Here is a 72,089-nt window from a genome sequence, read left to right on the forward strand (position 1 = left end):
CCAGGTTGGGGATTCTGATCGAAAGCTAGCACAAGGGATTACTCCAATGCATCTGCAGCTATCAGGGGATGAGGAGCTTCATACATTGATTAACGGCACAACTGCAGGAAGCCCCCACCAATGCTCAGCCATTGAACTATTATAATGCACTTTGAAACAGGGATCTGAAAGAGTCTGGTAGAGCTGAGGTTGGAATTATTGAGAATTTGATAAGATTCAGCTTTGGAATTGAGGATTTTGAAGACTTGAAGGTTGATATACTCCATGCTCTGTAGGCCATATAGGTTGTGTGATAAACTTTCATTATTTGTTCTGGTGGACTAAATCTAAATTTATTGTTGTTTTGTAACGTTGGTTCAAGTCATCAAGTCAAACTAAGAATAAGAATTCTTCCATGTAATTGCTTGCCAGGGTTATGATAAGAAATCTCTTTACACTTCCCACACTTGCTTACTATCAATGATGATCTGATCGCTGGTCCAGATATTTACTGTAAAGCATATTTGGGTTTTGCACTCTCTTTAATACACTTCAAATTGGTTGCATATTTTTTATTAGCCAAAAGAGGTCCTAATATGATTTATGATTTCTAGCTAGCTTGAAGTTAATTGATTATTTTGGTTTTCGGAATTGATGATATAAATGTGCAAAAACTTACAGTTCAGCATGGCTAAATTTGAAATAATGAAGTTGAAATGAAAGTTGTTCAACTATAAATATCAATGTTGCTTACCTTTCTCATATCAATTGATTGATGTAATTAGCCCTGTGCCGGTGGCTAATTGTTGACTGGACATAAGTTCCATTCACGTTCCATAAAGCTAATAAGCTCATTTCCCACATCATTTCTTTCCCTACTTTAAGAACCACTAAAAAACCCTGTTGGTGTTTGGAATCTTGGGATGGTATATGAGGCTTAAGAGTGAGTGGTAAAAGTTTCACAGCATGTATCCGTAGTGTATAGTGAATACCTTCTGGGTGTAAACAAAGGAAAAAATTAAGACATAATATAAACTCACTTGAGTTAAACACTACAAAATGATCAAGTGTTTGATCATTTAACCTGGACTTTGATCCCATTTAATTTCACTTCCTTCAATTTTTTGCACACTTGTTGCGATGCCATTAACAAAGTATGGACCTTAGATTTATAGCCAATGGCAAGTTGGCTATAAATAGAAAGAGATCCAAGAGGTTCATATTAGCAGGTGCATGAAAGGGATCCTAATTAAACTGGGTATTCGTCAAACCTCTTATCTTCAATTATAGGATCATGCAACATTGGATCCAGTACTTCAAGTTGTTGTTGGTGGTGGTTTGTTTAATTTGGTACTCTCATAAAGTTTTGGTCTTGCCATGTTTTGTATTATGTAGTTACACTTATATAAAATCCTATATTACACTTAACAAGGGAAAAAAATTAATCCAAATTAAATAAAAAAAATTGTCATCTTAGTAGCCCTCAACCCAATAATAAATGGTTGTTCAAAGTGATATAAGTTGAATCTACTCACAAAATCAGGGTAACCAAACAGTTTTTCAAACAGATTCACTTTCAGAATCAGGGTAACCAAACAGTTTTCCAGACAGATTCATTTTCAGAATCAAGGTAACCAAATGGTTTTTTAGACAGATTCACTTTCTAGAATCAGGGTAACCAAACAACTTTTTTTTATGAAAATGATTCTACATAACCTAATTCCACAGACTCATGATTCCCTACATAAGGGGATTCCAGAGACTTATGATTCCCTACATAAGGGGATTCCAGAGAATTGCGGAACCAAACGTTAGAGATTTGTTATTTTAGTTATTGTAAATATTCCCCCATTAGGGGTAGATAAGACATTGTATTGTTCCATATGCATTCAAATGATAATAAATGAGGCCAGTGATCAGGAGAGAAACCAACCTAATCGCAGGTATGTCTTTTCTAAATATTTATTGGAGATCCTGTTGATTTTTCGTGTCTTTAAGTTTGATGCTACCTATCTGGTATAGAAAGATAGATAATCCAGGTGCTACCATATGCGTAAGTCTGCCGATGTTATTTAATGAATCTAAAGTATAGGCCCACAAATCGGACAGTTTTGATTGAGAATAATTAAAAATATTTTCTTCATCTATGATCTTGAAAAATAATTTTCCACTTCTAAAAGCATATGAAAACAAAGAATATCCCATGAATTCCATTATTTACTCTCTCTCTCTCACATATTATGTTTTGTGCAGTAATGAGCAGGAAGCACTTCCGTGGCAGTATACTGTATGTGATTCGGCACTACTCTAGAGTATCACCACCCTCTCCTGCAGATGCGGCCCCCGTCATCCGAGTGCTCAACAACATAGCCCAGCTAGGCTGTCCAAAAGAGGGTCCAAAGCCTCGGCAGCTACTTTCACTCCCTGCATTCCCAGGCTTGCCTCTTCCTGGGAAGAGGTCAGCCAGTGTTCTTGGGAAATTTCCACACGTCACTGCCATTAGCTGGTTAAAGTACTACTTTGATGACATCCCTGGCTCTGTGATTCAGTCCCATTTCAACAAGGGCCTGGTAAGAGTATATGCACGGTGGAATTTCCTTCCTTTTTTTCTGGTTATTTTGTGGAGCTTTTCCTTATATGTTAAGATCTCAATGTGGATTCCAAAATATCTAATTTAAGTGGGTTCAAATTATGCACATCCTTATAAGTTTGTAAGAAAAATTCTTTGCAAGACGATTTATAGAACGATTGACAGATTATGTAACCCAACTTAATTAGTGTCACCTCTAGAGTCCACCTTTCCCCCCTTATTATGAGCGGGAGAGAAAATGTTAACATTACTACCAGAACACAAGTTCAAACCTGATTTATCAAACAGAATCATGCTTCCAATCAGCTCCCACTGAACAGGAGACAAGTGGATCACTCCTGTGGAATGCAATCAGATGAATAAAAACCCTAGTTGTGTTCCTTAGGACAGAAGTTCTTTCAAAAAAATTGTTACTGCTGCTGGTTTTCATTTGAATTTGTAGTTGTTACACTGGACCCATTTTCTGTATGGAGTTCTATGTCTTTGAGGCTCTTCTTTTGGCATTCGAATCTGCGTCGTATGGTTACAATGAAAGCTTTAAATGTCTGAATTCCTCTGTGGTGTCGTGCGTGTGCATACATGCACAAGCACATGCAGACGATGCACAGGCACATCCACAGAATGACTTTTATTATCTGGTGAGGATTTTGTGAAGATTTCTTCTATGTTCATTTTCTGCATCTGTATTTTTGAAAATGAGGATTGCTGATGAATATGAATTGATGGATCTATCTCTGCACTTGACAACAGATGTTAAATGTAGGGGTTTTGCTGAGTCAACTTCTTTGGGCCAAATTCTAGCTTTTAACTAAGTTGATGGCATTACCTCCAGAGTCCTGGCTCGCAGGAGTAACACTATGCATATTGTTTCTTCTGTAGCTATGTTTTTCTGTCGGAATTTATAACGTAACTTTTTTTTTCTTCCCTTTTTCCCTTCTTTCAATTTATATGGTAGAGCTATCAATCTGGATTGGTTTACAGGTTACTCATTCCTTCTATTCATTTCCAGAGGATGGTATCCATCATTTAGCAAGTGCTTTAATATTTAAAAACAATTTATCTGGTAGTCTATCTTGTAAATGTTGTTGGACACCCAGAGGCTCTGACAAAAGACATGGATATCTGCTTATTTACAAGGTTGACGTCTAATGATGCTATTACTCAATTTTTGTTTGCTGCCTTGGCTTGCCATTGTTATCATTTTTAAGCAGAACTACTGATACAAATATTGACTTAGTTGACAAGAACTCAATTAGCTTAAGACAAGGGTTTATAACCCTCTATTTGTGCAGTTAAGAGCTTAAACAACAAACTCCAGATTGAATTGATTGGATCAGTGTATTTTTTCCCTCTTTTATCTGTTTGGTGATGGTTGAATTTTATCCTTAATGTTTTCTGACTGTGTGTTCTTTAAAAGAATAATTTTGCATCCTCTCTTGAGGATATGAAATAAATTCCACATACACAATTCATATGAAAGTGACTCCTTTTTTGTGCATTTCTTAGGTTCAGATAGAATGCCATAATATGGATGACTCATCCTTGGACAGGCAAGGTCAATTGCAATCCTTGAGAAAGGTACAGATGCTTTCCCCTCGTTTTTCTAGATTATCTTGTAGTAGACATGTGTTCTATTATTTATTTGATCTCATATGATTTTCCAGTCCCTCATCCCCCCTCCACCCTCCACCTTTCTAGTGAAACTGTATTTCATTTTCTTTGAGGTTATTTATCTATAGATTTACAATCTGCATACAGATAAGTCCTAGTGAGGTCATGGAGGCTGGTATGAGAATTTATGTACCTGTTTCAGTTGCTGAGGCTAAAATTTCAAAGAGATTTGACACAATACCCAGTGGAACTCTTTATCCTAATGCTGATGAGATTGAGTACTTGCAAAGGCTTGTGATGTACAAGGCATGCTCTTTCTTCTTTCTCTCAAATCAAATTCACTTCTCTTCTCTATGTACCTGGGTACTCGTAGGGTTGCTGCTCTGATAATGGTCTAGGTTTTAGACTTGCTTGAACGCAAGTGCAAGTCAGTTTTTACAAATATAAACAGTCAAAATTAAATATCCTACATGTACTTGTCATTGCTCTCCTGTTCTGCAATAAATTTGAACAAAAATTTAGAGGATTGGTGCGCTGTCAGCCATGTCTTTGGATCCTAGACTAGAGGAACTTTATCATCTGCTTTCCTAATATAATTTTTACTTGTGGGTCACTGGAGACTAATATATGTCATTCATGGTGTTTATTATTGCTATGCTGTTTTATGAGCTATTAACATCATTAATGGCGCTGAAATTTCAGGACCCAGCTATAATTGTACTAAATAAGCCCCCCAAATTGCCAGTCAAGGTAAAATATGTGACCTGCAGGTAATTTTTTTTCTCCCATGTTTGTTGACTAAATTAGTTCCTTTATTCATCCTTGTTGAAATTTTGATGCTGTCTAGGGAAATATGCCAGTTCATAATAGCATGGATGCATTAGCTGCTGCCGCATTATCTTATGGTTATGAAGAGGGTCCCAAATTGGTGAGCTCTATTGCTTCAGTCTATATTTCAATATATTTCAAGAAATCCTTCCAAGAGTCTTAGAATTTTGGGGAATATGCAAAAAAATAGGTTCTGTTTTGTTGCTTGGATATGGTTACATTCCATTTTCTGAAAGATGTATATATGCTTTTACATGGTGACTTGGAAGGGAGGGTAAGGTGTTTGGCGTTTACTTGTAAATCAAACTCACAAATGTTGTGCTAGTGGTCCCTGATCTCATTGGCTTGTTTCAGTAATTGAGTTATATTGAAAGAGCTTCATTAGAGATGGTGTCTATATTGACTATTGAGAGAACTAATTCTATGTAAATCTTTTTGTAATTTTGAAAATATATGTGCATGTAGTTATCTAGCCACAAATTGCAGATGAGGCTTTCACTTTTCATACCGAATACTAAATTCGAGTCCCCCGAACAAAAGAAAAGAAGACCACCATTAAAGGTAATTAATATTAGCACAGAACAAAATTCGGTTGAAACTTGCGACATTTTCGACTGAAATTTCCCATTTTGGGAACCTCAAAACGAAAAACTAGGGGATCGAAAAAAACCCCAAGTTTCGATCGAAGCCGTCGAAATTTCATCTAAACTTGTCGAAACTTGGTTCAACTCAGCTGGACCAGCTAGTTCATGAGAAAAAACAATTCCCAAATTTTGTGGGAAACATGGGAAATTTCGTAGAAACTTGAGATTTTTTCCTGCAAGTTTCATAACTTTCACAAATTTTCAAATTTTTTTCCTTCATGTTTTCCCAGATACCACGACAAATACCCTTTGATCAGGACTTCCCTATCCAAATTGCGTATTCCCTTAGACTAGTTATCTTAGGCATGTTAATGACCAGACTAATAAAGTTGCAGTTGTTGATTACCTTGACAACCATGGGCATAAAATGTCACGGGATGTTTATGTTTGTTGGTTGGAAGAGATGATGTTACAGGTATAGTACTACTCAGCTCACAGAATGGATCCACCGAGGCACTCTTTTTGGCACTGAGTTGTACTTTCCTTTTATTGTCAGTTACTTTGTAATTGATGTTTTGAAGTAAGAAATTATATATTAAATGTTATGTGCTTAAGTAGTTAAGTTTATAGTGTACTTCTCGGACAATTCTACATTGATATTATGTACATTGAATGACATATCTACGTTGACCTTTTTAGCAAAATGCATGTGCCAATGAGTTCTTTATACTCTAATTAGCTTAAATGCAGAGTCCCACCCTAAAATACTCCCTAAAACCTGTCGAAACTTGGACAAAAAAATTCAAAAGTTTCCGTGAAATTTCCCAGTTTCTCACCTAGGTTTCCCATTTCACCCGGTCGAAACTTGAGTTTTCCTTGAAATTTTTTCTATGATTATGAGCGGGGAGGGAATTTTTTTTTGAATAAGCTGTTCTGAAAATATATTATTTAGTTTGTAAAATTACATTTACAACCCCCTCTATTTGCAAACATTTACTTTTACACCACCAGGAATTTATTCTTTTACAAATGCCCCCTGTGCCTAACACCATTAGTTTTAAGCATAAAAAGACATTTCTACCCCTATTGAATCTTAATCTAAGTTTTAAAAAATAAAATATATACGTAAAAGTCAGTAAATTTTCAGGGTGAGTCAGACTTCTTTCTAGGGAACTGCTGAGAAAACTTTGCTTTATCAAGGGTTCAAGATGTCGTGTTTGAATATGAAAAGCTTTAAAGTTCTACTGATAGTTCAGCCAAGTTCTAGGGTTTGAATGTCTTTTCTTTTAGGGTTTGAAATAAAGAAGGGTAATATTGGTAATTTGGAAAATACAGTACATGCTGAGTTATCACTTAACTCTATTATTCTAACAATAGGGGTACTGTTGTATAATTCAAAACACAAGAGGTGCACACGCAATAGAATACATTTCGGGGGGCGTAATAGTATTTGTTTGCAAACACAGGGGTATAAATGTTATTTGCTCTATATATGTAATAGAGAAACTATGTTGTCTTTATCCTTTTACTTTTCAGTAAAGATTTTATTGCTTATCCAAAAAAAAAAACCACTTTGATGTTTCATTAGGTTCATCGTCTTGATAGAGAGAGCAGCGGTCTTCTTCTAATGGGTAGGACAAAAGAAAGCACTGATCGACTACAATGGTTATTCAGTGACACGAGTAAAGCAAAATCTTCATCTAAGGTACTCATACATTCTCCTTTGAAAACCTATTTAGAATTAACTAAAGGCAAAATTTCATTCTTTTTCCAGTGTGACACCTATATATGTTAACACTATATAGATTTTCAAAGGGTTAAGAGAAGAAATATGGACTATATGGTTTCCCATGACCTATTAAGTTGAAGGCTTAAAATGGAAGCTGTCTGATAGTATCACTTTTATTCTCATTATGTCATGTCGAGGGTCTAAAAGATGGATGCCATACTGTGTGTATATGTGCAATGAAGTTCAGTTTCTATGTCAATTGTTTCTTTAGGGCTTTATGCTTTTGTGCCCATGAGGCCCATGACAGAATAGATTAATCACCAGTAATTATAAAGGAAAAGCTAAGCAACTGAAAGATAATTGGAAAGTATTAGAACTAGAGGGCTAGTTCTTCAACCTGGGTATCAATCCTGATCTGTTGTGTGTAAATTTGGGGCTTATTTCAATCAAAATGCCCCACCTTGCGTGGGGCTTTCCGCTAGGTGTCACAGTTTTTGTACTAAAACTACTTGGTAGAAAATGATTTTCTTCCAATTAAACTCGACCTATTTACCATTATCCCATCATTTCATTCTTGTTGCAATACTAGTTCTTTCATGTCTCTTAAGTCATTTATGCATCCCGTTGCTCATTTTGCCCTGCCAATCAAAATCATCTTACTCCTTCAGCATTTAGAGATCTTTGTTATGCATATCTATGTTTATTTCAGATGACTTCCTCTGAAGCCATAATGCATTGTGCCTACTAAAAGATCTCTAATTAATTTTGTGGGAGAGAATTCTCTAAGCAAGCTGCATAATGAATTGCAACAATGATGTATGACAAATTGTTCCTTATGTTGGAGGCAGTGAGGAAGAGAGAGATAGAGGCGGTTGCTAGTGTTCCTTCCCTGTCAGCTTAGAGAACCTTTCCCAACTTCCCCCCCCAACCCCCCCCCCCCCCCGAAAGTTCTTCTAATTGCTCTGGTGTTTGCTGCTACTGATGTAGCCTCTAATGAGTGAGGGACAACAGTGAACATCTCTAAGCCGAACCAATTAAGATGGGTGAAGACTAAAACTTGCTGCGGCTAATTTCAAGAAGACAATCTAAGGTGCTACTGCTCATCCCTACTATCAAGTTGCTGGTGGAACCTCCCATGCAAATAGGTGTTTGACTTGGATTGCTGAACTCTTTTTTCCCTCCATCTCACAAGCTTTGTTGGGCTTATTGGCCTTTGATTCCATATCATCTCTCTGTTGTTCAATTCACCTTTTCATCCATCCACCTGTTGGAATATGGATCCTCTTCATGTGGAATGTGGAGGAGCCACTTCCCTATTCATTATAAGGTTGGTTTTGGAAACCAACTCTATGTCTACTTCTCTTTCATGATTTGATATAAATACATGAGGTGCTCGTAAGCTACAATTACAAGGAACATGTCTCTGACTCTCTCTCTTTATGAGGTTTTGATGTTGAAGCTGATTCTACAAGATCTCTACTTGGGTATTGGTTTAAGGTGGTGTGGCATCAACTTCTTGACGTGGAAAAATAAAAAAGGTGCAGTTCTTATGTTTGTCACTGCCAATATTGAGGTCAGACTTGTTATTGTTATTCTGTGATCCACCTTGTTGTAAGTAGAGTTGGTAGCCAAGATAGTTATTTCATTCTTGGTGGTTTGTTAGCCTCAAGTGTTCTCTAGAGAAGATTATTATAACCCCATTAATTATTATAGTGGAAGATGTACCTGGGCAAAGTCCTGTGGTTTTTCCTTTTCATCTTGAGAGTTTCCACATTAAAATTCGTGTGCTCTTTTTTCGTTTGGTTGATTTGTTTGATGTTGCTTAACTTGGTTTTGTGATACATTTTTGGTAATCATTGTGGATCTCCATTAATTGGCACACAAGTGTTACAGGGATCGATTTTCCCTACACCACTATCGAACTCCTTGATGCAGATCCAAGATCCACATCTGCGGGAAGCATAGGCAAAGATAGATTTCTGCCCCGCATTTTATTTCGGCTATTTTAGTAGTTTCATTTTAGTTTAATTAGGGGGAACTAGGTCTTTTGTATTTCAGATTTATTTGTAATAAAATGGTCTCCCCTGAAATAGGATATACTGTTTTAAATTGTTGGGCTAGTTTGCCAATATGTTAGTAATTAGTTAAGTCCTCTTTTTATTGGAATCCTGTTTCCTAATTTAGTTAGGAGTTTATTTCTCAGTTAGACTGTAATTAGGACATAGAGTCCTCAATGTGATTGACGGGCCAAGGGCATGTATAAAACCCGTAAGAGGGAAGCGTAAAGTTACTGTTTATTTGATTAGAAATTTGCATTGCTAACCTGGTTTTTGAGTTCTTGCATGGAGATCCTCTTTGGTGGAGAACTGCAGATCATGTGTTTTACTGCCCTGGTGGTATAAGGCCAGAAAAGCTTCAAGGTGCTTAGGATTGAAATCCTAATCCCTTTTGCTGACTGTGGGATCAGTTTACACACATCCAGCCATCGTGTTTCTTTGCTTAGGTAAGAGATCCCCATCTCCCTTCTTTCCCGTTAACTTCCCTTTTTTCTGATTCAAGAAACCTCCATTGAGCCAAACCAACCACCCCTCAGATCTGGAGAACTAACCTTCAGAGTTTAGCCAAATTTCATACACTGTTTCTTAACACTACCTTGGGTCCAAATTGCAGCCTAAACAGAAGAGTCTAACTCTAGTTTCTTGCTGATCTTGTTTAAACCTTAGTTTCTTGACCTGAAAATCAAGAAATTGTATTACTTCCACACCAGCCATCCAAAACAGCCCAAATTTTGTGAAACTCATACCTGAATACTCATAACTTGAATAACATATTGTAGAACCCTGACCTGCCAACACAAAGGCCATGATGTTGTGGTCCATTCTGGTGGGTAGCATAAAGGATAGAACCTTAGATTCCTGGAATTGGACGTGGGGGACCCCATGAATATAGCCGTCATTGAAATGGAGAAGAGGATGGGCTTTGAAATGGTTGTGCAAAATGTATAGAAAGATGGATCACCCACTTCAAAAACATGAAGATTTCAGACACTGAACCCTCAGGTAACACTCTTGAAACCTTAAGCATCTTGCTTTATGCACGACAGATATGTTCAAAATCCAAATTAAGGAATGGTTCGTATAGAATTAGACAATGGTTTCTTCACATGAAATGAATCTCTTTTGAGTCTAGTTTGCAATGCAAAAAGAATCATAGCATATCGATTTGTATCGGATGAATCTGGCCCAAACAGTGGACAGGGGTCAAATCCCCTATTACTATCGGGGTGTACATGTTGATATGGTGGTTGACCCACCAATCAACTGGTGCCAATCAAGGGGTAGACATTGCTGGGTGTGTGGAATAAGACTTAAAAGACCCATGTGCCCTCTGGTAAGTGAGGACCTAAAACCCTACTAAACCTTCATTTTCAATTATCAACTCTTGATAAGGAAAGGGAAGGAGGGGAAGGAAAGGTGAGCACCAGAAATCCGCCGGATATTGCCGGAGACCGCTGGGCAGCAACTCCTGCTGGTTAAGCTTGCTGTCAACTTATCCTTACCATTTTTGTATTGGTTTGAGGCCTATGTCCTTGGATTTCCATGGTTTAAGCTTAGAAATGGATTGATCTTGCAAGAAGACCATGAACAATTGATTCCTCATTTTTTTTTTTCACCGTAGGAGTGTAAGCAACCAAAGGTAAGTTGAATGCGGCAAGGTTGGGTCCCCTTCACTCGCAAACTATAGATTTTTTAGAATTGAAAAATCCTTGTTAAACCTCATGAACTGATTGCCGATAAGGATGGTATTCATGTTTGTAAACCCAAATTGATGCTCCCTAGTCCTTTAGAAGCTTCAATAGAACCTTGGGATCAAGACCCCCAAAATCCCCAGATTTCATTTTTGTCAGCAACAAGGATCCAATCGACCTGTGGGTACTGAGTCAATCAATCGGCTGACTCAGCAACATGGGGTTTGGGGTAGGATTGAGGGGAAGCCAAATTGGGGTGTTTTCAGACCAAATTAACACTTGTTTCTTATAAAATAGGGAAGACATGCTCACATGGAGAGGCCTAACGATGGAATGGACTTTGAATTCATTAACTCGGTTGTGCTTAGACTGTTAGATGCGATTCTTAACTTTATATACATGTATTATGCTTGTTCACTGCATGAACCATGAATAATCAATCATCTTTATTTTCATTCATTTATTTATATTAAATAATTGATATTGTGGTGTTATTAGTACAATGAGAATCAAAATGAGAATGTGGATGGGAATGAGATTGCAAATGGGAATGAGAATGAGAACGAGGATGGTGGCATCTTGTATATATTCCTTTCATGACATCATGCTAGATTGTATTAGGTAACCTTCCCCATTCTACAACCTTTCCAACAGGGGTAGAAGTCTTGGACAACCCGTGGTACAGATGATGGGGATTGTTGTGATATGCTTGTCGTGTTACTTACGAGGTTCTCAAAAGTGATGGCTGAAACTGTGAGGGCCATAATATAAGGTTAATTGAGGGTTTCTCAAAGCGATAGTGGAATCCACGAGGGGCCACAAGGGAACTTAGGGTTATCGAGGGTGTTAGCCCAAAGCAATGGTTGAATTTGTTAGGGCTAATGTCCTTTTTATTTGAGTAGCATGATACATAGAAGACCCTTGCATGGCTAGGTGTTCCCAATTTATGGTCCTTATCAACAAGGGCAGAAGTGTTGGGTAACCATGGTACAAATTGTTGAGTATTGCTGTAATTGTGTTACTTGCGGGTTTCCCTAAGCAACAGTTGAATCTGTGTGGGGCCATTAGGTGAGCTGTGGGACCATTCACGAACTACGGCGCTTGTTTTCATCCCTCTGAGGGACATCCAGTAGTTTCTTAGGTTATCAAGGTGGGAGTTGGCGCAAAGTGACAGCCTGATATATGAGGTTGACTCCCAGTATGATTGGCATAAAATGTAACTAGTGGACTTGTATTGCTATTTTCTGCATATCATGTGTTGAGTATGGTCATGCATCCATTTGAATTGTTATTGCTTTTATGTTTCCCCCTCATGAGTTCAATTGAACTCATCGTTGTGGTAATCTTTCTTTTCAGACCATGATTCAGGTGTAGGTGATCCTATGGAGCAGGAGGGGTTTGGTTCTGATAATTATAGTGAAGTGGAGCATGCGAAGCATGGGACCGAGGAGCATGTTGCCTCTTGTCCATGTGCCTATGCTTGAATGAGTCCCTTAGGGTTGGGTTCCACTTCCCAATTTTGTGTTCCAACTCATCTTTATTACCTTGATTGATACTCTATTGTATATGTTATTTACTTGATGTAAAGCTTGAGAGAGTTGTATTATGACTATACTAGTGTCATTTGGACTTTTTTATGAGTGAAGTTTTTCCTCTGTATATTGTAGATATTGGGCTTATTACTCTATGCCCTTTGGATTTTTGCATTATGACTATCCTTATGTGGTTATACTTTTGAATCTATGATCTGGGCAGAATTTGAGATGCTGATAGCATCAGATCACACGTTAGAGACAACTTGTTTAGGGTGGATCTGAACCCAAAACCCCCAATTCTTAAGCCTAGAGACCATCGAAACCTCTCTGGGGAGATTACTCCATCTTCATCCCATAATAAGAATTTCCTGTTAGCTGGTAAATTTGTAGTAAACCTTCTAGACCCTAACCCATTGTTGTAGAGTAGGATCTGAGTCCGAGAGATCAAGCACTACTATGCTATAGTCCATCTGAGTGGGCAGCAGGTACTGGAGTTTGGATCCCCGGAAGATGATGGAGTGAACTCTACAGAGGCAGCTGTAGTGGAATTTGAGAGGAGGAAAGGCGCCATCACTACGGCTTGGAAAGATGGATTGCATGCTTCCAAGGGATGCACGTCACATAGACGGAAGATTAAGTAATACGACATACTTAGTCTGAGAACTGCTGTACAGGTAGGTTAGCAGCCATATTTAGACAGGATAGGGCTAGAATTAGAACTCAAGTCCTTCTTATGAAACGCCCTTTAAGTCTGGAAACAATGCAAAAAGAATCATAGCAATCAGGATTGTATCGACTGGGTTATGGGGGCAAATAGTGCGCAGGGGTCAAAACCCTGTTGTTGTCAAAACCATGGTGGTTTATTAGATGGTCCATCAGGCGGTCAATAGCCAATCGACCACCCGCTCAAATCGGTAGATCCGAATGTACTCAAGAGTTTTAAAGCGCTTCATGAGCGGGATTCCTTAATACCGTAAATACCTCCTATTTGATCTATTTAAACCCTATAGAAAATAAGGGGTATTTAAACTCGTAAGTTTAATTTTTGTCTACTCAAAAGGTGGAAAAAAAAAATCTATTTAGAACCTACCTAGACTCTTAATTCAAATTATATACCATGGGAAGGAAAGTAAGAGAGAAAGGAGAACCTAAAGGAGGACTACCACCTTGCTGAAGAGGCACCTGGGGCTGCTGAATTCAAGGAGCAACTTCTTAATGCAGGTAAGTCTTGCTCCTTGCCTCCATTTCCTTATCATGGCTAATGGAATCTGAACCTGGGTTCCGTTGAATACAAGCTTAAAACTTGGGGAAACCCAAGGATGGTTGAATGTGTAGATTTAATAAGGTTTTCCATTGTTTCCGAAGGATTGACAAAGGCACTTTGCTGCTGTTGTAATTTGGAGAGATTATTGCTCTGAAGGTATATTTCATTCATAGGCCCCAATGGGGTATTTATAGCTACAATATGAGTAAATTGCACTTTGAGTAGGAAGAAAAAAACAAATAACAAACTAATCTTAGACTTATTAGGAAACCAATCTAACTCCAAATAGGAAATCAATAAGAAAACAAAATATATAATTAAAAGAGGAGTCTTATTCCAATTAGGAAACCTTAGTCATGCTTCCAACACTCCCCCTCAAGTTGAGGCGTAGATATTTATCATGCCCAATCTGCCAATAATACTACTGAACACCTTCGTGCTTAAGCTCTTGGGTGTGCACATCAGCTCGCTGCTTGTTTGAAATAACAAAGGTGATACGGATCAACCCAACTTCAACCGTCTCTTTGATGAAATGCATGTCAATCTCCACATGCTTAGTCTTGCCATGCTATACTAGGTTGTGAGCTATGCTGATCGTTGACTTATTGTCTGAGTACAATTGTATAGGAACCTCCAAATACGTCCCAACCTCCAGAAGATGCCCTTTCAGCCATAGTACCTCACGAATGCTCTGAATGATTGCTTTGAACTCGGCCTCAGCAGTGGACCTAGGAAAACTCAACCTATTTCTTGCTTCTTCAAGTCACAAGGTTACTTCCCACATATACACAATACCCACAGTTAGACCTCCTATCATTTGGACATCCTGCCCAATCCGCATCTGTGTATGCCTCAATCTTTAAATGTTGATGAGCTGAAATTAAGATCCCTTTTCTTGGAATGGCCTTTAAGTACCTCAAGTTCCGATACAATGCATCCAAGTGTGAGGAGTAGGGATATGCATATACTAGCTAACAAGATTGAATATAAATGTGATGTCAGGCCTAGTGTGAGATAGATAGATAAATTTTCTCACAAAATTTTGATACATTGTCTTGTCAATCGGTTCTCCTTCATTTGCCTTCAAGTGTAGGTTAGGCTCAATGGGAGTCTCAGTAGGCTTACTTCCTAGCATCCCAGTTTCCTCGAGAAGATCTAATGTATACTTCCTCTGAGAGAGAGATGCACCACTGACAGAATATGCCAACTCCACCCTTCGGAAATATCTGAGCTTTCCCATTTCTTTAATCTAAAATTCGGTTCCCAAAAAGTCTTCAATACTGAAATCTAATCCTCCCGGCTGCCTGTGATCATAATATCATCCACATATACTAAAAGTTTAGCAGTGTGGGAACCATCTCTTTTGATAAACAAAGTGTGGTCTACATTACTTTGCTTATAGCCATTAGAATCATTGCCTTGCTCTTGGAGATTGCTTCCGCCCACATAAAGCCTTCTTCAACTTGCACACTTTCCTATGAGTCTTAGTAGTATAATATTTAGGTGGCACATCCATGTACACCTCCTCTGGAGTTCTCCATGCAGAAAAGCATTCTTCACATCTAACTATTCCATCCTTTTTTAACTGCACACGAAAGAATAATCTGGATTGTGTTCATCTTGGCAACAGGGGCAAATGTCTCTTGGCAGTCAATGCTATAAGTTTGAGTGAAACCTTTGGCTTCCAATCTTGGCTTATACCTTTCAACAATCCCATCTGCTTTGTCTAGATCACGAACACCCATTTGCACTCGACAATCTGCTTTCCTGTGGGCAAAGTCACAATTCCCACATTTTGTTTTTCTCCAGAGCTCGCATTTCTTCATTTATAGCTTCCTTCTGGTTGGAGTAATATACGCCTCCTGCCAAGTGTTAGGAATAGAAGTAGAGGACAAAGAGGAAATGAACTTTGAAACTCTTGGAATAGGGACTGATATGAAACATAATTGGAAATAGGATGCTTGCTGCAAGTTAGTGACTACTTTCTCAATGCAATTGGTAAGTCCAAAGTAGGATTAGAAGAAGGGTTAGAGTCAGACTCACCAGGAGGAATGGATTTTTTAGGTAGGAACCAAAGCTTCCAGTTGGCTTGATTCATAAGGGGTCACCTGCTACTTTCTTTGATAGGTCTTTGGAGGTTTAGGCTCCCCTTGCACATCATCCACCAGCTGGTCCTGTCCGATCACTCCATCTTCTAGATGAGGATCATCTGCAGGAATCTCAGGAGAAATATCGAAAGGAGGAATCAACACTAGAACCTCTTCATTAAGGCTCTCCCCTTGAAGAGCTGAAGGGGAAAAAGAAGGTACTTGTTCCTGGGAACATAACATCCATAGAGACAAAGAAATGATGAGAACCAGAATGATAACACTTATACCCCTTCTATATAGGAGGATAACCCAAAAACTGCACTTTAACCTACGAGGATCCAACTTACTATGAACATGGTGGTTTCAGACGACAACACAACAAAAAACTTTAGGTGGCACTATAAAGGCTGCTGTCCCTAAAATAACCTCAAGGGGGCAATGTTGGTCTAAGACTTGAGAAGCCATTCATTTAATTAGATATGTTGCAGTAAGAACCGCATCACCACAAAACGGAGGAGGCATATGCATAGTAAACATAAGGGAACGTGCTACCTTAAGTAGATGTCTATTCTTACGTTCGGTGACCCCATTTTTGAGGTGGAGTGTTGACGCAATTGGTCTGGTGTATAATGCCGTAGTCAGCTAGGTAAGAAGGGAATGCTCCAATCAAGTACTCAGTCCCTTTATTTGTATGAAGGATTTTGATTGTCGCCTCAGAAGAAGATGGGGCAATGGTTTCTTTAGACCAGTGATGGAGTTGTAGTTTTCTTGCGATGGAAAAATTGGTGTTTGATTAACACGTTGTAGGTTGTTGGTGAGAGGGAAGAACAAGAAGTCGTAGAAGGTTTTAGTGGTGGGATGGTTCTATGATGATTTGCAGGTGAATGGTAATGGAAAAAGAGGGAAGGTGGTGGTGCAATGAGCTTTTGTAGAGCCTGACGGAAGAGAGTGGTGGTGGTCAATAGTAGTAGACAATGGTTAGGATTCGACAGAGGTCACAGGTTTTAGGGTTTGATGGAGCTTTTCTAGGTTTTTTTGGTTGTAGGCTAAGAGAACAAAGAAGGAGAATCAGAGGTGAGTTTCTTTGATGAATTATTTCCCCTTTCCCCCCTCCTTGTGCTTTCCGATTGGGAGAGAGAAGATGAGAAGAGGAGGGTGCTCAATGATGGACCGGAGTTGAATCTGATACCATGTTGTAATTTGGAGAGATTATTGCTCTAAAGGTATGGGGTATTTATAGTTACAATCTGAGTAAATCCCAGTCTGATTAGGAAGAGAAAAACAAATAAAAAATTAATCCTAGACTTATTAGGAAATCAATCTAACATCAAATAGGAAACCAGTAAGAAAACAAAATATATGATTAAAAGAGGAGTCTTATTCCAATTTGGAACCTCAAGCGTACTTCCAAGTTCCAACAGCTGTCCCTTTCACCCTCCTGTCAAACTTTGTTGAATTCGATGGGTTCAAACCTTAGAATCCATTAACTCAAGCCTAGGTGAGTGAGAATCCAAAAGCCCTAGAATATGGGTTGGGAATGCTTGTCTCCCATTGGAAGAACAATGAAAGACCTTATATAAGATCATAACTTCAGATTTATGTAAATATCAAAGCCTAGTTATGAAACCCTAAGAATTCTACTCAAACTAGTTGCAAACCATGCCTGAAAGCCATGAATAGAGGGATTGGAATAGAAGGAACCTTATTTAGAAGCCTGAGACCAAAACCCACACACCTCGGAGCTAAAGTTCAATAAGGAAAGGAGCTGGTCTATTGAAGTCCATTGATTGGATCGATTGGCAAGGTCCTAGATTCATCAACTGCCACATGCTAAACATATAAAATGAAGCCTATGGCCTCTAGGATTGTTGCCACATGTGTACTAAACTTTATAAAATCTGTCTAGGGTTTGAAACATCAGTTTGGGAAGATTGCACAACCCCTCTTACACCAAACCAAGTGAACTTACTTCAAAACCAAGGTGAGAGGTAGTGTGTTAGACCTTAGAACTAGGTTTATGCTCTCTTATGAATTTTATATTCTAATATTATTAATGATTGTAGGACTAAATGCCATGAACAAATCTTTTTTAGACTCTTTTTGTGCCTAGGCAGTTTTTTTGACCACCTAGGCTTTTAGCTGCTTTTTGACATGCAAGATTTCAGCCACTTTATCGCCTAAGCGTTGCCACTTTGTCGTCGGTGCATTGAATTGCTGCCTAGGCGCTAAAATGCTCACTTTTTTGACATTTTGCAACTTTTTTTTTTGTATTTTTTAAAACATCAAATTTTATTCTACAAAACTATATACAAATATAGAAGTTATTCATTTCAGACTCGGGAATCATTAGTTGGAGAACTATTTGAATAATGTGATCTATTAATTTATCAATTTGGTCAAAAAAGCAGACAAATTGAATTCCGATTTGGATTTGAGAATTTTTGTTCAACTTAACAAAGTTGAGTAAAAAAATTGGATTTTTAAGTTGAGCACCTAGCCAATAATTGTATATATGGTAGACTAAATCATGCATATTTTTTCCCCATACAACAAATTTTTTTCCCCGCTTAATGTATAAGATGAGCTTTTTAAGTTTTGTATAGAGGATTTTCAATGTTCTTGAAACCTTTGTTAGGTTAATTATTCTTTTATGAAAAAAAGGGTTAAATAATTCTACAAAACCATGTATGAATATAATATTAATAGTTATTTATTTCAGCTTCATGAATCATATTTTATAATGTCATTACATTATGTTGTTAATTGCTATTGTATATTTGTATTATGATGAGATGAACTTATGTTTGCTTCTTTATGATAATCTTTCATAATTATGGTTCTTTACTATTTGTTTAGCTTGTAGTAAAATGTTAAGATCCCACGAATCGAATGCAAAACTAATATTATTTAATTGATAGAATAATGAAGAACAATGATAAACTGGTTACAATGGTGCCAGTCATCCCACAACACATTGCTGCCCCTCTGCCTACAGCTGCCCAAACACTCACATAAATAATCCTTAACTCTTCCTAACATCTTACCCCTATTTATAACCCTTAATCAACCCTAATTTTCTCTCTCTCTCTCTCTCTCTCTCTCTCTCTCTCTCTCTCTCTCTCTCTCTCTTCTTAATGTAGCATAATATTGTGATCTCAAGGCCCTATGACATGCCAATTTGTTAAGAACCCACGAACTGAATGCAAAACTAATATTATTTAATTGATAGAATAACGAAGAACAATGATAAGCTGGTTACAATGGTGCCAATCAACCACATAGCACATTGCTGCCCCTCCGCCTACGGCTGCCCAGCACTCACATAAATAATCCTTAACTCCTCCTAACATCTTACCCCTATTTATAACCCTTAATCAACCCTAATTCTCTCCCCCTCCCTCCTTAATGTAGCATAATACTGTGATCCCAAGGCTCTATCATAAAACTATCAGTTTTTAGTATACTATATGTGCCACAGAAAGTAGTTGTATTAAAAAAATGGCCCCAACCACTTTGGGCACTGTATTGCCACTTATGCGCTACTTTATCCCCTAGGCATTTAATTAGTGCCCCAATTGCTTTAGTCGCCTTGACAACCATGGTTTCAGACATGCATGTACTGAAAGATATGGGGGGTGGATGTGAATTTACTAGAATGGGCATGTTATACCTTTTATATTGAAATTTAGCAGGATCTGTGTTAGAAAATAAACTTTAATCAACCAAAACAGTGCAATAACAAGGAGAACTGAGAAGAAGAAACAAAAAGAAAGAAGAGAAGAGAAGAAGAAAGAATAAGAATTGATAGGAATCACAGAAGACTGCAATTCTAGCTTAGAACTCCTAGAATCGCAACCTCTTATTTATTGTTATCAATATCTAGATTACAACTTGAGAAGCAAGCTATCTTGCCCTTTAAAAAAGGAAATAAAGAGTACAACTTATGGACATAATTTTATAATCCTAAAATCTGTCCAAAATAGAAAGTACTGAAAAAGGAAAGTTCGAAATTAGTAACTAACATAAAATAGAAATTATGCTTTATAGAAACTCCCAAAACTTGTGTGGCAAGAGTCCTACATTAGAAATAGAAAGTAGAGTAGCATATCTGAAAAGGAACAAGCATCACTGGTATAATACTGTTCACGTGAACAGTAAAACAGCCCATTGTTCTTGCATATACTTCAACAATGTGTTTTATATCTTGATCATGAAATTGGTTATGGATATGAGGGTAAGACTTGACATGTGGATTGTGATTTGTTAAATATGTGTATCTAATGGGGGTAAAGGGAATAGCATGGAACACACATTCACACACCCTTTTCTCTGTATTTAACATGATGAATGCATAATTCATATAGTTGCATGGCTAGGAGAGACCCACTGATTTACTTTCTGATGCTACGAGTGTGGAGTAGACCGAATCCCATTGCCCCCGGTTGAGGAGTTGCAGCCTGCATTCCTTTAACCTACCGTTAGAGGTGAGGAGTGGAGACCAAATCCCTAGCCACCCAGTTGTTCTACTTTTGATGTTAATGAGTGTGGAGTGGACCGAATTCCATTGCCCCTGGTTGAGGTGAGGAGTGCGGCCTGGATCCCTTTAACATACTAGTGGAAGTGAGGAGTGGAGATTGGATCCCTAAACCACTTAGTGGTTCTACTTTTGATTTTATGAGTACTGAAAGGACAGAACCCCCATAACCCAGTCGAGGTGAGGAGTGGTAACCCCGAGGGGTGTGATATGAGATGAGAAATGGAGACTGAACATCTAGGGGGCTGGTTCCTAGCAAATGTGTGTTTGCTGTAGATAGTAGACTGGCATATTTTTGTATACATTGTGGAGGGATATATGTTGTAACTTGCTCATGCATTTGGATGTTGTTTGTTGCCCTCACGAGTTAGGTGGAACTCATTCCATGGTTAGTTCTCCTTTTAGATGATGGAATACGTGTAGGGGTCCCTGTGAAGCAAGAGACCCAAGATTATGGAGGGGATGGCATTGTTGCAGTTGCCTAGCAGGAAGATGGATACCGACCATGATGTTGTGTGCATGCTACATGTGCTCATATGGGACTCATCTAGTAGATTAGGAGATATGAGACTGTTAGTTATTTAAAATTCCATGGTACTTTATAATTTTTTCTCATTCAGGAACATTTTCAAATTGGGTAACGTATTACCATTAGATTTCCTTATTTATTAATACTACGGAGTTATTTAGATCCTCAATCTTCTTGCCTGTGATTGTGTTATGAATGGGAGGTATGGTTATGGTACTAGATCAATGGTCCAAAGATGATTGGCATCTTTTATGCAGCACATTCAGGTGGTTTGTGACAGAATCTAACCCATTCTCTTTGAAGCCTATCCTAAACTTCCCATCTGACATTAGGGACATCTACTTAACCATCTCCTTCACTGACCACAGAAAGTTACCCCTATACACCCAGAAGTTCCCAAACCCATCCAATTTTTGAACTAATCTGAATAAGATCTTGGCTACTGGTCCTCATTCAATTGAGGCGAGGCATGTCTTTAATTAAGCAGAAACTTCAGAAACTCTCTAATTTCAGTTCATCATAAATTAAGATTCATTTCATTCAAATGGTGTGAAAGTTGCAGCATAGGATCATCTCTATCAGTTCCTTATTCAAACTGAGTCTGAAGATAATCCGCTGGCTATTTTGGTCTGCAGAATATATGTTTCTATTTTGGTGACCAGTGTCTCATCTCTCAGTCCAACCACTGGGGGGGGGGGGGACAAGTGAAAGTTGCGGCAGTGTTTCACCTATATATAAGCATCACCTTGATCCAGGTCTGGCCAAAATTCCTGTACTTAACCTTCTAATTCAGCACCTAGTTTCTATTTTCAATTGTGGGATATTTGGGGCTAAGTTACTCTAGTTTCCACGTTATCCATAGCCTGCATAACCCAACCCTATGGTTATTTTAGGGAAAATATGTCCAAATAGGCTGTCTGCATCAGCTACACATTTATTTAAATTTTGTTTCTTACCGCCTTTTGAAGTTAGTTTCATACATCATCGCTAGTCTTCTAGCTGTTTATAAAGTTTTCCCTCAATCTTGTAAAAGCATTATAATGGCATGTTCAGAAGAATCAGAACTCAAGTAGATCTGAAATTTGACAGTGACTAAATAATGACAAGGATATGCCTAGAAAATTTCGGCCCCATCAAAATGCAATGTGCCTCAAAAGCTCATTCAGTTGGAAACTGGGAATGCCTTTGAACTCTGGGCACAAGAAGAAGAAGAAGAAGCTTGCCTTCCAATCAGCTCTATTTGAGGCCATACTAGATACAAGTTAGCTATGCATATCCTTTCTCACCACTTCTCCTAAGGTTATCTTAGGTCTGTCCCTAGTTCTTCTAGGTCTTTGATCTAGATTAGATACCTTCTCCATGCAGGGGCATTTAGAGGCTTCCTTTGGACATGGCTTTGCTGCCTCAATCGACATTCTCGTAGCTTATCATTTATCAGAGCTACTCCCAAATCCAAAAATTTACCATATTTTCACAAAAAGTACCATGCTTATACTTAAATATCTATGCACAAGAAGAAATTTTATTTCCAAATCCAGCATTCCATAGTAATGCAGGACCATCTAACTAACCATCAGACCTAAATGTTACAAAACAAATTAAATTCGCATCCAATACATTCCAGATCAAGAGAGGACCATTAAACCACCATTAGAGTTAAGTGTTACAAAAATGGTGGATTTACCATTTGTCATCTAACCCAAAAAACGATGACCAAAATTCCATTTGAAAGCATTTCCACAGTGGCAGGCCTAAATTGACTATGGAGGGGAATTGGCTAGGAAAGAGGTGTACAGTTTTAGGTCTTGTCCCTAGTGTGATGTCGAATTGAGCCAATTGGAGGGCATTGATCCTTGTTGCTGACCTGAGTTAGATTGTTTATTTAACTACTGGTGCAATGCTCTAATTCTTTTCTACTATTTTGTTTTAACTTTTTGTTAGAGGATCTATATAGCCAATCCAATTTAGTTGGTGTAAAACTATTTTTTAATTGCTGAAAAGCATAATTATTGTGTCATCAAACACAGCCAAGCCAGGTACCATATTTTAGTTATATTTAGTATACTGTAGTTTTATATCCTTAGCTCTTCTAGATTAGTCTACCATGATGCATAAGGCAGCTAGACGGTCATCAAAGGACTAAGTTAGTGCCTAAGGAATCCGTTGACTTGCTCATTTTGGTTTTTTTTTTTTTTTTTTTTTTTTGGGGGGGGGGGGGGGCGGTGTGGGGTGATTGGGGGTTGAAATCTAATTAGGCATGTATAGAAGAGCTGGAATGATGTCTGGTACAAAAGTTACTTCTTAGGGATTTAGGGATCTAAATAGGCATGCCATAGGGGAATTGTAAGCACTTCTTACTGAGATGATGAAAATTTTGTTCTTTTAGACTGGAAAATGTAGTAGAAAAAATAATAAACAACTTTGTAATAGGTGGCATTGATTTTAATTTTAAAAATTTTCTTTTCAGTTTTTTATTTTAATGATATTGTACTAATTGGGTCATTTAGCCTTGGAATGATGCTTGTTGAGCAACAGTGCAGAGGTACTGGGCATTGGTCATAGGCTCTCCCAAAGAGAAAGAAGGTGTTATCCATGCTCCACTTTCAAAGGTTTTCTGTTTACATTTACTGCACCACTTATGTGCAATTAGGGGTCTGAAGATAATTCTTTTTAGCATTGTTGGATCATATGGATTATATCAGCACCATGCATTTTTAGTTGAATCTCTGACTGACAGTCATCTTTGATTTCAGGTTCTGCTTGACGATGGGAAAACAGAAAGGGTCACCCTGGCTCATCAATCGGGTGTAGAAGCTTCTCAAGAGGCTATTACCGAATATCGGGTACTCGGCCCTATGATAAATGGATGCGCATGGATTGAGATGTGTCCACTTACTGGCCGGAAACATCAGGTACATGTAGTAGCTAGTTTGATAAGTATCCATTTGTGATGGGACCAATCCTGATGTAGCCTTAGATTGAAGAGCCAATGATCAGGGCTCTTAAGAACCTACTCAAGTGGTTATGGCTAAATTTGGGTTCGAGTGTTAATTAGTGATGGTGAAAGGTTAAATATTGCTTTTCTTTTTTGTTGGGGGGGGGGGTTGTTTGGAATTGGTGGTTAAGAGTATCTTTATGAATTATTGGGTTGATGGTTGTTCTGTTTAGACCAAGATTTGGAGGGTGGTGTGGAATAATATATTGGGCGAATGTTTTAAAATTTGTAACAAATAGGATGTGTACTAGCAAGTTTCTTCAAAATGGAAGCGGCTTTAGGGTTTTGGGGGTAGTTGTGGGGTTGTACACAAGAACATAGGTGGTAGACGTTGGATGGGGCTGTAACTTGAAGGAACTTAGGTAATGGTATACAGGGATGATCCCTAAAGTTTGGGGCAGATTTGATTGTTAGATTGTTGGGTTTCTTGGAAATCCAAAAATCTTAGAAAGGGGGTAAAACCTTGGATCTGGGGTGAAGCAGATGATGGGCAGTTCCTTTGGTTTCTAAAGATTAGTTTGGACTGAAGATTGTTTTGAATATGGTTTTGGAGAAGGGAAACTAAAAAAGGGGAAATTAGGTTATGGGAAGTTTAAAAGGTTAGAAGAATAAATTCAAATCAGGAGTTACTGTTGTTGAAGAATAGTCTCTGGAATGTTGGACCTGATACTTAAAGAACTTCCGGCACACTTAAGGCTTCTATGTTGGAGATCAAATAAAGCAGCTTAGAGGAACTTGAAGGAATCAATTATTTTTTTTAATGTTTTTCCTTTTGTTCTTTGGTGAAGGGGATGAGTGGGTTGGGAATTAGTAATACTAACTCATGAAGCAGCAATGTTCAAAATAAAATTTTCATTAATCAAACTGTCAGTGCATCTGAGAAATTACATCAATATACATAGCTACACTGGCTTACATAAGACTTAGACTATAGGAGTCAAGTAGAAACTGGAGTCAAATTAGAACTAGACTATTGTTCACGGTTACTGTTGATTGGAACTTCAAATAATGATTACATATAAGTACTAAGCTAATAAAAATTTAAAATAAGCTAACCAGTGCCCATGATTTTATGATACCCGTCCAGGGAGGAATCCCTACACCTGCGGTAGTTTTTAGGCAGCTGAACTGCGTTAAATCCTTACCTTGAAACACTTTGACCTGCCATTATTCTGAATCAGCAATCTAGGTTATTCCCAGTTGAGATGATTGTGATTTCGGTTCAATCAAAGAAGCTGTGATTCGTCATAGATAAATCTATCTGCACAGCATTGTTCTACTCAATTGTTCCTGTCAGAGAATATTCCCGATATCCCAAGGGATCTTGAGATTGCGGAGATCCCTTGTGATCTCTCCTTGTAATGTGTTTTATTTATGGTATTTTTTGGGCCAATATAAGGCTGCCTTGCATCTACCTAAATTCAAGTATTCAGCGCTTCTTCTAGGTGTTCCTCCTTTCTTCTCTCTTCTCTTCTTCACCATTTATTCTCTCCATATTTTGGTTGACATGGTGTCAGAGCTATCTTGAATCAGTCAATCACTAAGGCATTTTTCTAATATTCAGCCTCTTCTTTTCTTCCTGGTTGTGGTCTCTATACACCCTTCTAGAGTGTATGTATGACTTCAGAGAAAGGGATGATTTTTCACCCCCGTATTTGTATCTGTAACTTGTTTGTGAAATTATGATGGTGTAAATCTGCTATTCACAATCAAAGCAGATTAGTCGCAGTTTGTTTAAGGAATGTTGGTGCCGATTGAGGGACGATGTCAAGGATCTCAAGAGATCTTTTTTATAGATGTTTGATTTGCAGTAATTCTAGGTTTCTTTTTGACAGTGGATATATCTCATATCTGATTTTTGGTAACATTTTTGAACAAATTTGGAAGCAGTATTTATTTTCTTATATAATGGGTGATAAGGAGAAAAGTTTAGTTGTGAGTCTTGTGATGGGAGGTTGTATTCTCCTCTTCTATTAAAAATACTTTCTTACATGGTACCCTTCAGGAGGAGGTTATATGGAGCAACCTCCAGGATTTGTTGCTCAAGGGAAGACTAGTGGTTTGGTGTGCAAAGAAGAAATCCCTGTATGGCCTTAAATAGTCCCTATAGGTGTGGATCAGCAGGTATATTATGGTAATTCCTAACTTTGGACTATCTCAACAATGATCAGTTATTGTGCTATTGGCATTCCCATATAGGGGAAGATTTTCTTGATAGTTTATGGTGATGACATCATTATTGCATATGATGATTCTATTGGGAACACGGAAGACGTATCTCCAACTGAAGTTTTAGACTAAAGATTTGGAAAAATTAAAATATTTTTTAGGTGTGGAAGTTGCTCAGTTGACAAAGGGAGTGTTTCTTTCTCAACGGAAGTATGTTTTGGATCTACTTACTGAGACAAGAATGCTTGGATTGAAGCCTTTAGATTCTCTTATGGATCAAAATTTGAAGCTTGTTCCTAGGGAAGGTGAACTATCTCAGTAATGCTTGAATCAAAGCCTAGAGATTCTCTTATGGATCAAAGTGTGAAGCTTGTTCTTAAGGAAGGGGAACTATTTGATCATCCTCAAAGATACAGAAGACTAATGGGTAAACTAAGTACCTAGTCATTGAGTAAATCTATAACAAGCTTGGCATGCTCAACATATATGCTCCAATTTTAAGCAGAATGTTAGATAATATTGGGATCTCTGGATTGCGTTGGCACTTGCTAGCACTAGCTTCAGATACCTTGGGATCTCTTCTTATCCCTTGGGATATCTCCTTGCCTTTTTAATGAGTTTTATTTTTGATATTTTTGGGCTTGTATGGCGATGAACACATTTGTGTGAAATTTTAGGGCATAAAGCATGCATTTTAGGAGTGGAGCTACCTTAGGTTTTTTGTTGTTTTATAGATTTTAGGATGTTTTAGGAGCAAAGCAATTATTTGGAGTTTTGGGTATGAAACATGCAATTTTACATGTAAAGATGTCCAATTCAATTTCTTAAGTGCAAAAAGGGCCTGATTTGGAGCATGATGGGCCGTAAGTAGATCGAGATACGATTATAGGCCAACTCCAAGAATTTCTTAGAAATAAAAGAAGCCAATTTTGATCGACGACTGAGATTAGTTAGAATTTTATTACATTTTGTTTTTATTGAAAAAAAATATTAGGGGATAATTACTGTTGCCCCCCTGTAGTTTAATTTTATTACTAATAAAACCCTGTTCTTTACGAAATTACTGTTGCCCCCCTTCCTTATAACGGTGTTAAGTAGCCGTTAAGTTTGAAAATGTAATGTCTAATTTGCCCTTTATTAAAATTAAGAAATCCAAATACGATGCTACCCCATTGGCCCATTTATAAAAACCCGATTAAATGTCAATTTTACCCTAAATTTAATTTTTTTTGAATTAATGAAATGGGCAAAATCCAAATCCGATTTGGTTTCCCACCTTCACTAAACTTCATTTATTTTGAAAATATATTAGGTGATATTCAGTTTCCAATTTGAGTTGAATTCGATTTTCCTTCCTCTTCGGTTTCTATTTGAGTTTTATTCAATCATTCTTTCTTTATTTGGTGGTTTTTTTTAGAATAAAACGCATTATAGTTACTTTTTTCTCCACAATTAATTAAGGGTACTACTGTAACTTGACAAAAGGGTAAATAAGTAAAGAGATAAGTATAAGGGTATTTTGGGGTTTTTGAGAAAATATAAAGATGCCACATCATCATAAACGAACGAAACTTAACGGTAGGGGGGCAATAGTAATTGTAGACAAAGTTAAAGGTTGGATTAGTTATTTTTATAAGTACAGGGGATACAGTAGTAATAAAATCAAAGTACAGGGGGCCAATAGTAATTATCCCAAATATTAGTGTATGTATAGGGGCCCCCCGTATGTAGTCAAAGATTAGATTTTCCATTTTTTCATCGATTTTTTGGAATATTTTATTTCCTTAATTATTTTTCTCTCTCCCAATACCCTTTTTATATATATATATATATATATATATATATATATATATATATATATATATATATTTATATATATATATATATTTATATATTTAAATATTTTTTTTACTTTTCCCCCCTTTTTTCTCACATTAACTGATTCTTTTTTTAAAAAAATATTTTTTCTCTTTCCTCCCTGTTTCTTCTCCACGTTTTTGCAATACTATATTTTTTATATTCCATTGTCAAACTATTGTCAAATGATTTATTCTTTATTATTTGTTCTCTTTGTTTTTCTATTCCTATTTTTCTTTTTATTCAATTAATATTATTATTATTTTCTCTTTCTTATTTGTAACCCCTTCACCAACCCCTATAAATACCCGTCACCTTTTAGACTTAGGTTACACTTTTTTTTTTCTTTTTCGTTTTTTTAGGCCTTCTCTAGTTCTTTGAATGCTTGGTGGGTTCTTGTTTTTAGATTCATTGTTTAGGTTTCAATTTCTTATGTAATGCAATAGTTTTTCAAGTAGATTCGTTTTTCTCTGGGTCTAGCAATTGCAATTTTGGAGCACTCCAGATTTGGTTGTTAGGGTCGATTGAACTTCGAATCGATCAAGGTTTTTCTTCTGTTATTCGAGATTAAAGAGTTCAAGTAAGTAGCCTTCGTCAGTAATCTTTTCTTCTCCCTCCATTCCCTCTTATGTCTACCCCTCTCTGTTCTAAATTTAGGATTTGCTTTGTTGCACTTATTTATTGTTTCCCTTTCCCATTTGGGTCCTTGTTCAAAGATGCCTACAGTTGTGCTTCTCTTTCGTTAAGGTTCCTTTTGCTTTGTTATTTATTTTTTTGTTATTTATTTTTGCATTTTTTCTTTCATATCCGTTCTCCTGATTAGTGGATTGTAAGCTATGGTAAGGGTCCACGGTCAAAGTCATCTTAGTTGTACTCCCATTCCTCGATCCTGAGCTGACACTCGAATCACTTCTCTTTTATTTATTTATTTATTGTTTGCATCTTTTATTCTTGTCTTTATTTACTTATGCACTTCTTTTTATTAGATGGTGAATGGTAAGGATTCGTTTTATTTTGACTTCCAATTCGATCTTGTTAGATGCATGTGTTAGAACCGCTAATTTAGCTTAAGTAATTAATTAAAAGTTTAAATCTTCTCACTCTCTTGTTACCATTAAGAGGACTTTTTTTTTGATAAAGTAATGAAAGAAGAAAGGGAAAAATAAAAACAAAAGGGGAAGTAGTAAGTAGTGAATTTTCCTACAAAGATTAAAACAATGATTCCAAAGCCGTAAAGTTGTTGAATGGCTTAGTGTTGGATTCTATTAGGAGTCTAATAAGAGTTTGTATAGGAGTTAAATTAGAGTTTGCATTCATGTAAACTTCTATTCCTTGTAAGAGTCTACTTTCCACTTAATTATAAATAGAAGGCTTGAGATCATGGATCAATAAGCCATTCACCACCATCGTTTCTTTCAACATGGCATCAGAGCCTAAATTCGATTAGGATCTTTTTCTTCTCTTTCCTTTTTTTTCTCTGCACTATCTTTTTTCGTTCTTTAGTTACTATTGCAAATTCGATTTGTTTTTTTTTCTTCTCGTTCTTCACGCACTATCTTTTCTGTTGCAAGAAGACCACACACCAAAAAAAAAAAAAAAAAAAAGAAAAAAAAAAAGAAGAGAATAACCATCACCGCTGGTTCTAACCCATCGACCTTCTTTTCTTTCTTCTTTTCTGGCAGTTCCGTCCTTTTTTTCTCTTTGTTCTTTGTTCCGCTGCACTACATAGGTTCAATTAGGGAAGGCCAAGAAAGAAAAAGAAAAAAGGGGAAAGAAGAACAAGAACCGATAAGCAGACTGCTTCTTGCTGCTTCCTACTGTTTCGCTGCTTCTTGCTGCTTCTTTTGATTAGAAGAGAAATCACATTGCAGCTGCTGCCTCTTGCTCCTGCAACACTACCGTTGTGATTAGGAAAGAAAGAGCAGAATACCAACAGCGTTTTTTGACCCATCGATCGTCTGGTTTTTTTCTGAATCGCTGAATAACGTCATCGATTCTCTTCTCAAACAGTGAGTTTCCTCTGATTCTTTTCATCTAAATTCTTCTTTGAATCCTTGAATTAGCAAAGTCTATTTTTTTCCTCTTTCCTATGGTTCATTAGCCCAAAAACAGGACCAACACAACTTAAGAGTCCCAGAAGAGTTTCCTGACCAGGGGGAGACTTCGGCTAGTATAACTGAGGACTCTAATCCACCCCCTTCGTTTTCTGAACTATGTGAAGAACCTAGCCAGGGGGAGACCACTCCTGTGAGACACACTGTTGGGGTCTTTCAAAACCAGATTGACCAGAATAAGGAGATGCAGACTTATCAGAGGAAGAAATACAATCGGCTAAAGCAGGTGGAGAAAGGTGATACGTTACGACTTCAGTCTCCTGCTCCAGAATCAGATTCTACTGAGGTATCTTCTTCCAATCTTCCTATTGCTGTTAGAAAAGGGGTCAGATCTTGTACTCAACATCCCATAGCTAAATATATTTCTTATAACTCTTTGTCTGACTCCTACCGTGCTTTTATATCCTCTCTGACATCTGTATCTGTTCCTAAAAGTTGGCAGGAAGCCTATGATGATAAGAAATGGAAGGAAGCTATGGTAGAGGAAATGCATGCAATGAAGAAAAATGACACTTGGGAGCTGATTACACTTCCTCCAGGAAAAAAACCAGTGTGTTGCAAATGGGTATTTGTGGTTAAACAAAATATGGATGGATCAGTCAGCAAGTTGAAAGCTATACTAGTTGCAAAGGGGTTTACCCAGACCTATGGGATTGATTATCAGGAGACCTTTGCCCTGTTGCGAAACTAAATACCGTCAGAGTTCTGTTGTCTGTAGCTGTGAACAAACACTGGAACTTGCACCAACTAGACGTAAAGAATGCCTTCTTACATGGGGAGTTAGCAGAAGAGGTCTATATGGAAATCCCTCCCACATGGTTTTTCCGAGGACAATACTGTAGGAAAAGTCTGTCGGTTGAAGAGGTCAGTATATGGGTTAAAACAGTCTCCTAGATGCTGGTTTGGACGCCTTCTGAAGGCAATGACTTCTATTGGGTACAAGCAAAGAAATGCTGATCATACACTATTTGTCAAGAAGTCAGGTACTAACATCACACTTCTCATTGTTTATGTAGACGATATTGTCATCAGAGGGAATGATGGTGAAGAAATTCAAAAGTTGAAAGACTTTCTTGGCAGAGAGTTTGAAATTAAAGATCTAGGGAAGTTATAGTATTTCTTAGGTATTGAGGTGGCTCGATCAAATAAAGGTATATTCCTATCCCAAAGAAAGTATGTCCTAGATCTATTATCAGAAGTGGGAATGTTGGGGTGTAAACCAGTTGATACCCCTATTGAAGCTGGAGCTAAACTTAAATAAAAAGAGGGAGAACCAGTGGACAAAGGAAGATACCAAAGCCTGGTAGGGAAGCTTATTTACTTGTCCCACACCAGGCCAGACATCGCTTATGCTGTAGGGATAGTGAGCCAATTCATGCATGATCCATATTTAGCTCATATGAAGCCTGTTACCAGAATACTATAGTTTTTGAAGGGAACTCCTGGAAAAGGAATACTTCTATCACTCACCGATAATCTAAAAGTAGAAGCATACACTGATGCAGACTGGGCTGGATCTCCAGACAGGAAGTCAATTTCAGGTTACTGTACCTTTGTTGGAGGTAATCTAGTTACTTGGAGAAGTAAGAAACAGAATGTGGTAGCTTTATCTAGTACTGAAGCTGAATATAGAGCTATGGTTCGTGGAGTTTGTGAGCTACTATGGTTGAAAGGTTTGCTGCAAGATATTGGAGTCCAAGTTCCAAACCCTATGATGTTATATTGTGACAACAAGTCTGCTATTAGTATTGCTAATAATCCAGTGCAACATGATCGAACTAAGCACATTGAAATTGACAGCTTTTTTGTCAAAGGAAAGTTGGAACAAGGGCTTATCTGCATGCCTTTTGTAAGATCTGGAGACCAAGTAGCAGATGTTTTCACTAAGGGTTTGAAAAAAAGAGATTTCCTTCCTATTGTAGGCAAGTTGGGCAGGGCTAATATCTATGCCTCAACTTGAGGGGGAGTGTTGGATTCTATTAGGTGTCTAATAAGAGTTTGTATAGGAGTTAAATTAGAGTTTGCATTCATGTAAACTTCTATTCCTTGTAATAGTCTACTTTCCACTTAATTATAAATAGAGGGCTTGAGATCATGGATCAATAAGCCATTCACCACAATCGTTTCTTTCAACACTTAGTGTTGACTAGGCTGACAGCAAGGGAATCCATATAGTCTTCGGAGTCACCTACAATCGAATCCTAGGGATTTTACAATAGAGTGAGGACTACTATACATTTTTGTTTATACTCTAGTTATGAGTAATTTCTTTGAATTATTTTTCAATGGAAAAAACACTTTGATTTACCTAAGAATGAGAAAAGTAAAATATTAATACCTTCTCGGCAACGACGCTAAACATTTGTTCGTGAAATAAAAGTAACTGCAAACACACGGTATTGTGTAGCTAACGGGTCGATCTCAGGGAGATATACCACTTAATTTTAATCCTCTTAATGGTAACGAGAGAGAGAAGATTTAAACTTTTAATTAATTACTTAAAACTAAATTACGGTCCTAGCACAGGCATCCAACACGATCGAATTGGAAGTCAAAATTAATTTTATCTTAACCATTCACCATTTAATTTTAAAAAATGTGCATAAGTAAATAAATATAGGAATAAAAGATGCGAACAATAAATAAAATAAATAAAAGGGAAGTGATCTAAGTGTCAACTTAGGATCGAGGAATGGGAGTGCTACTAAGATGAGTTTGATCATGGACCCTTTCCCGTAGTTTAATGGTCCACTGATTGGGAGAACAAATTTTAAAGAAAAGAAAAAAAAAATCTAGAAAAGGAATAACAAAAAAATAAATAACAAAACAATAAATAAAAAGGGAATCTTAACCAAAGAGAGGCATGAGTGGGCATCTTTGAACAAGGACCTAAGTGGGAAAGGGAAACAATGGATAAGTGTTGAAAAGTAAATCCTAGATTAAGAATAGAGAGGGGTAGACATAAGCGGGAATGGAGGGGGGGAGAGAAGATTACTGACGAATGCTACTTACTTGAACTCTTGAATCTCGAATAACAAGAGAAAAACCTTGATTGATTCAAAATTCAACCGACCTTAACAACCGGATCTGGATTGATCCAAATCTGCAGTTGCTAGACTCGGAGAAAAAAGAATCCTCTTAAAACTTGAAATTGAAATTACGTTGATTGAAATATAAAGAATACACTTGCATAAATAAAGGAAACTAAACAACTTGAAGAACTATTGCATTACCTAAGAAATTGAAACCTAAACAATGAATCTAAAAATAAAAACTAAAACCATTCAATGAACTAAAGAAGACCTAAAAAAACTAAAGAGAAAAGAAAGTTTAACCTAAGTTTATAAGAGGGGATGGGTATTGTATAAGAGTTGGTGAAGGGGTTACAAATGAGACAAGAGAAAATAATGATACTATTAATTAAATAAATAGAGAAATAGGAATAGAAAGATAAAGAAGGGAGAAAAGAAAAAGAAAAAGAAAAAAAAGAAAGAAAGAATTAAATCGTTTGACAATGGAATATAAAATATGGTATTATACAAATGTGGGGAAGAAAGAGGGAGGAAAGGGGAAAAAAATATATTTTTAAAAAAAGAACGAGTTAGTGTGAGAAAAAAGAAAGAAAGAAAGAAAGTGGGTAAGAGAGAGAAAAATAATTAAGGGAGGAAATAAAATATTCTAAAAAATCTATGAAAAAATTGAAAAAATTTGAAGATCCTAATCTTTGACTACTTGTGAGCCCCATACATACACTAATATTTTTCGTTTTCAATAAAAAAAAATAATCTAACTAATCTCAACCGTCGATCAAAATTGGCTTTCTTTTATTTTTAAGATATTCTTGGAGTTAGCCAATAATCGTATCTCGATCTACTTCTGGCCCAACATGCTCCAAATCAGGCCCTTTTCACACTCGAGAAATTGAATTGGACCTCTTTACATGTAAAAATTGCATGTTTCATACCCAAAACTCCAAATATTTCTTTTGCTTTTACAACATCCTAAAATTTGCAAAAACAACAAAAAACCAAAGGTAGCTCAGCTCTAAGTGTGTAAAATGCATGCTTCATGCCCTAAGATTTCACACATAAATATGCTTATCATATAGTGCTGCCTTGTATTTACCTAAATGAACACAATATTCATCCCTTCTTTTGGTGTTATTTCTTTCTTGTGTCTTTCTCTTCTTCTCCCTTTCTTTTCTCTGTATTTCGGTTGATAGTTCTGCTGATGAATTTGTGTTGATTGAAATGCCGTTCTACAATCATGCCCTCACATGGACTGTAATTTGCTAACTGAAAGTATGCCATGAGTGGTGGAGTGAATGCATCTACTTCAAAAGTCTTGGAAGAAAAATAATAGAAGAAAAAAAAAAAAAAATCTGATAATACAAAATAGGAGTGAAAAAAATCCTTAACAATTAGGCCTCATTATAATTAGATTTGGATCTGTGGTTGGCTCTAAAACTGAAATGTAACTTTACTCACCTAAGTACTGGGCATATCACAGTTTTTAGCAGATCCCATATGGGCCACATGATTAATTGTTGCAGCTGAAAGGCTCACTTAAATTGTGTGAAGCTTTTATCTGATCAGCCCTGTAAACGACATGATTAATCAACAAAACTGGAATTTTGAAAACCACACATACCCTGGAGTTGGACATGAAGACGACATCATATTCTAGCTGTTAGTCTCTTTCGTTAAATGATTGTTTTAAATTTTGTAATTCTTAGATCACCCTTATTCAATGCAAGATTGCCCTATTGCCATTACCCAAATGTACTTGTTCTTCCTCTTCATGATGTAGCCTTCATTGAATGAGGGCTAGTTCTTGCAAGATCTTATCTGAACCAGCTTGACCTTCAAATTAAGGTTTATTTGAGAATGTTTCCGTTAGGGTTTAGGATTGTTGGTGGGATTTTGGGAATTAGGGTTTTGAACTAGGGCTTGATGTTTCTAGGCTTTGTCTTGTAAGAATGGGCTGAAACTTGAATAGAAAGTAGATGACACAGGGATATGATCCTCCAAGCATGGTACATGCAAAACTTCGGTCGAAATCTTGGGTTTTTAGAAAACCAAGATGAAATCTGTGGTGCATGGAAACCTGCGAGATTCTGTAGGTTTCGCCTGGTTTTGCGGCTTTCACCAGTGCTGTTTTGACCCCTTCCCCAACCCCTTTTTTCTGCTGATTTTTTTGTGCTTTCAAGTTTCAACACATTTTACCCAATTTCAGTCACTTTGCATTCCACCACACCATTTACTCATTTTGGGGACTTTGGAAGATTTTTGCAAGGTTTATTCCAAACTTCCTATTTTTTGATTTTGTTTTGTTGATGGCTTAAATGAGAAGTTTCGAACAAACCTTGCAAAAATCTTCATTGGCACATTCAACATGTTTTTTATTTTGTTTTGTATAGCTATGAAATCAATATATGTTTAGTCTATGACTATGATCTACGATTTTGTGTCGTTCAATTTACAAAGTTTGTATTTCTCGGAATCTCTCATATATTAATATACTTGAATGATAACTTTTCATTGGTTTTCTTCTTCTTCTTATTCTTTTATATATATATATATATATATAAAATATAATTTCGTTGTGTTCATTATGCTTAAATAGGCAGTAGGCAAGAAATTAGATGAAAAGATCATCAAGAAAGGGCTAAAACTTGCTGTCGAAAAGTCCCAAGTTTTGACTGAAAGTATATCTTGGTTACTAGCTTGGTCGAAACCAAGATTCCGATCATTGCCTCCAAGTATGGCTATGTTTGGATGGCTAACTTGGAAGATATGGGATCTGTAGTCTTAGGAAGTCCAAAGATTCCCAAAGATAGAGATGGGATATGCTGGCTTCCACTTACATACATGGAGGAGCCTTGTTTAATGCTGTGATGGAGGTGGAGTGACCTGAGTGAAGCTCAATCCATAGCCGTAGAGAAATCCCTGCTTGGCTTCGCAAGAGACCCTTTACCTGAGTACCTAGAGTCACCATACTACTGCTGGAGCATATTATTCTCTGGAGAGAATCTAAACTAAACCCCTAGATAGTTTCACAAAATGAAGAAGCCAAAGATAAAGAAACAACGAGGTTTAAACATTGATTGAGAGAGAATTGATTTGGCAATAAAACTTAGGGAACTTGGTGGTTTATAGTGGTGATTTAGTTCCCAAAATACAAGTTTGAATGATAAACATCTGAGAAATATCCACCCAAAATAAGGAACAACTGAGAAAGATCAAAACCAGACCTTTGGGTAATTGAGTATTGCCTCGGCTGAAAGTAGGGGGTTTGCAACAAAGGTGCTATAGGGATGGAAGTAAGGAAGAAGAGAAAAAATTAACTTAAAAGAAAACTTGGAAGACTCACCTGAGGAAGGAGAAAGAATCAGAATAGGAGTGGTGGCAGAATAGCGAGGCGTCTTCAGATCCATTTGGGCCTCCTAGGAAATCTATTACCTCAAATTTCTGAGATTTTGATTTGTGCTTTCCTCTTTTGTTGCGTTATCATCTTCTTCGAGCTTCCAAGGTATTTTGCAATCACTTGACAGAAAATATAAGAAATAGAAGGTGACAGCATCGAAGGGTTACTGAATTTTCTTTTTGATTTTTTCTTATCTACTACCTGCAAAATGATGTGCTGTGGGATTTTGTCAATCATCAACCCTAGGAGATTTAACTCTGATATCCGGGATTGTTGTATCTTATTTTGATACGTCTTTGTTTAGATTATTCTGTCCGTATTGTATTAGGGGTTTTGGTTTTTGGTAGTTGAAGAAGACAAGAGAAAGAAAAACCTGCAACTAAGGAAAAAAGAAGAAAAGGAGGAGGTAGATGGTTGCCGGGAGCTCGAATTGAACCCCTTATCATCAACTCATGTAATCACTTACTTCAATCCCTTTTGCTTTCATTTTCCAAATATGGAAACATGTTTGCTTCCCTGTGCAGTTTTATTCCCAAAAGATCAAACCTGGGATTGATCTTTGTTGTGAGTTACAGCATCAAGCTATTCAGATCTGGTATAGAATGCCACCAGATTCATTACAGATTTCTCTCTCCAGATAACTCACATTAGAAGAGGGGGTATAGTGGTCTTTTCATTTTTGGTCCTGCAAGGGCATCTTGTTTTTTACGTCTCTATTACTAACAGTTCTAATAGAAAAGGGGGTGTGTGCTTTTTAAACTTACATTGGGATGTCCGTGAATAAGTTGTTCTGTTTTTTAGTGTCTGTCTTTTGCTTAAAACAAAATATAAAATAGGTATCCCAAGAAATCCTTAACAGGTTTCCAAGGCCTCTTTAGAATTTGATTTGGGTCTGCCATTGGCTCTAAAATTGAGATGTAACTTGACTCACCTAAATACTGTCCATTATACAGTTTTTGGCAGATCCCCTATAGGCCACATGATTAATTGTTATAGCTGAAAGTTTCACTTAAATTTTGTGAAGGTTTTATCTGATCAGCCATCTAAACCACATGATTAATCAACAAACTGAAATTTCTTGTATTGCTTTCCATGCAGATATCAAATACCTGCTTTTCTATAGAAATTTGATTAGCCTTTTTCATATCTTTCTGCAGTCATGAAAACATTATCACGAGGCTTAGGCAGCCAAGGCATCAGGGCGCCTGGGCTCCTAAGTGACACCTTGACAACTATAGTCATGAATTCGTCCATAGTTTCATCGAGATTTATGCGGAAATCCTGAGCATGGTGTTAACTCTCAGAAACATGAGTCATAAACTTCATAATCTGTAGTAATAATCAAAGCATTACTCTGCCTGTTTTATGATGAAATTCTCTGTTTATGTCTGATTTCCTTATAGACCTGCTGTTGTGCCCAGTTCAACCCTACTGACAAAACCACACCATTTGTTTGTGTAGATGATCACGTTCATTTAGCTCAGGCTACCTATTTTCTTTTTTGGTAAAAACTATGTATTTTCTTAATTAATAAGTACTAGTACATTTTTCTCAAGTTGGACTTCATTCTTGCCTTCCACTTGTCCTTTTAACACCTTCGATTGTAGTTTTCAAGGTCCATGCTCCTTGGTCACCAATTGGCGCTTAGGTGGGTGAATGGTTGTCAAAAGTATTGCCTATGCATCCAAGTGCTTTGCTGTTACCTTTCCCCATCCCCCCCCCAAAAAAAAAAAAAAAAAAAAAAAGTCCTCGAACACCTCCTCACCTAGATACCACAACAGCTATGGGCAGGCAACCTGCTTTTTGACCCTGATGTACCCTCAGTTGAACTGCGAGGCAATAGCCAAGATCTATACAAAAACTAACTCAAATCTGGGGGAGAATAGGCCAATCTCAACAAATCGAGTTGGGTGTGTAGGGCAGAAAACAGGTTATCTTAAATTAGGGTTGTGGAATGTTGGTTGTTCAAAGATTTTAGGGTGTCAGGCATCAGAAGTAAGATAGTCTATGATACCAATTCTGACGATTAGAAATAGGTTTCTAGAGTTACGCAGGGTTTAAGGCAGTTTGTTTGAGTACAGAAAAACCAAGGATGTAGTGGTTAGACGGGGCTGCAACTTGTATCAAGTGAGGTGATAGGTATGGGCATATGTGGTTCCGATCTTGGAGGATTCTAATAGATGGATTGAACTAGACCTAGATAGAAATTAGGTTTTGTTGGGAATGTGACAATTCAAAAATGGCTGGAATTTGGGGTTTTAATGGTTTGACTGCAACTTGCATCCAACCTAGTGGGGAATGAATTAAGGTGTAGTGAAGTTTGGGACAGATCTGGTGGAGGAATTCTTATATATCCAAGTATTTGATTTGTTAGGTTTCTTAATCTACTGGAGTTGAACAAAACAAAATTATTGGTGAAAGAAGGGGGATGGGGTTGGATATCCTTACCTTTGATTGTAGCCCTCTACTTGCAGCATATCTGCACTATCTTTGCTGATCCCATTGATAGTATTGGTGTTAGGATGTTAAATAACTAGCACCTGTGTCGGGCTAGATCCATCCTTTGAGTTAATGCACACTCTAAATACAGGACGTATTGAGGCCATGTCATGGTATGCCTAAAGTTATTGTGGAAGCTTGTCATTGCCCTCCTATAGATCATCCACATAAACTGGATAAACTAGATGTCCCATCTTAGACAATGTGTCATAAAGGAAATGACAAATGACTGTGGTAACTTGCTTTCAGAAATAGATATTGTGGCTCTGGCTGTGGTACTGGTACTAGTGGCCCTGATGGATATTCAAAGATGGACTCCACAAACGATCCATCCTCATATTCATATGTAGACGTCCACTTGAATAAGAAGATGAACGACCAAATGCCTCACCATATGCTCCACCATATCCATATCCATATCCATATTTGTAGTTATAAACCTTGTATGGTGCATACCCCACACTCTCCATGGCATCTAAGCTCATGGACCCTATCGAGCCTGCCAAGCTAGCCATGTCCGTATCCATTTACCCCAGTTGGGTGGAACTGGCCACGGGGCTCTCTAAAGCAACTTTAGATGAGAAGGCCTTGGTCTTATAATGAGGTATGCCACCATGGTGCTCTGGGTGGCATGTGTGAACTATGACTCCCCAGTGAATCTAATGGAGCTCATTGCTAACTTCGATAGTTGAGCCGCATAAGCTCTAAAGTCCTACGTGATCTGTGACTTCCTAATGAATCTGATGGAGCTTGCTGCTATCTCCGGTAGTGGATCTAATGGAGCTCAGTGCTAACTTTGATAGTTGAACCGCATAAGCTCTAAAGTCCTACGTGAACTGTGACTCCCCAATAAATTTAATGGAGCTTGCTGCTACCTCCGGTGGAACTGCATAAGCTCTAAAGTCCTCCGCTACCACCACCATCATCACCACAACCATCATCAGCACCATCATCAGCACCACCATCACCACAACCATCATCATCACCATCATCAGCACCACCATCACCACAACCATCATCAGCACCATCATCAGCACCACCATCACCACCATCATCCCTAGTACAAGTCCAGGCCCTGTGTCTGAGTAGGATTCTAGGTCTTGTCCAGATCTTGCACATATGTTGAAGCCACAACCTTATCGTAGCTCGAGGGCCTAGAGCAATCCTCATCTGCAATAGTAGCTCCACCATTTGATCCCAAAAAAAGAACAACAATTGCCTTTTGAGTTTGTACTTGACTCTCGCCAACCATGAACTCATGGATGTTAACACCCACCTCCTAACCAATATGTGGGTTAAGCCTCCCTCCAAGCTGGCCTAATAACGGTGCACCCTTATCCTTCACCCAATTGACAATGGGATCCTCATCATCTGACTTCACCTAGAAGATATCGGCGTGAGGGATCAAATCCCGTTGCCTGTCACGCGCTACATTCGTGCGTATGTGCCTTAACCTTATGTTTTTGTGGACAAATATAAGGTCATTGAAGTGATTGGAACCCAATCTATTCTGCCTTTTTGAGTGGATTAACAAAAAGGTGCTCTAGTTCCTTTCATATCCAGAGGCGGAGCAAGTCTGCAGGAGGCCCTTGATTGTACCTTCTTGCGGTTCTCTGCAATCCTACCATAAGTAACCCACTTAGTTACTTTATAACAAAAACATTAAGTCTCAATAGATAATTCTATAGGAGTTATTGATCTAGCATGGAACTTTGTGGCCCCGTCCTTGCATAACAACATTTGAATAAAAGGACTCGAATACGTCCCTGAAAACCTTGATCTATAGTCATTTTTAATGATGGTTAGCTAAACTCTTTCAGAATGCAATGCAACTCTTAAGTCCTTACTATCTCACCTCATTGTTAGACAGGGACTAGAGCATTAGGTCCTATTTCAACTTTGCCACAACGGTCTTCACCACCTCGACAAACTCCTCATCTAACCCCAAACACTTGTTGTATTGGTAGTTGGGGTTAAGATAGTAAGCTACACAATTTTAAAACTCACAATTAGATATAACTTATGAATTTAAGATCAAATGAATGAATTACCAACAAATTGCATAATACTTACCAGGCTTATACATTGCATGCATAAGATGTGTAGTCCATCTGTCATTGATGATCTTTAGGAAGTTCTGGCTGCCTCTTGGTTTTGTTTGACATATGGCTTCCCTTATATGAAAACATGGATCTCAACCCAAATTTCTTGCCTCGATACTCCAATAAGCAATGCAGTTCGTGGTGAATCTAGTGATACCGGGTCACATTAGGTCACCCTTGAAGTGTGTTTATATATAAAGTTCGTCACCTGCCTTGCCTTGTCCACTACATTCTCAACAATCTTTATCCTCCCAATGTCCTTCAGCATGAGATTGATGCAATGGGCCGCATGCGGTGTCCAAAAGTGACTGTGAGCACTAGATTGTATCATCATCTCTCCAATCTTCTTGAAGTTGTTGCTCTGGTTTATGACAATCTGTAGAACGTTCGTAACCCCTCACCTCTTCTACCACCTCTGGGAGGAGCCCATTTTTGTACCTGTGATCCTTCACACGCCTAGATACATCAACAGATTTTAGGAATATTGTCTTTCAATCACAATACACCATAAAGTTGATGATGGACTTTTTAGTTGGACTGGTCCATCCATCATGCACTATGGTGACCCCATAGCTCTCCCAAAAAGGCCTCATCCATGCAATGTACTCCTAAAGCTTTTACTTCTACTATGGAAGATACATGTTCATGATCTCAAAAGGTGTGGGGCTATGGTAACTTCAACCAACCTTTGTGATGGTGTTAAGCATTGATTGATGTGCTGTGTTGGTTGAAATGTGTTGAAGAACATCCACTTCACCACTCTTTCCTTCACCTCGTCCTTTATGTTCTTCCAGGCTCCTTTTGATCTTGGGTTGCCTCACCCCCCCTCCCTGAACACATCTGGATTTTTATCTAGTATGGGATCCTATCGTTGTGAAGGCACTACAAGGAGAAGGAGCAACTCTCTAAGTCTTCTGCTTAACACCATCCACTGGTGTGCAATATCTCATGCAGGGTCACCCTTGGGTTTGGGAGCAGTAGCCTGTTTGTGCTCGCTGCCCTCCTCCTGCCTTTACTCTCTACCATCCCCTTGCCTCTGGGAATCGCCCTCCCTTACCTCTGTGATTGTGATCTTGGTTTCCTCATACTACTAGACATGATCATTGTTGGATACACAAAATGATTGCATAAGTCAAATGACATCAAAATAATTTCTTTCTGACAAAGAAACAATGATGTACCTAGCTAGTAATTCCCTTGTCCATGTATTTTTCTTTAAATATAAAATCATTTTTAAAACTTTTTTGATAGTAAAGTCGGCTACCCTAAGAAAAGCGGTGATAAAACCATATGGCCAACTTCTTCAAAAAACATATAGAAAATCATTTCATATTTTTCTATGATTTTCAAAACCTTTTCTCATATTTTCCATAATTATTTGAATTTTTATAATTAGGTTATCACTTTTCAAAAAAATAAAATAAATATTTATTGGGTGGAAATTTTTTTGACTCCGTGAGATCGTAGATGGGCCCTTGGAGTAAAACATATATTTATTCCATCACCATACAAGGTGTATGCCATATATATTTTTTACATTTTATATGTAGGAAAATACATTTTTTTGACACAGGAGAAAATAAAAAATTAATACACTGTGCAGGAAAAAAATTTGACACCATAAGTTCGTAGATTGGTCCAAGGTGTTCAACTTATATTATTTCATGCCAATTCAACAACTATTTAAAAAACTTTAGTTTAGGGAAGAATGGTATACCCCAGAAATAAAACTGCCAAATCTGGTTGAAATGAGGTTTGATCCACCCAATGCATGTGTTTGTTGGCAAGAGCCTCACAAAAAATGATGAAAAACCACCCAAAACCAAGTGGATCTCAAAATTTTGCTCTAGAAAATGCGGTTTGATTTTCACTCAAAATGAGCAAAATTTTGCAAAAATTCTGTTTTTATAGCCAATTTTTTGCGAGATTTTAAACTTCTTGACAAAATGTTGTCGATGGTTAAAATTTCGCCAAAAACTTGGCTGTCTCAGGGCAAAATTTTGCCGGAATGTTTTGAATTTCAGTTCCCATTTTGTTTCGACCATGCAAAAATACCGAAGTTTGGTAAAATTTCATAATGCAGACCTATTGAAATCTCGAGAGAATCCTGACTCTGTCTTGTGTGACATAGCAAGGCTTTATTTATAATAATAGTTATGAATAAGCAAGTACAATGTTCCCCGATAAAGACTCTCTAATAGACCAAACTCCCAACTGGACTCAAACTCCTAACTGAACTCAACTGATGACTTACATATGACTTACAACACTCCCCCTCAAGTTGGTGCATAGATAACGATCATGCCCAACTTGCTAACAATACTACTAAATAACTTGATACTCAAAACTTTTTGTGAAAATATCAGCATGTTGGTTGTCAAAGGTAACAAAAGAAATCTGAACAAGACCAAGCTCAACCTTTTCTTTAATAAAATGTCTATCAATTTCCACATGTTTGGTCCTATCAAGTTGAACTAGATTATGAGGGATGTAGATGGCTGATTTGGTGTCAGAATATAGCCTTATAGGTCCTTCTAGATTTGCTTCGAGTTCTTGAAGAAGACCCTTCAACCATAACACTTTACAAATACCTTAAACTAAGGGTCTAAACTTTGCTTCAGCACTTGACTGAGCCACTACAACCTATTTTTTGCTCCTCCAAGACACCAAGTTTCCTCCCACATAAGTTCAATAGCCAGAGGTAGACCTCTTGTCATCCGAACATCCAGCCCAATCTACATAGTGTATGCTTCAACTCTAAGATGTCCTTGAGAAGAGATTAAAATACCTTTCCCTGGAGACGCCTTCAAATACCTCAAGATACGATATACTGTATCAAGATGTGAAGAATAAGGATCATGCATGTACTAACTTACAATGCTGATTGCAAAGGTGATATCTGGCCTAGTATGTGACAAATAGTAGTTGGTTTTGTCAACTGGTTCTCCTTCCTTAGCTTTCAAGTGCTGATTAGGCTCCATTGGGGGTTTTTGTAGGTTTACACCCTAGCATTCCAGTCTCTTCTAATAGGTCCAAAGTGTACTTTCTCTAAGGGCCTGTTTGGTTACATGAGTCTGGAGATTTTAAATATCTAGAGATTTCAAATCTATAGACTTCAAATCTATGGAGTCATAATTTATAAATTAAGTGTTTGGTTGTGGAATGAAATCTGTGGATTCATCTTAAAAAAAACTATTTGATCGACGTGATTTTTGTGAATGTGCAAATGTATAGCTTTTTTGAAATCTCTGGATTTCACCCCTTATCCATAAATCTACAGATTCACATTTTTAGTGTAAAAAGGTGAATCTATAGAATTCATGAATCTAGAGATTTTTACAACCAAACGGGTATAGTTCTCAGATTCATGAATGAGATTTGAAATCTCTGGATTCATGTAACCAAACAGACCCTAAGAGAGTGAGACAAAATTAGCAAAGTAGGCCAACTCTAACTCGAGAAAGTACCTGAGTTTGCCCATATCTTTCATCTCAAACTCTGTCCCCAACAATGTGTTCAAGGTTGTAATTTCCTCTTCACTGTTTCCTGTGATGACAATTATACGTAGTGTGACATTTATACTGCTTGATAAACATGGCATGGTTTGCATTACTTTGCTTGTAGCCATAGGAGATCATTGCTTTTTGAAATCTTCCAAACCATGCCCTAGGAGACTGTTTTAGGCCATATACAACTCTCTTTATCCTACACAACTTTGCATGCGTCTCTGAACTAGAATAACTAGGGGGCACATCCATATATACTTCTTCCTTCAGCTCTCCATGTAGAAAAGCATTATTCACATTTAATTGTTGAAGACTCCACCCTTGGTTTATAGCACATAAGAGAACAGACTGAACAATATTCATCTTAGCAACAAAAGCAAATGTCTTTTGGTAGTCAATGCCATAGGGTTGAGTAAAACCCTTGGCTACCGGTCTTGTTTTATATCTCTTAATGGTCCAATCTGCTTTGTGTTTTATTACAAACACCCATTTGCATCCAACAGTCTTCTTCCCTGTAGGCAAGGATACCAGCAAAGATACCAGATCCCATGTCTTATTTTTTTTCCAAGGCTTGCATTTCCTCATCCATAGCTTTCTTCCAGTTTGAGTGAGACACTTTGTCCTGCCATGAATTAGGGATAGAGGTGGAAGACAAAGAGGAAATAAAGCTTTGAAATTCTAGGGATAGGGAATGATATGATAGATAGTTAGAAATAGGGTGTTTAGTGCAAATGCGTGGCTGTTTTCTTAATGCAATGGACAAATAAAGATCAGAGATAGACTCACCAGGAGGAATGGTTGCCTCAGGACTAGGATCTAGTGCTTCCAATTGCCGTGGCTTAGAGGAGGGCTTCTACTTCCTTTGGTGGGTCTTTAGTGGAGGTTTATACTCCCCCTGCACATCATCCACCAATTGTTCCTGTCTAGTCACTCCATCTTCCAAAAGAAAATCTACCAAAGGAGATTGTAGGAACTTCAGGAGGAATCTCAAGGAACACCAGAGCTTCTTCACTAAGACTCTCCCCCTGAAGAAGAGGAGAAGAAAAGGGAACTTGTTCCTGAAAAACAACATCCATAGACACAAAATTGACGAAATCCAGGATGGTAACATTTATAACCTTTTTGTGTAGGGGGATAGCCCAAGAATATACACCGTAACCCTCTGGGATCAAGCTTACCATGACTATGATGGTTGTAAACAAATGCAACACATCCAAAGACCTTAGGGGGTATAGTAAAATTGGTTGTACCTAGGAGAACTTCAAAAGGACAATGCTGATTTGAGACACGTGTAAGCATCCTATTAGTGAGATAGGTAGCTGTTTGAACTACAACACCCCAGAATCGAGGTGGCAATGCATAGTTACATTAAGGGACAAGTGCCACTTCGAGAGATGCATATTTCTGTGTTTTGCAACCCCACTTTGAGGAGGTGTATCAATACAACTGGTTTAATGGATAATCCTATAATCAGAATAGTAAGGGGGAAAGCTGCCACCCAAATATTCAGTCTCATTATCTGTCCTAAGGATTTTATAGTACATCCCCAAATCGGTCTTAACCATATTGTGGAAATTTTGGAAACAAGAGAACACATCACTTTTTTAATGTAAGAGATAAACCCAAGTAGTGCTGGTGCTACAATCAATGAATGTAACAAACCAACGATGGCCAGATATAGACACAGTCCGAGAAGGATCCCATCAAGGAAGAAAATTCAATTGAAATAGGAATTTGACCTTGCAAAAGGTCGAAATTTCGATGGAAACCTCAAAATTTCGATCAAACTTGGACATTTTTATTTGGAAATTGGAACTTCAATTTCGGGCCTCATATGGACTCAAAATGATTTGGATTCTTGCATACTACCTACTTCAAGCATAATAAACTCTAAAGAACTACTAGTTTACCAAAAAAACCATTGAAAATGTAACATCCAATTATATACTACATATGAGAAGTGAGAATGTTACCAATTACAAGTCTACTCTATTCTAGGTCTCCCTCTTCCATCTGCACCCCATACAATTCCCAATACAAGTCCCATGATGTTTGCCCCATATAGTTGTCGACATAGTCATCAACTGCAGCTCTATACGTGGCCTCATCCACATGCCTAAGATTTCTTGATGGTGGGAAGTTCTGAATCTCCAGGATAAGGAATTGGCTCAACTACATATGGAAAGGCTGCTGGTGGTTGTGGTATAGAGTGGAAGATCTCCTTAATAAATGAAGGAGCAACTTGGTTATCCGCATAAGGTCCATATTGACAATAAGGTTCCAATGGCTGACTTCGATAGGTGATAGTGGGAGGGACACCATAAGCTCCATAACCATAATGCTCCACTAGTGGTTGACCTTGATTCTAATAGCCAGGAGGGACACTATATGATCCATAACCATGAGCTCCATAAGTCGACCCAGTAAAACCAATACTCTTCGCAACAGTATCATATAAGGACTCTACAAGCCTATGCCATCTATATCCTCTGGAGGTAGAGGAGTCTCTAGAATCACCCATGCTCATCGATCTCATAGATCCCACCAAGCTCTCGGCATCAGCCGAACGGTAGGACCCATATGATGGCGTTTCCTCTGTACTATAGCCATGCTGTCTCCCCTTCCCCTTCCTTGAATAGTGGAAACATTTTGGCCTCGAGATGTAGCTCTAGTATGGTCTGAATCCTGTGTCACGTGAGTGAACTAACAGTCACCTATGAATTTTGGTGGTCGTCCTCCCCCCCGACTCTCACGTACTGGTGGTGGTGGTGGTGGTTTGTCCCTAGGATCAGCTGAATCCTGATCATGAGGTCCAACACCCTCCTCATCCCCTCCATCATCATCGTCATCATCATCGTCATCGCCGGAGGCCTAAGTCACATCATCCTCAATGTTGGACCAGCCAATCAGATCCTCACTCTGGGTGGATGCACTAGGCTGTGGCATGAAGGGACGGGCATGAGATGCATGTGCACTCCCCTCTTGGGCCATGAAGTTCTCCACATTAGCCCCCATCTCCTCTGCAATCTGTCTACTAGGACAACCTCTCTCCTCATCCAGCAATGGCTCTCCATTGTCCCCAATCCAGTCAACTACTGGATTCTCATCATTATCCATCTCAAATATGTCGGCCAACTCGATATCGTCACTCTCTCAATCCATCCCTTGTCTAATATGATCCTCCCTCAGTCTCATATTATAATGTTTGTAAACAAGGTCCTCTAGACACTTCACATCCAATTAGTTGCACCTCTTTGAGTGAATGAGGTTGAAGGTGCTTCAATTTCGCTCACAACCAGTGGCAGAACATGTCTGGGAGAGCACTTTGCTTGCAATCGCACTCAAGTGCGGTGAGTCACATCCAAATTGGAACCACCATTCAGCTGTAACAAACATAGACTTCAAGTCATTTCAATACTTAAATAACTAAATTATAATTATCAAATATATAAAGAATGAACTTACCCCTACGGGCGGTTCCTGTCCCCATATGGCCATGGAACAACCGAAGCTCTCAGTGGCATCCCTAAATGCCTTATCTAATATATAAGTAGAAAAACAATAAATATTTACTAGGTTAATAACTTACTATAAAACTATGAATTGTGAATATCAAATCACTATCTCACCTCCATAAGGATGATTGCTTGTTTAGATGGATCTGGTTCCAACTTCTCCACTACAGTTTGGATGGCATCTATTAAATCTTGCCTCATCCCAAGATTGTCCTTGTAATGTTACTTGGAATTTAAATAGTATGCTGTGTAAGAAAAAGTATGTCATAAAAGGGAATAGGTAATACTTAATAAGTGTGATAACATAATGAAAATTAAATTGAATACTAGACTTAACAACTCACTAGCCTTATGCAGTGGATGCTACAACATAGACTGCTATCTAACTTGGATGATTTCGAGGACTTTCTTGTTGCTGTGTGGGTGGACCTAAGCAACTTGCTGCTTCATCCTCTCTACCGAGCAAATATGTGGGGTAGCGAGTAGGTCTTCTCTGTTGATCTACCATCCTCAACATATGCACCACAGGCTCAAGCATTTTCACCACTATCCTCACATTATGCCAGAAAGTCTTATCCAATAGGTCAATTATGCTCTCTTCCTCTGACAGATGAAGACCCTCCTAAGTAAACCACTACTTTGATGCAAACATGCTCCTAAAGCTAGTCTTTGTACTCTCAAAGCTTTGTAGTCCTATCCAATTGGTAGCAAGTCTGGGTCTGGCCTCACTAAGTCACCTTGACACTTGTCCCTCATCACCTTTAATGCATATATGTGGTTATAGATGAAGGTGCTAACTTGTCGAGCTTGCTCCACGATCTTTTCACAAGCTTGACCTTTCTGATGTTCTTCAACATTAAGTCAATGCAATGAGCAATACATGGAGTTTAAAAGAGCCTATATCTATCCATCCATCAAGGCATCAGTACAAAGTCATAAAGTATACATGTAATGTAAATATATGTATTTAAAAATGAAAATTTGTACTATATGTTTTGATACCTGGAGTTTCCCTGCATCTTCAACCTAGTTTTTTTGTAGTTGGAGCCATTATCAGTCATAATTTGGATCACATTATCCACTCCAACCTCCTTCATCACTTGCTTGAATAATTTATGAATGTATTTTGCATCCTTCTTATCATCGGATGCATCTACTGACTTGAGGAACACTGTCCTCCCATCATAATTCAACATCAAAGTAATGATGGATTGTCAAATGGGACCAGTCCAACCATCAGCCATCACAATCACTCCATAATGAGCCTACATGGGCTGCAATCCATTAATATACTCATTAACTCCTCCTTATGTTTAGGCAAATAGACATTATATATCTCATATGGAGTGGGTCCCTGTACACCACTCCCAGCCTTACCTATCCCCTCAATCATATCCCTATAGTAGGGCCTTTGGGCTTTATGTGCTGGAATACTATGGTAATAAGCCCATTTGGAGAAAGCCATCCCCACTTTTTCCTTCACACTCCCGCATGAGTGCTTCAACTTTCTTTGCTTTTGCTTAGGCCTCCTAAATAGGGCTGGTTCATTGTGAAGAATCTCTAGATCCGGATCTATAGGATGTGCTGATGAAGCTCGACCCCTTGTTGGGGCCCGTGGGTTAGGAACCTCCTGCCTCACACTCTGACTCCTCCTCATAGGGACTTGGGAGCTGCCTGTGCTTCCTATACTTGCTGGCTCTCTAGAAGATCCACAACCCAAAGGCCTTTGTTGCCTCCTCATGTCACCCTCTGTTGCTCCCTAGTTATCATCATCACCCTCCTGATCTGTTTGGCCTTTGAGTCAAGGTCACATCCATACTCTCCTGGCTCATTTAGACCATAATCCTTGGGATCTGGAAGGTCATTTAAGCATGCATCCTTAAACTCCTCTGTTATTTTCTCTTTCTTTTTTTGCTTTCCCCCACTAATATATGAGGCCATTGCCTTCTTGACCTCTGAGTGCACCTTTTGGCACCCTACTATGTCCTTATTTCCACCAACTAGATGCACCTTCAGTCTAGTGGCCCCACCTCCTCTTATTTGTTTCTTGTAGTAATTATACTTGCTCTTCCTCCTATTAGCTGTCAATGGCCTTCTGTGTTGCCAAGCTATGTCTGACATCTTTGAAAGAGAGTGCTTGATACAGGAAATACACACTAAGTATCTTGAAAAGCTACACAATATGCTCCAGAATTACATACATGCTTCTAATGATAACCTCCTATTTTTAAATTTAAAAAATAGATTTTTTAATATATAAATAAGTTAAAAATATATAAAATACACACTATCTTAAAAACTCCACAACATGCTCCAAAAATTGCATACATGCTTCCACTAATACTCTCCTATTTTAAATTTAAAATAGAAATTAATTAGTTTTTTTTAATACTTCAATTTTTTTAATTATTAAATATATATTAAATACAGTAAAAATAGATAATTAACAAAAAGAAGAAAAAAAAATGATTCAACACCATCATAGCAATATGGTGTCTCAACTTTCAAATACATTAATTTGAAGCTCATACATCTACCATACATATACATTTTCAACAACATACATAATTTACAAAATAATTTTTAATAATAGAAAAAGGAAAAAATAGTAGGATGAATAAAGAATTAATTTTCACACTACAAATACATAGATCAACACTCTAAAGTAAGCATACTAAAATTTGGAAGCAATCCAAGAAGATTTGAGGCACAAATAAAATAAAAAATGAGGAAGTTGGTTACTCACCTTGCAAGATTTGAGAAAATCCACGAATGGAGGAACAAATTTGGTGTTTAAATGAAATGGAGTTGTAGAAATTAGGTGAAAAGAGGGATGAAATCAAGAGAAATAAAAAAAAAAGTTGAAAATATGGTCGAAATGTAAGAGGCAATATCGCTCGGTATGCTTAAAAATGACGGTAGGTTGAAATTTGGGTTGAAAATGTACATTTTGTAACATATGATTGTGTCATTTCGGGTTGATATGATGATATGGTATTTGTACCTTCCGTTTCGATCTCTGATTTTGTAGACATCAATAATTTCGGTTGAATTTTCTTCCATGGATCCCATACATTGGAGTAAATAATAGAAAAATAAACTTTACTTCTATTATTTAAAATGGGATAAATGTCTTGTTTGTTTGACCAAAATACAAGTTTTAGAGCGAAAATCATTCAAATGACACTTTTTAACCAAATTAGAAAAAATGTAGACAGAACTGATAAAGGAATGTGGCCAAGACGATTATGCAGCTGTAATAAAGATACTAATGCAAGAGAGCATGATGCAAAAACTGTAGAAAGAGCTGATGGAGAATCAAAACCATCAAATAGGTAGAGCCCCTCCTTCTGTTTACCTCTGCCAATCGTACTATCTCCAGGTCCTGAAAAACACAATGAGATGGAAAGAATGTTATTTTGCAGTTTATATCACGGGTTAGGCTACTAATGGATAATAAATTAGCTGAAAATTTAGGAACATGCAAAACAGAGGAAAGGTTGAAGTTAGGTGTCTAGATGATGGAGCCCTTTCCAGAAATAAGGGATAGAAATCCATCAGCTGTTCGAACGTTTTGAACAGGTGGAATAGAATAATAAGTGTGGAATAAAGAAGATGAGTCTATCATGTAGTTGGTTGCCCCATAGTCAATTATCCAGGAGAGATCAATAGAATTAACATTGTGACAACCGAAAATACTTGTAAGAGGTTGGGAACCAGAGGTGGAAGCAACGACAGATGCAACACTTGCACTAGGAGTCAAACCGGAAGAGGATCTATCAAGTTTGGTCAACTGACAAAAAAGATTATGGATCTCGTCTACGGAAGTAGGTGTTGGAGTACTCTCTGGAATAGCTTGATTTGTAGATACTTGATTATTGCCCCTACTGCCACTCATTCCTCCTCCACGAGACTTGGTTGGAAGTCCATGTAGTTTCCAACATTTATCCTTTGTATGACGTTCCTTCCCACAATACTCAACACTTCATAGGAAGTGGAGAGTTACCAAAACTAGGCTTATGAATACCAGAACCAGAAGCTAACACAAATCTATCAGGAGTCTGTGTATGTACTATAGCTATCTGTCAATTGTCCTTTGTATCTACCATGGCATAGGCTTGAGCCAGAGAAGGGAAAGGCTCTCTAGAAAGGATTTGTGTGCGAATTTGATCAAATTCTATATTCAATCCTTCTAAAAAATTATAAACTCTCTGTTTGTCTTCCCACTGTTGATAGACAATAGTATCTTTAACATTCTTGGGTGTAAACTTCACATTGATATCTAAAGTCTGGTAATATCTCCGAAGAGTGTTATAAAACTGAGAAAGAGTAAGGTCCTTTTGTTGCAATTGGTTGATTTTTCGTCTAATTTCGAAGCACTATGCATCATTACCTACTTTGGAGTATGTTTCCTTAGCAACTTTCCAAATAGTTACCGCATCATGAAGGAGATAATTGTCTTTTATGCTTGATTCAATGGAGTTGATGAAACCCATGACCAACCAATCATTCATATGTGTACTACTTGGAAAGTTGCGGACCAGGTGTGGAAGGTTTGGTAGAAGTCCCATCAAGATGACCAATAAGACCACAAACTCCAACCGCAAGGGAAACTGAACGAGATCTTCTAAGATAATTTGTCCCATTGAGTTTCACAGTGGTCATCTGAAGCGGAGAAAACTCACGATCCCTATGAATGAAAGACATAGGAATCTCTTCAATCTACTGCTTTCCTGTGTTCACTGACATTATTGTCGAGAATTATCCTTGATAACCCCCCCCCTTCCACGTCTAGCCTTGTTGAAACCAGGGTAAAAAATGGTTCAACTAATACCCATCGAGAGTTTTTTTTTGAAGTTTTTTCCCCCATTTATTCTTAGCCTCTTGAAATATCAAAATATCAATGTAAGATCACATTTTGACCAAAATTTTGTTCAATTATGATTCAAACCAACGTTTCGTCTTGGCCATGTCAGAAGTCTCCACATAGATTTCATACCATGTTCATGGCCATATGCAGGGAGAGTGGAAAACCTAATTACAAACCAATAAATGATATAAAATGATCCATTTGCTCAAACTTTAAGTAACAAGCTATTTTCATACTTAGACTAGTTAGTTTTTAGTCCCATACAAGAGGCCATACCAGATCAACTAAGTAATTCTAATCCTTCCATTTGTATGTATGTTGTTTATTACTTTACTAGCATGATCACCTTACTTGGTCTCATGATTAATATTAGCTTCACTTTCTGGTTGCAGCTCCGGGTCCACTGTGCAGAAGCTCTGGGCACTCCAATAGTGGGAGACTATAAGTATGGTTGGTATGTCCACAGAAAATGGAAGCAAATGCCTCGAATTGATATTGAACCATCCACAGGGAAACCATACAAAATGCGGAGGCCAGAGGGTTTGGATGTTCAGAAAGGAAGTGTTCTATCAAAGGTCCCACTGCTGCATCTCCATTGTAGAGAACTTGTATTGCCCAATATTTTTAAGTTCCTTGACAAGTCAGGTAAATTGTCAGGTCATCTCCCAGAATCAAAGCTCGATGTTCTCCGGTTTGTGGCACGGATGCCTTCGCACATGATGATCAGTTGGAATCTTATGTCTTCATACTTGGTCTGAGTTGTTAAAAAACATTGCAGTTTGTTTTTCTAGGAATGATTTTGGAGAGAGAGAGAGAGAGAGAGAGAGAGAGAGAGGGAAAAAAAGGGGGTAGGGGAGGGGTCTTGTTCAACTAAGTCATGCATTGTGTAGGTATTGGCACATGGTGGTAACTTCCTATATGAAGTAGTAAAACCAAGTAGGTTTCAGGTTCAAGCCTTTGAGCCTATGGGCCCCCAGCCCTTGTGACTGGATTGATGATGTCAAGAAAAGAAAAGGAAAAGAATTTTTGTCATTTATTTCTATCCTTCTCAATGAATCTTTAGTTCTCAGTCCTACTTGAGGTTATGCATTGATTGTTAGAATGGAGCTCCAGACAATGAAGACGCTGGGTGATAGTTGTTTTTCAAGCTGGCTTTCATGATTTCCATTACAAAGTTGTATCAAAAGGTTCCAGGTACCGCCTACTTTCAGTTCTCTTCAACCCCCCCCCCAAAAAAAAAAAAAAAAAATCTTATCAATTAGCACGTTTTGTAGCCAGAAATAAGATATCATAGAAAGCATTCACTTTTCTACGGTCACTAATCAAAAATGCATTCTGTAAGGGATTTTTTTTTCAAAGTTACCATCCCCTATATTTATGATATGAGGACTGATGAGAACAGAAGAGATCTTGCCGTTTTACTCGCTATTGTTTTCGTCTTGCCACCCACTTCTGGAAATAGAACTCGTTATGCCCATTAACTCTTCTTATCTGAATATGCATAAGTTTTCCATCTATTATTGAATTAATTCAATATTGTGACGCACTAATGTGTTTGTAATTGGGTGAAAGATGGATTGCTTAGTCATAGAGTGTTCATCTGCTAGTTGCAGAGTGTATATTGTAAGTACCCTTATTAATTACACAGAGAGCATCGCTAGCTCCTTGTGAAATACTCATACAAAAATTCAAGTCCAAATGGGTTCGGAAATCAGAAATAATTGATTCCTTGATTCCTCGGAATCGTTATGACGACTACTATTAGGTTTCTAGAGCATCAGTTGGTAATAGTTGTGTTAGTGATGTTGCCATTTACTTGTTGGATCGGTATGTATGCACCGTTTCCTTATGGTATGCACCGTTTCCTTATGGTATGCATCGTTATTTTTTATTTTTTTTGTAGGTCTAATAATAAAATAAAAAGATTAAATTTTTTTTATTAGGTTTTGAATTTTAAAAGTTCCAGGGCAGTGAATTGAAAATTATTCCTTTCTCATACAGGTGCACCATCCGATATGGCATGAACAATGTATATTATTATTGTTGGATGACTTTAAACTTTGGTATACTGGGGATAAATCAAATAAAAATGGAGTGGGTATAATAGTGGATAAAGATTTAAAAAATGATGTGGTGGATGTTAAAAGAGTGGGTGATAGAATTATTGCTATCAAGCTTGTAATGGAGAAAGAGTTCGTAAATATAATTTGTGCATATGTACCTCAAATAGGACTAGATGAAAGTCTAAAGCTAGAATTTTGGGAAAATATGGATGGATTAATGCAAGGAATTTGTCAAGGAGAAAGGATTATCCTAGGAGGTGATTTAAATGGACATATTGGGAAAGATCAAAGATGATATGAGAGTGTTCATGGAAGATATGGTTTTGGAGAAATGAATGGGGAGGGGATTTCAATTTTGGATTTTGCTACTGCTTTTGATCTATCTATTATAAGTACTTACTTCAAAAAGAGAGATGAACATTTAATTACTTTCAAAAGTGGACAGCATAGAAGCCAAATAGATTTCTTCCTAACTAGAAGGAATGATAGATTGTTGTGCAAGGATTGTAAGGTGATACCGGGGGAAAGCTTTACTGCACATCATAGACTTGTGGTCTTGGATATGTGCTTAGTCCCAAGAACACATAAAAGGTCCAAGGTAAACTATCCCAGAATAAGATGGTGGAATTTGAAAGGAGAGTACTCTAAATCTTTTGTTAATGAAGTAGTTAATCAAGGAAATGGGATTTTAAAGGGGATACCAATGCAATGTGGAATGAGATGGCTATGTGTGTTAAGAAGGTGGCTAAAGATGTTCTAGGTGAATCAAAAGGAAAGATCCATTCTTATAGAGAGACATGGTGGTGGGATAGTGAGGTTCAAGTTGTCATTAGGAATAAAAAACCTAGTTTTAAGACATGGCAAAGAACTAAGGATGTTGAGGATCTTCAAAGGTATAGGTTGGATAGAAATGAAGCTAAGAAAATTGCGGGAAAAGCAAGGGAAAGGAAGTACGAAGAGTTATACAATAAGTTGGGCACAAAGGAAGGGGAAAAATCTATTTATAAGATAGCTAAGATGAGGGATAGGAAAAGTAGAGATCTTAACCATGTTAGATGTATTAAAAATGGAAATGATAAAGTATTAGTTTGTGAGGAGGATATTAAGAAAAGATGGGAAACCTATTTATCTAGTTTACTAAATAAGCATTCTTCAAGCACTTATGTTTCAGACGATTACACTTTTCACCAAGGCACCAGTGCCCGAACTTATATACGTAGAATTTCGATGTCTGAAGTAAAAGAAGCTTTAAGGAGGATGAAACTCGGCAAGACACAAGGTCCTGATGAAATCCCAATTGAAGTATGGAAGAGCTTAGGAACCCATGGACTAGTTTGGTTGACTAAGTTGTTCAATAAGATTATGAGCACAGGGAAAATGCCAGATGATTGGAGGAGAAGTGTTGTGGTTCCAATTTACAAAAATAAAGGAGATATTCAAAGTTGTAATAACTATAGAGGCATTAAATTGATGAGCCATACGATGAAATTATGGGAGAGAATAATTGAAACCCGTTTGAGACACTTAACTACAGTTACGGAGAACCAATTTGGGTTTATGCCGGGAAGATCTACAACGGAGGCTATTTACTTAATTAGGAGACTTATAGAAAGGTATAGAGAATGTAGGAAAGACCTTCATATGGTATTTATTGGCCTAGAAAAAGCTTATGATAGAGTCCCTAGAGCGTTAATTTGGCAAGTACTAGAGAAAAGAAATGTTGCAAGTAAATATATAGATATAGTTAAGGATATGTATGATGGTTCAGTGATTAGTGTTAGAACAGTGGGGGGACAAAGTAATGAATTCCCGATAACAGTTGGGCTACATCAAGGGTCAACTTTAAGCCCATATCTATTTGCACTGGTAATGGATGAATTAACCAAAGACATTCAAGATGAGGTCCCCTGGTGTATGCTTTTTGCGGATGATATTGTGTTGATTGATGACACCCAAGTGGGGATTAATACCAAATTAGAATCATAGAGAGTAGTTTTGGAATCAAAAGGCTTTAAACTTAGTAGATCGAAGATAGAATATCTAGTTTGTAACTTTAGTCATGATCGGGCAGATGATGAAGTGGTGATACTTGACGATAAAGAGATTTCTCAGAGTGATTGTTTTAGGTACCTAGGTTCAATCATAAGTAAAAGAGGTGATTTAGAGGATGAGGTTTCCCAAAGAATTAAAATAGGGTGGATGAAGTGGAGAGGTGCGTCCGGGGTCTTATGTGATCGGCGTATTCCATTAAAGCTTAAAGGAAAATTTTATAGGACCGTTGTTCGACCAGCTATGATGTACGGTGCAGAGTGTTGGGCTGTTAAAAAGAATCATATAGATAAACTCAGTGTAGTAGAAATGAGGATGCTAAGATGGATGAGTGGCAAAACTAGGATGGATAAGATAAGAAACGATCATATTAGAGTTGGTCTGGGAGTTGCTCCCATAAGTGATAAGCTTAGAGAAAGTCGTTTGAGGTGGCACGACCATGTTCAACGGAGACCTATAAATGCTCCTGTACGGAGAAGTGATATAATCCATATTGAAGGAACTAGAAGAGCTAGGGGTAGACCTAAGATAACCTTAGGAGAAGTGGTGATAAATGATATGTATAGCTTAGGCCTTGTATCTAGCATGACCTCAAATAGAATTGATTGGAGGGCAAGAATCCATGTAGCCGACCCCATTTAGTTGGGACAAGGCTTATTGTTGTTGTTGTTGTTGTAATGTATATTATTATTATGGATTTAAAGGGTTAAATGACAAATGATTTTTTATATCTTCTTGTTAATTTTAGATTTTGAGATTCAAAATAATGATAAATAGTTTTAAAATTAGTGTGGTGTTCACGAAGTCAAGTGTTGGTATTCTGCCGCAAAGTTAGATCTAACCAAACAATTTGTTATGTTTCAAACTGGATTGATTTCTTTGTGCTTGTTTTATGTTCTGCTTAGTTGCAACTAATCTTGAAGAATAATGTTAGAAACGGAGAAGATCAGCTTGATTGGCGATCCATCTTTGACGATCAAGTCAGTGGAATTCGAATTGAAGAAAACTAGAGCTCAAATGAACCCTAGATTCAAAAGGATCGAAAGGCGGGACAAGTTGCCAGGCTAAACTCTATTGTTTAACGTGTTGTACCTTAGTGTTTGTCCTTTGTGTATTTATAGATTCTAGTTCCAATTTCGACCTGTCGAATATTTGATTCTTATTTGATGGTCATGATTCAATCTTGATTCTTATTTGATGGTCACGATTCAATCTAAGTGATACGGAGAAAATTGCACCGAATCCATTGGACCGGGTTCGCACCCTCTATCTCGGTTAGACCACTATCGGGACCCACTTTAACCTAATCTCACAATAGTATGGGGGTGCCGCACTATTGTCACCAGTCACGAACGACCTCCCAAATCTTGCGGTAGGCGGAGCTAACTTATAGGAAGCAACTATCATCAAGGAGGATAGGGAATCGTGCTAAGATCGGTAACTACCTGCACCCCTGAACATCCAGGGAAGAACCCGACAATCGGACGGTCATCTGCAAAGATCATGAACCCATCTTACGGTCGAGAATTGGGGGTAAAGTCTATATAAACAAGTGACCCACTCACTCTAGAGGTATCTGAATCGTTTCCCAAAGACTCGTATTCATTTTTATGCTCTGCATCTAGCCAGGGCTTTGAGATCAGTTCAATGACTGACTTAAGCTTCAGAGGTGGCCTCCCGACCTTCATGGTTGGGCCATGTCTAACCATCTTTTGCAGGTCATCTTCATAGATCTGGAGGCTTAACAATTTCTAGATGCATCATTTGGCACCGTCTATGGGAAACGCTTCAAGAAGTCATGGTCACTAGATCGGCAGCAGCAGCTGCGGCAACTCAACGAGAATTGAACATTCGTCCTTCAGAGGGGAATGATCCGTTGGATATCCCTGAAGGAAGTCGAGCTCGAGAGGTTTCGTGAAGATGGAGGAGTAGATGGTAACAAACGCCAAGACCATCCGAATCCTCTTCAACAACAATTGGAACAAATGCAGATCCAGTTCTTGGAGATGCAGCAGACACTTCGTACGTTGGTTAGGCAAGTGGTGGCTCCCTAGGCTCCTGATAAAGAGGAGGTCAGAAGACTTGCAGGAGAAGCAGACATGCTTATACCTCTGCCACGAGTGCATTCCCATCAAGGGGATAGACAACCAGCCGAAGGCCAGAATTATGGCTTGGACGCTCAAAAAGATCCTCGAGGGCGAACCCGAGGGTTGAGAATGGGGGAATTACCTAGAAGGGATGATTGGCATGATCGGCCACAAGCTAGCCGAATCGGAACAATAACGAGGTTATAGAGAGGAGTTCACCCTCATTCTCCAACCTCTAGACGTTCGGGACGAGAAATCATTTAGGCAGATGATGGACGGTCATTACATATTAGTCGGAGCTTGCTGATATAAATCAAAGGTTGGGACTACTCTCCCGAGGACAAAGGGCTGATGACATCTATTCGGTCATCAAAAAAACTCCATTCGTGGAGGCTATTGCTAGGTTTGAGTTTCCACATAATTTTCGGCTCTTGACGTTTACTTCGTCGACGGTTTGGGAGATCCCATAGCCCATATCAGTTATTACCAGAAGACTATGGCACTAGCTAGAAATTCTGATGAAATTCTTTATAAAGTGTTCGGTTCTTCCCAGACTTGGGGCAGCCCGAAGTGGTTCTCAAATCTCCCCTCGGGGAGAATTGCCAATTTTGAAGAACTGGCCCGGAAGTTCATTGATTGTTTCCAAAGTGGCATCCAAATCAAGAAGACGAAGGAAACACTATTCACAGTCAAGCAGGGCAAGAACAAATCGATTCGGGAATACTTGATGAGATTCAACAAAGTCACTATGGAAATCGAAAATTTGGACGAACAGGTGGCTAAAACTGCCTTATTCACTGGGCTTATGAACCGGAAGTTGTTGGAGTTACTACTTCAAGACATGCCTTCCACCTACTCAGAGTTGGTGCAACAATGTCAAAAACAAGCGAAGTAACCAGAAATACTTGATGCTCGTCAAGGAGAGTCGAAGGCACCTGGCAAAGAGCCGAAGGTTCCTGAAAGGAGCCAGAGGCAGAAATAACCCATTCACGGTCAGGCAAGAAAACCACGTTCGACTTGGAGGCGGCGCTCTCCCGATCAGGATGACTATAAGCCACTGAACGCTCCCCAATCGGAAATCTTGATGCAAATCAAGAATCAAGCATTTTGAAATGGCCACCGAAAATAATAGCAAAATCGGTAGAAAAGAATATGGAGAAATAATGCTATTTTCGCAAAGATTACGGGCACTACAAAAATGAGTGTAGACACCTAAAAGCTGATATCAAGAGATTGATAAACCAGGGGCACTTGGCGAGCTTTGTGAAAGGGCGAGAAAATGAGCAGAGGACGATTGTTGAGAAGAGGGATCGTTCGCGAAGTAGAGAGCGTCGGGCTGAAGCCCCTAAGTCCAAAAAGGGTAAATAGGTGGTCGGGCCTAGCCGATCCCCTATTCTTACGATATTTGGGGGTGCCGAATCCGAATCTCTGCGAAAGCTGAAGGCGAGGTCCAAATTTGTGGGATCAGGAGAATCCCAGAAATTGACGAAATTAGAAGAGAATCCTATTACGTTCAATGAAGAAGACGAACGGGGCGTGTGCACACCTCACGATGATGCAATAGTAATCAAAGTGGAAATTGGACTGTGGGAGGTACATAGAGTTCTAGTCGACACAGGGTCTTCGGCCGACCTCCTGTCTTACGAAGCTTATCAAAAGCTAAGAGTCGAAGAAGATCCAACGAAGCCATTAGCTATGCATCTTTACGGATTCGCTGGTTCGTTAGTTGTAGCCGAGGGATTGATTCAGTTGGACCTTTCGGTGGGAAATTTCCTGAAAGAATCCACGATTCGGGTAAATTTCCTAGTCGCTCGGGATTTTCCTGCTTACAATGTCATCCTTGGCAGGCCTTCCCTAACAAAGCTAGGTGCAATAGTCTCACTGAGGCATATGAAGATAAAGTTTCTGACCGAAAAGGGAATTGGCTAGGTAACTTCGAATCAGAGGCTTTCTCGACAGTGCTATGTTGCATACCTCATGGATAAGGTTGGACTTGAAAAGACCACAGCCTTACCAATTGAAATAAGGGATGATCGGGATGAAGACGCCATGCAATGAGCCGAACCAGTGGAAAAACTAGAACAAATTCTGTTGCAGCTAGGAGATGAGGTGAAAACAAATCATATTGGGTCTGAGCAACCAGAAGATTTCAAGGAAAAATTAAAGGTTTTCTTTCGGGAAAACATTGATATGTTTGCATGGTCAGTTGATGATATGCCAGGTATTGACCTAACGATGGCCGAACACAAGCTTTGGATCAACCTGAACGTCAAACCTGTAATTCAGAGAAGATGAAACTTCTCAATTGAAAAGCATGAAGCAATCAGAGGAGAGGTTAAGAAGTTGAAGAGCTCGAGTTTTATTGAAACCATAGAGTGCCCAACTTGGCTGGCTAATGTCGTGATGGTAAAAAAGTAGAACGGAAAGTGGAGAATGTGTACTGATTACATAGATCTCAACAAGGCATGCCCGAAGGACTGTTACCTGCTTTCCCGAATAGATCTTCTGATCGATGCAACCGCAACAATCAAATCCTGATGAATAAGGAAGATGAGAGATTCACGGTCTTCATGATCGATTGGGAAAGTTATTTCTACAAAGTCATGCCGTTAGTATTAAAAAATGCGGGGGCTACCTACCAAAGGGAAGTGAACAAGATCTTTAGTGGTCTGATTGGAAAAAATATGGAGGCATATGTAGATGATATGCTAGTAAAATGTCTCCAACAAACAGGACACATTGCGGATCTCAAAGAAGTATTTTATGTTTTAAGAAAATACCAGATGAAGCTGAACCCAGAGAAATGCGCCTTCGGAGTGTCTTCGGGAAAATTCCTAGGGTTTATGGTTTCCCAAAAAGGAATCGAAGCTAACCCTATCAAAATACAAGCCTTGATCAGCATGGAACCTCCAAAGACCGTTCGGGATGTGCAATGCCTAACGGGACAAATAGCTGCATTAACCCAATTCATTTCACAGTCGGGAGAAAAATGCTTACTTTTCTTCAAAGACCTAAAAGTTTTAAGGGGAAGTAAAGAGGCTCGATGGATGGACAAATGCCAGAAGGCATTCAAGGAACTAAAAACTAGGCTCGGCCAGCCACCCTTGCTCTCCCTACCTGAGAATGGAGAAACCTTACAAGTATATCTGGCAACTTCACAATCAGCCATGAGTGCAGTCCTCATTCGGGAAAAACAAAAAAAGCAGTGGCCTATTTACTATGTCAGTCTTGTACTCTTGGATGCAGAAACGAGATATTCGGTGATCGAGAAGCAAGCTTTGGCACTTATGATAGCGGCTCGAAAGCTAAGACCATACTTCCAAGCTCCATACTTCCAAGCTCCATACTTCCAAGCTCATGTGATTGAGGTATTAACTAATTTCCCTCTCAAAAAGGTTCTATTTAAGCCTGATTTATCTGGAAGAATGGTCGCATGGTCGGTAGAGCTGGGGGAGTTCCAGGTGGACTTCAAACCTCGGACCGCTATAAAAGCACAAGCCCTGGCCGATTTTATAGTGGAATCTACAACCCCGATCGAGAAGGAAAACAAACCTACCCTCTCGAGTATGTGGCATATTTATGTTGACGGTTCTAGCAATAAATATGGATCGGGGGCAGGTGTCACATCCACCCAGCCGGTACCCCATTTGGAATACCCGGGATGTGATCCACAGTCCAAGGATCAATGATCTGAGGTCCATGCCTCCCACATACACGATAACATAATCATAAACAATAATAATCAAAGGTAAAAACAGTTAATACTAAGTATCATGAATAAGATAAGACTAAATAAATCAGAGTGCGGAAGACGATAACATTAAAGTATAAGCATAATCATAAGGGTGAGAGAAGGTATGACAACCACTCTCTCAGAGCAGCGGAAAAGAAGTGTGATAACGTCAAATACATGTCTAAGTGTCAAAAGATAATCCCAAAGATAAGTTAGTTACAAGACCAATGGTTCCATAAATACACCAGGGGAATGGGGCACTATGCTAGGGTTTCCTCTATACTAATGGTAGTCTCCTCAACAGTACGGATGAAGTAAACCCAACGCTGCCGCTCCCGCACAACTGTGGGGCTAACCCTGGTGTGGATAGTAATCCTCCTCGGCTCCAATATACGGATCCTCACCGACGCCACTACCCAGAGGGTAGTATGTGGAATCATAGTCCGCCTCAAAGGAGGTGCCATCGTAGTCTTTGGTACCTGGAATATAATCTAAAACATTTGCACAAAAAGGAATGAGTTCAAAGAACTCAGCAAGGAAGTTATTCCATAATTAGAAATCATACACATTCAGAACATATTATAATGCAATGCGATATGGAACATATGATGCAAATATGAGTCTAACTCTATGAATGCTAGTCTCTAGGGTAGACATGCTTTAAGTCATAGCACCGTACTTCTCTGGGTCGTCAGTCACTCTCCCATTTCCATATCTTGGGAATGCCCAGGGAAGATCGGTAAAGTCATCAAAAAACCTTGGTAAGGGGATCGGTCACCGCTCTCTCACATCACCATTTGGTCAAGTACTGGCGCATGTCACAGTAAAGCCTAGCCTAATGCAAGTCATCTACTCAGTCGATCAAGTCAGATTCAGATACGTCCATTCCTCTCCCCCGGCGATCCTTTCCGGTATCCTTCACACTAGAGTCAGCGAAATCCCGGATTTCGGACTCATCAACCCTATTGGTCATCCACATATAGTAAACGGGAAGCTCTCACGTCCTCTCACGGATTGGTTACCGGTCTTAAGCGCCCGTGAGCCCAAGTCTATCCATATGCAACTCTACCAATAAATGGCCCCTTTTAGGTATCCGTAGCATGGTTTATGTCCTCTACCGGATTGGTTACCGGCCTAGAGTGCCCATCCAACCATACACTACCACGGGTTGTTCGGTCTCAATGCCTTTCCGATTCGGGTCTGACACGACAAGGATAATCCTAGCCACCCAACTAGACAGTCCTATGTATGTCATCCAATAACCCGGAAGAGTGTCGATAGGCACCATCGGAGAACATCCCATACTATTCCCTCCGATGCCCAAGGACAGAAGTGTCAGTAGGACACCCCCCAATCCCAAGTCATACGTAAGCAATCACATATCCAATCTCATCATTTTTCATGCATCCAATGCATATCCATAATAATAATCAAATCATGATATTGAAACGAATCATTATAAACATAAGCAATTCAAAGTGATAAAGTAACACAACAAGGGTATAAAGATTTAAATGCTACTGTTCTAACACATATGTAACAGTCCTATAATGATTGAAAGAAATTAAGAGGTTTCATTCTTTAAATAAAACACCATTCAATATTTGATGACTTATATATTTATAGAGATAACCATCCTTACCTTGGATGAATTGATGATGAATTGAGAATACCAAGAATAGTCCAATAGAATTGTTAAGGCCCTAAACAAACATCAATAATAAGTTAGAAAAGAAGTCGGGAAGATCGGATGTCATTTGGATCAAAATTGGCCAAGGTTGCTGTCTGCCAACATTTTGGTCGATGGTCTTTGGTCGATGGTATCGACCAAAAGGATCGACCAAAATTTCCTTCGAGACAGAAATGTGGATTTTGGGGGTTTTCATCCGAAATGAGTCTTCCGGTGTTCGGATCAATCTGAAACTTGGAGGCATACTTAACAACAGTAGTAGGACACTATAAATCAAGAAATTAACCCAATCCAATGGTCTAAATAAAAAGCCCCAATTTGAGCTATCAAGTTCAAGTGATAAATATCATGGCATCAGTTGGAATTGATTGCATTGATGAGGAATAGCATGTAATAGTTAGAGGAACTAATAGAAATTCGATTGGAATCATATGGCAATGTTAAACATGAACATAATACACTCTATAGCTCAGTTTGGTATCAAATGGCATGATGTTAATAGGTAAATCATGGAATACATATGCTAGGCATGAGATAGAAGCATAGCATCAATGAATAGTTAAGGAAATCATGGATTGAACATGAGTAGACACTTGGAGTGGTGGTTGCAAGGTTGCAGCACCATTCCCAATGTCTCATCAGCAAGGTGACAATTGAAAAGAGTAGAAAATGGTTGGGTAGAGAGTGGAATGAGGAGTCATACCTTAGTGTGGAAGATGAAGACAAGAATCAAGGATAAACTAAGTGTCTTTGATGAGGTACCCTTCACATTAACCAAGGAGCTGCTTTGGGAAGCTCTCCCACGTTTCCAGGTGAGAAAATGATTGCAAAAGGGCTCAAGGCTCGAGGTTATAATAAATAGAAAAGGAATATTCCATGGAATCATTAACTTGGCAGACTGAGATATTTTGGTCGATGGTATCGACCAAAAGGATCGACCAAAATATTTCCAGCAGAAAACTCAGGTTTAGAACAGCAACTTCAAGTAGGGATTTGAAAGGCTATACAAGGTCAAATTGAGTGAGGTTTTCTTCCACAATTCCATCAAGGAGTCTAGTTTCGGGGAATACCTTCGGATTGTGCACGGGAGGTCATTTGGTATATCAACTATATTAATCTTCTCCGATGCGCAGACTTTCCTCAAACACTGACAATGCATTTAAGCAAGGGGTATCATTGTCAATGTCCATGGGCTCAGTCTCCGAATCATGATCATCAATCAGAATGGTCCATAAATCTCTTCTTCCACCGCTTCGGGTCTTCGGACCTGAATACAACAATGGATCTGGGTCAGGGTCAGGGTCAGGGTTAGAATAGGGCTGGATATTACAGCAAGCATCTTGTTAAAGAGTCCAGGGGATTTTTCTTATTCGATATGCTCTGAGGTTTGGATTCGAGGCAAGTAACAACGAGGCGGAATATGAGGCTTTCATCGTTGGGCTTCGACTCGCTAAAACTTTAGCAGTAGCGGAAGTAACTATACATAGCGATTCCCAACTCATAGTCAACCAAGTGGAAGGAGAGTACGAGATAAAAGAGCCTCGATTATAGAAGTACCAAGAGCTTATCCAAACCCTTTGAAAAGAATTCAAAGATGTTAAGGTATGTCAGATACCCAGGAAGGAAACACTGTAGCAGATGAACTTTCCAGGTTGGCCAACGCTAAGGAAAAAACCTTAGGACCATCAGTCTATATTGAGGAATTGGGATTCCCAAGCGCTATGGTGAACAAAGTATCTTATATAGAAAGTAAAAGATGTTGGATGGACCTGATCGTTGAGTATATTTGAGATGAAAAACTTCCTGAAGATTCAAACGAAGCTTGATCCATTAGAGTTCGGGCGGCATGATTCACCATTCAGAATGGGAGGCTCTACCGAAGGTACTTTGCTGGACCTTTACTTAGGTGTATTGGACTAGAAGGAGCCGAAACTGCCTTGGCAGAGGTTCACAAAGGAATCTGTGGAGCACATATGGGCGGTCGGGCGTTGGCGCATAAGATCCTTTGGCATGGGTTATATTGGCCCAAGATACAAGAAGATGGCATGAGAAACATTCGGTTTTGTAATCAATGTCAAGTACATTGGAATGTACCAAAGATGCCTGCCACGATCCTAACATCAATTCTTAACCCAATCCTGTTCGCAATGTGGGGAATTGATTTAATGGGAAAGTTCCCCAAAGCATCTGGAGGAAGAGAATACCTAATCGTAGCAATCAATTATTTCACCAAGTGGGTGGAAGCAGCTCCTTTGGCCTCAATCACAGAGAAAAAAAATGGAAAAATTCGTGCTGGAATCAATCATCCACCGGTTCGGGATCCTAAAGATCCTTGTAATTGATCACGGAACACAATTTGATAATCCCTAGTTCAAGCTCTTCTGTAATACTTGCATGATCGAGCACCGAATGTCATCAGTAACATATCCTCAAAGAAACGGCCAAGTAGAGGTGACGAACTGAACATTGCTAGACGGGATAAAGAAAAGGCTTGAAGCTAATAAAACTTTATGGGTGGAAGAATTACCGAATGTCCTCTGGGCATACCAAACCACTGTCCGGACACCCACGGGAGAAACTCCGTTCAAATTAATGTATGGTTCAGAAGCTCTAGCACCAGTCGAGGTAATGGCAGGAACCCTTCGGGAAAGGGAATTTGAAGAAAAGGCGAACGAACAATGTTTGTTAGATAGCCTTGAATTATTGGATGAAGTTCGTGCAAAGGCGGTTTCTCAAACTCAGCAATATCATTGGAAGATAGCCTCTCATTATAATGCTCGAGTAAAGCACCGACAATTCCGAGCAGGAGATTTGGTTCTAAGAAATACTCTAGCATCAGACCCGCGTCATCAAAGGAAGATGGACCCAGCATGGGAAGGACCATACATGATTATCAAGCAAGTGGGTTTGGGAGCTTATAAGTTAAAGCATTTGGCAACTGAGCGCAAGCTTGACCGATCGTGGAATGCGAGACATTTGAAGAAATATTTTTCTCAAGTGATTCAAATTTATCCAATTTTGATGTAGAAGATCTACAATTATTTAATGCAAATTATGGATTTTGACTACCAAATCTTTTGATTGGGGGCAACATATAAGCATAAGGAATGATATTTAGAATCAAAAGGCCTCGGGTAAACACCGAATGAGACCTTCGAATGCCTAGAAAAAATCCTAGGAATTTTTCAGGTAAAAGGCTTCAGGTAACACCGAAGGAGACCTTTGAACGTCTAGAATAGGTACAAGGCTTTAGGTAACACCGAATGAGACCTTTGAACGTCTCAAAAAAATTATGAGGAATTTTTTAAGGTAAAGGGCTTCGGGTAACACCATAAAGAACCTTTGAATGCCTAGAAAATTCAATGTAAAAGGCTTCGGGTAACACCGAATGGGTCCTTCGAGCACCTCGAAAAAATTCTAAGGAATTTTTAAGGTAAAAGGCTTCGGGTAATACTGAATGAGACCTTTGAACACATTCTAAGGAATTGTTAGACCAAAGCCGTGGGTTGAAAAACCAATAATGGAGTTCGGTTAATCTAACATCCCGAAGGTTAAAAGACACTCGTCACAATCGGGCAATATTAAGACAAAAATAAAAGTTCTTTAATAAGTTATTTTTAATCATTGAAGAGCCAACAGGGGCCAACCTTTACAAACTAACGATACTTTTGTATCTCAATTACAAATTGCTACTGATGCAAAGACGAATGTCAACAAGTTAGCCACTTTGGTCAAGTACAAGATGCTTCGATGCAAAGATGAATGTAGTCAAAGATGCTTCGTTCGGGCAAGGATAGTATCTAGAAGGAGGAACAAGAGCTTGACCAACGACTGGGAGGAATAATTCCATACCCTTTGTCTAGCTTTTCCAAATTCCAAACCCTTCGTCTGGTGTATAAACTTCATCTTCAGTCGCTGCGAAGAGTTCCGTAAGCTCCCGCCAACTAAAGTTAAGAAGAATGAAGAACGTGCCGAACGACGAGCTCTAGACCTTGTCTCCCACAGCCTCTCCGATTGATGTGGAAGAAAGATTGGTGCTCATGGGATTGGCGTTCGGGACGGCTTCTTCTTCCCTTTCTTCTTCAACCTCTTCCTCAATCGGAGACATGGGAGGAGAATCATCAAGATAGAGCGTTATATCCGGATCGGGAACTGGCGGATCTACACAGTCTTCAGCCCAATCGGGAAGGGGGAGATGTAATTTGGAGAAGACTTCGAGATGACAATGTTTCTGATGAGGAGCGTATCGAAGTTCGGGTCTCTCCTCATAATGGATTTGAAAACCTCATTCTAACCATCTCGATAAGCCTGAGTATTGAAAATGCCCAATAAGTTATAAAAAGGCTTACTGTTCAAGTACTTGAGGATGTAAGCTTTTCGGGTTTCGCCAGGAATACACTCTAGTTCGGGAGGAACTATTTGATTCTGCAGTTCGGCAACCTTCGCATCGGAATCACTCAACTTCCCTGAAAGCCTCACGACCCTCCACTGGAAACCACAGATGCTCCCCTTAGCAACATTTAGATCCTTGGAAAGATGCTCGATCTCGATATTCCTTATCTTGACCACTTCTCAAAGTCTCTCCCGAAGGCCCTCAATCTCCCGATCCTTGGCCGCAGCCTCTGCCCGAAGCCTTGAAAGCTTAGAGTTCATTCTCCCGATCCTATAAAATGCCTCCACTTGTTTGTGGAAGTTATCAACAGTACTCCTATAGCATCGAGAGATTTGTTCAGGAGCTAGAAATACATAAAGAAAAAAGTAAGTTTAAATCAGAAGACTTACATTACTAATGATTTCATGAATACGTCATCGAGAACAGAATCAATGGCTTTGCTTTCGGTTGGCGTTTGGGTGAGAGTGCACCATTCTAGTGCTTTGTCGAAGCTACCCGTCACACGATTGGACCTCTTCAACTTCCAGGAAGGTCTAAATTTCTTCGCTAGAATATGAATGCCTTTTTGGTGCAGAAGAAGCTGACGCCTTGGGGGTAAAAGCTTCTTTGGAAAGGCTCTCCCGAACATCTTTTGGATTATGTTTCGAAGACACTGCAACAGAAGCAAAAACATTATAAAGTCAGGTTCCCTATCAAAAGAAGTTTACTAGCCTGAGAAGATCCTTACACTCTAAAAACTAGAAAGAATTAATAGAGCCTACGACCCTTTTGAAGAAAAGTAACAGAACTAGTAGGCGGAGGAAGAAAATCTGTGGAACTCCTTCAAGAATATCAATAAAGTAGTCATAGAAGAACAAACTTACTTGTTTAATCAATAAGGAACAATTCTTCTACAAGTTCTGCAAACTTTCAGCCTTTGAGGTAGAAAAATTTGGGAACTTCGTACGACTGGAAAAGTTCATAGAATGAAGAAATGAGAAAGAAGAGCAAGAGGAGGGTTTAAATAGCCTCAAGGGAAAAAAGGAAGAGGCTTGCACCAAGCAAACCGAGGGTGGAGAATCAGTGACGGTTCAAATGCTAAAAGATCAATGGTGGTCAGTGAGCAACCCTTCAAATTTCGAAAAAAAGAATCTGAACATGTCAAATCCATCCACGTGGTGATTTCGGTGCCAGTTACGAAGATAGCTGACTCGAAAAGTGAACCGTCAATTAGAGCAATTAATGCGAGGCAACATTTTAACTTCCCAGCAAAGATTACGCAAATAAGCAGTTCGGGAGAGCAAAGGGTCGGAATTCTCGACCGCAAAATACCCGAACGATACACCAAGGAACGAGTTTGATAAGGAAGTCTAGAAAATTCACTCGTTGTTGAAAGGATCGGATACCTGATCATTGGGAAATTAGCTCAAAACGAGCAGCTAAGTAACGTTCACCAACAACCAAAGGGTTCCTGCGGAAAAGAATTCCATGAACACGTTAACAACAAGGCATCGGGAGTATACACCCGAATGAGGACTCCAAAAGCTTATGGTTATATTTTAAGCCAATTATAGCAAACAATGTCAGAAGAAAAGAGTTTCATTCATATCAAAGGCCCGAGAGGGAGGGCCAACACCCTGACAAAAAAGGAAATATGAAAATATTTACAAGAGCTCTAAAAATATTACAAGTCTGCTAGAGGATCGAGGATTCGGTCACTGATGGCTTCGGGAGTTTGATCTTCAGGGGCTTGATTCTAGGCGTTCGGCTGGGCAACGTTTTCCTCCGTACCCTCTCGTTTGGGAGTCATGGGAGGAGAATCGCTAAGATACCCCTCAACGTTCGGATTGGTTGGAGCAGGGTTATTCTTCTCCAAAACCCAATTGGGGATAGGCTGCTGCGGTGTCTCAAAGACCTCTTCATAAATAAGGTCTTAAACTCCTCGATCGGAAAAGCTGGATTAGCCGCCAGTATGCTCTTCCAAACATCATGGATGCCCTCTCAATATGCCACCAAGTTATACAGGTTGAGCAGATCACAGAACGACTTACTGTTCAGATACTTGTTGACACAAGCCTTCGAAACCTCCGGTCTTAGATCTTCAGGAACCTTGGGAGCAACAATAGCCCCCAGCTTTTCCTCCAATTCTTGCCTCTCCCTAACAAGATCACTAATCTTAGACTCTAAGGTTGAGACGATGTTCCTTAGTTGGCCCAACTCCCTATCCATCTCCTCCATTCGAGACTTGGCCACCACAAGCTCCCCGGCATAAGCACGAAGTCGGGCAGTCTCCTCCTTCAGCTTGGAGACCTCCCTTAGCCTTTTCTCAGCAATACCATCGCTATGTTTAGCTCGAGCGCTTAGGTAGCCAGCCCTCAGACTTGATTCCATCTCACAATGGAAGTTCTCAATAAGGACTCTAGGTCAAAGAAACATTAGAGAATAAGTCAGCAAAGTACAGTGAATTTTGCCGAAAGAAAAGATAAAGATTCGGGATATACCTGATGTTGGAATTCACCTACTCATCATCAGACACCTCGTTCAGAGACCTCAGCTCGCTTGGCGCCCAAGCATTGATAGCCCAGTCGATTGATGCCTCTATGTCCAGGAGGATCGGGTTCAGAAGGTTCACTTTCCATTTGGGGACATAAATTTCCACTTCAATTTTGCTTCTTTTGGAAGCATCATCATCAATCACTTCCTGTTTCCTCTTGATGAGAGCAGCGTTATCGCGGGTGGACTCCTCAACTTCAACTGTCTCCTTTCCTTTGGCAGCATGATCCTGCCTTGTTCTTAGAAGCCCCTTCGGGGTAGGAATTACCCCCTTCGGGGCAGTAGTAGAGGAAGCCCCCTTCGGGATGGGGGAACCCGTGGGAGCGTCCCTATCTTTCCCCTTGCGGGGAACCCTCTCCTCAGCAGCGGCAAATTTTTGCTGGGCCAAAGATCTGACGGCATCCCAGTTGAACTTGGGAGGCATTGCGAAAATAAAACTAAAGAGTTAAAACTATTACAAGGGTAACA

The 72,089-nt window shown here is 38.8% G+C and overlaps 1 protein-coding gene across 2 annotated transcripts; it reads left to right on the forward strand.

Annotated features, from left to right (window-relative positions):
• Positions 1-2,186: 2,186 nt before the first annotated feature.
• On the forward strand, positions 2,187-54,262 carry LOC149029054 (Pseudouridine synthase family protein). 2 transcript variants are annotated; one of them, XM_089140289.1, is made up of 8 exons: positions 2,187-2,549; positions 4,076-4,147; positions 4,328-4,486; positions 4,883-4,930; positions 5,028-5,108; positions 7,181-7,297; positions 23,775-23,933; positions 53,467-54,262. In XM_089140289.1, the coding sequence occupies exons 1-8, from the start codon at positions 2,220-2,222 to the stop codon at positions 53,830-53,832; spliced, it is 1,332 nt and encodes a 443-aa protein (XP_088996415.1). In that variant the 5' UTR covers positions 2,187-2,219; the 3' UTR covers positions 53,833-54,262. The 2 variants fall into 2 exon arrangements, with proteins under 2 accessions (XP_088996415.1, XP_088996419.1); XM_089140293.1 differs by lacking the exon at positions 4,328-4,486.
• The last annotated feature ends 17,827 nt before the right edge of the window (positions 54,263-72,089 follow it).

Source organism: Hakea prostrata, chromosome 1 (assembly GCF_041222555.1).
Source record: "Hakea prostrata isolate BN-2017 chromosome 1, UWA_Hpros_2, whole genome shotgun sequence".
Classification (NCBI taxonomy): Eukaryota; Viridiplantae; Streptophyta; class Magnoliopsida; order Proteales; family Proteaceae; genus Hakea; species Hakea prostrata.

Bases quoted from the DNA above. Each gene is read 5' to 3' on its own strand.
- LOC149029054 (XM_089140289.1), top strand. From the start codon at position 2,220: ATGTTTTGTGCAGTAATGAGCAGGAAGCACTTCCGTGGCAGTATACTG. The intron at 4,148-4,327 runs GTACAGATGCTT...ATCTGCATACAG, and splicing joins AATTGCAATCCTTGAGAAAG to ATAAGTCCTAGTGAGGTCAT. The intron at 7,298-23,774 runs GTACTCATACAT...CTTTGATTTCAG, and splicing joins AAGCAAAATCTTCATCTAAG to GTTCTGCTTGACGATGGGAA.